Consider the following 72,089-nt stretch of genomic DNA (forward strand, 5'->3'; position numbering starts at 1 on the left):
CTAACTTCCAGGCTTGTGAGAAAATGAATTTTTCTTATTAAAACCTAGTGTGTGATATTTTGTTATGGCAGCCCTAATAGACTAATACACTCATACAGGACAAAGATAATAATCGCATTAGACTTCCCATCAAAAAGTATGCAAGCAACAAGAAAGTAGAGTGAAATGTGCCTTGCAAGAAATAAAAGAAGTTCTTCAGAGAGAAGGAAAAAGATAAATGTCAGAAACTCAGATTACCACGAAAACAAAACAAAACAAAACAAAACAAAAAAGAAAGGAACAACATTAGGGAAGGAACAAATAAAGATAAAAAAAAATTTTTTTTTCTTATTCTTTCTTAATTGTCTAGTAGATAACAATTTGTTCAAAATAATAAGAACAACATATGGGGTGATTACAGTATATGGATAAATAATCATAGCAAGGTTATAAGAAATGGCGGGGGGATTAGAAATACTCAGTTGTAAAATACCTATAATACCTATAAAGCATGAGTGTTTTTAGAAAGTGAGCTTAGATTATTTTAAAGAGAAAGAGGGAGAGGATGTGAGAGGAGGGTAGAACAAAGGGAGAGGAACAGGTAGATTCTGTGCTGAGCACGTAGCCTAATGCAGGGCTCAATCCCACAACCCTGAGATCACAACCTGAACCAAAATCAAGAGTTGGATGCTTAATCGACTGAGCCACCCAGGTACCCCAAAAGCATATATTTTCTAAAAGAAATCCACTTTAAATACAAACACAGATAGTGTAAATGAAAGGACTAAAGAAAGATATACCATGGTAACACTAATTCAAAGAAAGCCACAATAGCTATATTAATTTCAGATAAAGCGACTTCAGGACAAGGAAAAGTATTAAGGATAACGAAGGCATTACAAAATGTAAAAAGGGCCAATTCTCGAAGAGGACATAACAAGCCTAAACAAGCATATGCCTGATTACAGAGCACCAAATACATGAGACAAAAACTAATAGATCTTCAAGGAGAAATAGCCAGATTTATTTATTATAGCTGGAGTCTTTAGTATGCTTCTTTCAATTTTGATAGATCCAATGAGTAGAAAATCATTCAGGGTATAGCTGACTTTAACAGCACCATCAAGCAATTGGACCCAACAACAGTGGAACATGCATTCTTCTCAAGACCACATGAAACATTCACCAAGATAGACTACGCTCTGGGTCATAAAACATACCTAAACAAAATAAAGTGAATAGAAATAATGTAATGTATGCTCCCAGACCACGATGGAATTAAACTAGAAAACAATAACAGAAACATATTTGGAAAATCCCAACATATTTAGAGATTAAACAACACATTCCTAAATAACACATGGGTAGGAAAAGAAGTTTAAAATTTTTTAAAATATTTTGAGCTAAATAAAAATGAAAATAAAACATACCTAATTTATGATATGCTGTGAAATCAGTGCATGGAGAAAAATTAATGGTGTTGAAGGCATATGTTACAAAAGAAAATAAAGCTAAATCAATAATATAGTTTCCATCTTAGGAAACTAGAAAAAGAAGACCAATATAAACCTAAGCAAGCAGAAAAGAAACAATATATTTAGAGCAAAAATCAATGAAATTGAAAACAGGAAATCAACAGAGAAAATCAACTAAACCAAAAGCTGGTACTTTGAAAAGATAAATAAATTCTATAAACCTCTAGCCAGACTGAAAAGAGAGAATATATAAATTATAAAAATCAGAAGTAAAAAAGAGGATATCATTATTGGTTCTAGGGACACTAAAAGAATACTAAAGGAATATTGTGTACAACTCTGTGCCTACAAATTTGATAACTCAGGTGAAATGGACCTATTGTGGGGAGGCACAAGGTACTTAAACTTACAAAGAAAACGTAAATAATCTGAATATGTCTATATCTATGAAAGTAAAATAATAATTAATAATCTTCCAAAATGAAAGTACCAGGCCCAGATGGTTTCACTGATAACTTCTACCAAACATTTAAGAAAGAAATGACATCGATTCTCTATAATCTCTTCTGGAAGACAGTAATAGAGGGATTACTTCCTAACTCATTATAGGAGGCCAACATTACAAAATGCCTAAACCAAGTCAAGACATTATGAGAAAGGGGAGAAAAAGGCCAATCTCTCATGAATGTAGCTGTGAAAATCCTCAACAAAGTATTAACAAACTGAATTAAATGATATATAAAAGGAATTATACAGCATGACCAAATGAGACTGATTCAGATATGCAAAGCTGGTTCAAAACTCAGAAATCAGTTAATTTAATCCATCACATTGATGGCTAAAGAAGAAAACTCATAATCATATCAATAGGTTAAAAAAAAAAAAAAACCCTGACAAAACCCAACACTAGTCCATGATTAAAACTGAGCCATATGGGGCTAGAACAGCACTTCTTCAACTTGATCAAAACCATCTGCAAATAACCTACAACTAACATCATATTTGATGGTGAGAAATTAGATGCTTTCTCCATAAGTTTGAGTAAGACAAAGATGACTCCATTCACCACTTCCATTCAACATTATATGAGAAATCCTAGCTAATGCAATATGACATTGGAAAGGAAGACATAAAACTATCCTTGCAGATGACATGAAAAAAAAAAAAAACACTTTGAACTGATAAGTGATTATATAAAAGTTGCAGGACATATGGTTAATATAAAAAGTGAATTTCTTTCTTTTATACCAGCAATAAATACTTGGAATTTGACATGTAAATCACAATATTATTTAGGGGCACCTTGGGGGGGTTAGTCAGTTAAGCATCCAACTCTTGATTTTGGCTCAGGTCATGATCTCAAGATCATGAAATCAAGCCTCATGTGGGTTCCATGCCAAGTATGGAGGCTGCTTAAGATTCTGTCTCTCCCTTTGCCTCTGCCTCTCACCTTCCTCACGTGCTCTCTTTCTCAAAAAAAAAAAAAAAAAAAAAAAAAAAAAAAAAAAGAAAGCAAATCACAATATTATTTAATTAATGTAAACATAATGATCTAACAATTCATTTACAGATCTATGTGAGGAAAACTATAATATAAATCAAAGACATTCTAAACAAATGGAGAAATCTTCCATGGTCACTGGTAGAAAGACTTAGTATCATTAGGATGTCAATTTTTCCCAATTTTATCTGTAGATCCTAACCAATCCCAATCAAAATCTCATTTTGTGGATACTGACAAACTAATTCTAAAGTTTATATGGAAAGGCAAAATTCCCAGAATAGCCAAAACAATGTTGAAAAAAAATTGGAGAATTGATTTTAAGACTTACTATAAAGCTAAATTAATCCAGATGGCATAGTATTCCCAAAAGAATAGCCAAATCAGTGGCATAGAATAGAAAGTCCATAAATAGACTTTCACAAATATAGTCATAAAATATAATCATATAAACTGATCTTTGCCAAAGGAGCAAAAGCAACTCAATGGAGAAAGAACAGTCTTTCAACAAATGGTGCTGGAACAAGTAGACACATGCAAAAAAAAAAAAAAAAGAGAGAGAGAAAGAGAGAGAGAGAGAGAATGAATGTAGAAAGAGCCTATACCTTAACAAAAATTAATAAAAATATATAAAAAATAAACAAAAATTATCAAAATTAATCAAAATATATCATAGACCTACATGTAAAAGACAAAACTATAACTTCTAGAAAATAACACAGGAAAAAATCTAGATGACCTTGGATAGCAATCAAGTTTTTACACACATACCAAAAGCTTTTCTTTGAAAAAAACTGATGTTTTGTACTTTATGGAAATTAAAAACTTCTGCTCTACTTAAAGACACTCTTAAGAAAATAAAAAGACAAGCCACAAAATGGGTGGAAGTAGTTGCAAAACATACACATAACAAAGTACTTACAACCAAAATGTACAAAAACTCTTTAACATTCAACAGTAAAGAACCCAAACAATCCAAATGAACCATGGGCAAAAGAAGTAGACAGAACATCTAAACATGCATAAAGAAAGATGTTTAACATTATATGCTATTAGGGAATTTCAAATCAAAACAATGAGGTACTAGTATACACCTATTAGGATGACTAAAATCCACAAAAACTGAGAATGGGGAGATGATGCATAACGTCAGGAACTCCCATCAGTGCTGGTACAGTTCACACCGGGTACTGTCACTCGAAGACTGTAGTTTTCTAGAAACCTAAATATAATTTTACTGCCTAGCAATTGTACTGCTAAGTATTTACCCAGTGGAGTTGAAATTTGTACACAGAAAAGCCTGTACCTGAATGTCTATAGCGGGCTTAGCTTATTTATAGTTACCAAAAACTGGAAGCAACCAAGAGGTTCTTCAGTAGGTGAATGGATATACAGGCTGTGGTACATCAGACAACAGAATATTGCTCAATGATTGAAAAAAAAAAAAAAAAGAGCTGAGAAGCCATAAAAACACACGGAGGAACTTTAAATGCATATTATTATGAGACCAAAGTTAGCTGAAAAGACTTCAGTTCCAACTGTTGTGACATTTTGGTGAAAGCAAAATTATAAAGTAAAAAGATGAATAGTATTTCCAGAGACAGGGGTGAGGATGAGGGGTGAATAGGTAAAACACCAGTTCACAAGGGGCTTTTAGGACAGTGAAACTACTCTGTAGGATATTACAATGGAGAATATATGATATTATGCAGTTGTTAAAACCCAAAGACCTAACAACACAAAGAAAAACTTAATGTAAATTATGGACATTAATCATAATGTATCAATATTGGTTAACTAATTTAATAGATATACCACATTAATGCATGATGCTAATAAAGGGAGAAGCTGTATTGTGGGATGGGGAACATATGGGAATTCTCTGTACCTACCTGTTCAATTTTTCTGTTAATCTAAAACTGTTCTAAAAAAATAAATAAATAAACTGAAAAAGAAACCCAGAAAAGAATTAAAAGGAAAAAAGCATTCAAAAATAAAGACTAAACCAGAAGAAACACAAGAGCATATAAACCCAAGCAAAATAACTTCAGGGAAATAGAAGGTGAAAAGAAAAGAAAAAAAAATAATAAAAGAGAGAAACAGAAAAATAAATTATAAAACTGATGAAATAGAAGCTGGTAAAGAAGCTCCAGCATACATCATAGAGGTCCCTAGAAGAGTAAAGCAATGAAATAGAACAACTTCACGAACAAAAACCTGTAATTCAAGGAAATGTTTCAAACATAAGGATAAGGTTTGAAACTTCATATTGAAATGATCCACTACGTTCCTGGGAAATTGACGCAGGACAAAAAATATCAAGAGTGGTAGGCAGGGCCGCCTGGGTGGCTCAGTGGTTTAAGCCTCGGCCTTTGGCTCAGGTCATGGTCTCAGGGTCCTGGGATTGAGCCCCGCATCAGGCTCTTTGCTCAGCAGGGAGACTGCTTCCTCCTCTCTCTCTGCCTGCCTCTCTGCCTACTTGTGACCTATCTCTCTCTCTGTCAAATAAATAGTTTAAAAAAAAAAAAAGAGTGGTAGGCAGAGTGGGGGGGGCTGCCCTCCAAGATGTCTGCACCTTGATCTTCAGAACTGTGAATGTGCTACCTTGCATGTCCGAGGGACTTTACAGGTATGATTGAGGCTAAGGATCGGAGATGAGATAATCCCATATTATCTGGGTGGGCCCAACCTACCCACATGAATCCTTAAAGGAGAAGAATATTTTCTGACCCTGGTCAGAGGGAGATATGACTACTAATGAGGAAAGAGGGAGATGTGATGTGATAATGCTGGCTTTGGAGATGAAGGAAGGGTTCCATGAACCAAGAAAAGACAAGGAAGTAGATTCTCCTTCAAAGCCCCATAAAGAAATGCATCTTTGCTGATAACTTGATTAGAGCCCAGTGACGCCCATTTTAAGTGTCTGACCTAGAGACCGGTAAGATGACAAATCTGTATTGTTGTAAGCCATTCAGTTTGTGGTATTTTGTTAAGCAGCAATAAAAAGCTAATTCACCAAAAATGTTTAATAAAATCACTGGAACTTAAAAATAAAAATTCTAAGTTAGAAAGAAGTATAGACTACAATTAGGCTTTTCATTAGCAATGCTGTTGAATGGCAGCAATGACAGAAGATATGATGGAATAACTTTTTTAAGGCACCTGAAGAAAAAAGTGTGAGGCATATTTTATATCTAGTTACTGATAGATTAACAATATACAAGTTCATAGTGATGAACTTTCCTGACGAATCTTCTACAAAATGGGCTTCAGAGAACAAAGATGACCTGAGAAACATTGACATAAAAATTATGTCATTAAAACTGAGATTGATAGTATGGAAGAAAGAAAATACAAATGTAAAAACCTGAATTTAATAAAAACATATCATTATAAGGCATGAAATATTTATTTTTAAAAACCAAGAACTTATATCTAGTTCTGTCTACTGAAAAGGAAACAATGACCAACTTGGGTACAATGTGTGCAACTATTACCTAAAACCCAAGCTGTGGGCTCTAAGTACCACTTCCTACTAAAAAGACCCAGGGATTCTTAGCAAAAAGTTATTCACGTTTGGGGCAAGAAACATACAAGATGGCTGAACTATAATACAAGAAAGCCATGAACCTATCAAAAGTGATTCAAATAGTTTCAGAAGATCTCAGAAGCCAAATTGAAGAGGCTCTTCCTGGCCAAAATGATTTAGTGTTTTTAAAAGATTTTATTTATTCATCAGAGAAAGAGAAAGAGAGGGTGAGAGAGAACGAGCACAAACAGGGGGAGCGGCAGGCAGAGGGAGAAGCAGGTTTCCTGCTGAGCAAGGAGCCCAATCCAGGAGTTGATCCCAGGATCCTGGGGTCATGACCTGGGTCCAAGGCAGACACTTAACCAACTGAGCCAGCCAGGAGTCCCAAAATGATTTAATTTGACTATCAATGAAAATAATAGGTGCAATGTACCAAAATATATCAAACATGTTTAGTTACATGACTTTATTATAATTTAAAAAAAAAAGACCTAATTGATCATCATCAGAACATGGAAAGAAATGAACTCAATATTTTAGAAATCAGTAAATGAAGAGAAATAATCAGCAGTGCTGAGTGTTCAGTCTGTTAGGTGAATGACTCAATTTCGGCTCAGGTCATGATTTCAGGGTCATGAGATCAAGCCCAGTGTGGGACTCCATGTTGGGGGTGGAGCTTGATTAAAATTCTCCATCTCAAAATCATCATCATCATCATCATCATCATCTCTCCCTCTCCTCCACCTCTCTCCTCTTAAAAAAAAAAAAAAAATTAAAGAGAAATAATCAAACATTTGCCCTACCTTTCCAATACTAATGTACCACTGAGTAACCTAACAGCAGATCAGATGAAGTTTCACTTTATAATAGCATTCCAGATTCCAGCTAATAATGAAGGACAGAAGTAGAATATCACAACTTTCTCCCCTAAGAAAGTACTTCATCGAAGCACCGAGCATCAGTGCCTGCTAACATCACAAAAAGAGAGACAACCAGACATCATTTGCCTTCTGATAGAACATTCCCCCACCTATGAAACTGCCTTGAAAAAAAACCTGAACAAATCTGATCAGAACTCTAGATTCAACTGCCAATTTTCAGGATATATAAAAGAGGGACCTGTTTGAGTACATAAAAACAGCCTGCTTGTCTTTAACAACAATAACAACAAAGGCAAGACATAAAAGGGGAATAGAAATACAGATGGAGAAGGAAACCAAAGATTAAAAGAGACAAAAAAAAAAAAAAAATCCACTGCCACATATGGACTTATTTGGATCCTATTCAAATAAACTGTAAAATCCACTTATGGAATTTATGAGGCAATGAGAAATCTGCATGCTTACTGGATATAGGATAATATTTTAAAATATTGTTCAATTTTTATTTTTTAAATTTTATTTTATTTTATTTTTTCAGTGTTCCAAGATTCATTGTTTATGCATCACACCCAGTGCTCCATGCAATATGATTTAGCTAGGATATTGATATTTTCATTACATTAATAAGTAAGTTCTTTTAGAGATATATACTGAAATACAAAGAGATGAAATTAGATGTTTGAAATTTGACTCGAAATTTTGTAGGCTAGGAGAAAGTAGATATGTAATGGGCAACAGAGTATAGTATAAGAAGTATAAGAGTTGATAATTGTTGAAGTTGTATAATAAGTTTGGGGATTTTATTATATAATTTTATTTTCAAATATGTTCGACATTCTCAGTAATAAAAAGTTGCTTTAAAAATCAAGATAGTTTACCTTTCTCTAGCCTTCTGAAGACTATTTTGTTTTTCTCTTAAAGCTTATTGTACAACATGTACCATGATGAACACTGAACAATGTATAGAATCATTGAATCACTATATTGTATACCTAAAGCTGATATAACCTGTAGGTTAACCATACTAAAATTAAAATTGAAAATCTAATACAAATAATTTACAAATCTAAAAAGATTATTACACATGTTACTAGAACATCATGAAGTACGTTAAAGTTTTGGAAGATAATGTATATGGCATTGGGAGATCTGAACACCTATACAGCAGCCCGGTTCCCTTTTAATGATGTTTCCTTCAGTCTTTGTAGACTGACAGCAAGTTTTATGGATCAAGAAGGTGGAAACACAGGACTGAGGCAGGAATAGCTTAGCTTTGGCCAAGGTCAAAGGGAAGAACTGTAATAACCTGACAGTCCTCCAGGCATTTCTCTTTTAAGACAGGTATGGTCAAGAGTCTAAGTTTGAAACATATGTGATTCATTTATCTTTTTAAGTTAAGTAAATCCAATTCTCATTTGGGCCGAGAGGAAAGTTACAGATACACAAAGCAAATATTCTAGATTTGGAGTTCTTAGTAACTGAGTTCTTTGCTTTGTTAATGGGACAGCATCATTTGTTTTCTTTATATTGAATTTAAAAATGTACAATGGTCTCTTTTCTAATTTTCACTCATATCATCTCCTAATAATTTTAAAGACATTTGACGTTTTCTACCTATACTCTTCCATCTCTGTGAATGATATTTATTATGTGACCTTTATGAATAGAGAAATGTTAAAATTTATTAAAAGTTAGATTCTATTATTCCCTAACTTGAATTTAAGAGCTTAATATGAAACTATTTGAATTTCTAATTTCTCCCCTCACAGTATAGCAGTAGCATACATCCAGCTGCAGGATAATATTGGCAAGCACAGCAATGAATTTTCATGAAAACCCCAAACACTGAATGCTTCATTTTTCTTTTTCTTTCTTCTTCTTCTTCTTTTTTTTTTTTTTTCAAGAAATTCCCTACCGTATGAGATATGTAATGCCATTTGTGCCAGAGTGCTTTGCATAATAATGGTCTCCTTCAGTTTTCCAGGCTTACATAGAAGAATCACTAAGGAAACTAGGCTGTAACATCAACAACAAAAAAGAAAATTGCCCATTTTTCACCGAAACTGCTCTTATTCTTCTTCTAATTTTTTTAAGCAATTTTATCTTTTTAAATGTAAATACTTGCAAGAGTTCAGAAAAAGATATCCAGTTATTAACATTTCAGGTATAATTATTACTCTTCCTAATCTCCACCTTCTCCATGGAGCAGTTTTCTTTAGAAGAAGTATTATTACCTTCCTACTTGTGTGGGCCCTCAGACATCTTCAAATAAATGTCTGTAGGTGGGACTCTCTGATTATAAAGGCTGAGTGAAATTAATGTTATTAATGTACCAAGGTGTGAAGTATGAACTTCCACTGGATTTCCATAAAGAACTCTGTTGATTATGTGTTTTAAACTACAGAAGATCTGTCTAAAATGTCGCTATTGAAGCCTTTCACTAGCTCTTGTGCTAATCAGGGAGGAAAGCCTGCAGCTTTTCTACACTGAAGAGTCAGAGTGCTGACAAGGAGCTTATCAGTGCTAATGATAACTGCTGTGTTTCAGCAGCCGGGATCAGAAGATGCATTTCACATTTGAGCTCTTTTTTTAAAAAAAAACTGAATACTTAAGAAATCAGTAGAATGTTGCCAGGAGCCTTGCCTACAAGCTGCTGCCGTTGAGAATTTTTGCAACCCTTTAAAAGAGTACCCAAAATGCATTCTACAGCTTACGAATTTCTTAGTCTATGGGAAGGGCAGAATTGGAAGGCATCCTCCTATGGACTGTTAGACCCATCTAATGTTCTCATTGTTTTCTGCATGTCTGAAATCTCTGAAGACTTATTTATATTTTGAAATATTTCAAAAGATGCAATTTTCAGGGGGCTGATGTAAAGCTACACTTGATAATGACAAAGAGGGAATCTGAGTTAAAATTCTAAGGGCTCCTCCTAATCCTCCAGCTTGTAAATCCTCGCTAAATTTAGAAATCTTGATTTGGCAAACTATCTTCATACCTATCATTGGTCTCAAACATTCATTTATTAATTCATTCACTCACGTACTTCATGGATCAGTCAATACATATTTACTGAGCACCTACTACATGCTATAAGTACTGCATTACATGCTAGTCATAGAAAAGAGGATAAAATAATCCTGAAAGACTCCTGATCTACAGAGGATGCATAAACACATAAAAGCATTCATTGAGTAACCCCTGGCAGCTAGAGAAAAAAAAGAATGTTCCTTGGGCAGTGAGGCAGGCTCCTTAGAGGAGGTAACATTTAACATAGGCCTTAAAGATTAAGTACTTTGAAAATGAGTATAGGTACATTTTATAACGTGGTTTTTATAGTGCCAGTGGGACCTCTCCCTTGCCCCATAGGGGGATAATCATGATTATAAGCTAGTAACAATGCTTTGATCTCTGGTGTCAAGAAAACCTATCTCCAGATAGTCCCTGTAAAAATGTGAAGAAGTCTTGCTCATTAATTTTTTTATAGGACTTTTAATAACTCTCCTGTTATATCACATGACTGATAGAAGGTTCAGATGAAAAGTTATTTGGGAAATCACATTCTTTATAAATTGTAAAGTCCAATGCAAGTGTTAGTTATTTGTGCTACTATTATCATTATCATCGTAATAACATTATTACTTTAATAAGGATTGTTTTTATCAATTTTCTGGACTCTGGCAATATAACTTGGAGAAAACTGAAAAATATCAAATGGCTTTAAAATATTTGTACATAATATCATGGTGGATACTTCCAAGAAGATTTATTAGGGGAAACTAGCTAGGAGCTTTGTCATAAAGAAAAATCCCTTTGTGCTACCAGAGAGGCAAAAATAGGAAATAAGCTAGATTATCTGATGTAGTTTAGAAATTATAATGGGGTGCCTGGGTGGCTCAGTGGGTTAAGCCTCTGCGTTCAGCTCAGGTCGTGGTCCCAGGGTCCTGGGATGGAGCCCCACATCAGGTTTTCTGATCCACAGGGAGCCTGCCCCCCCCTTTCTGCCTGCCTCTCTGCCTACTTGTGATCTCTCTCTCTCTCTCTGTCAAATAAATAAATAAAATCTTAAAAAAAGAAAGAAAGAAAGAAAGAAATTCTGATGACTTCCAACTAGTTGTCTCACTTTGCAATCCAGGGCTCCACCTCACGCATTTATCTCAGCCAAGTTACCTTGTTCCCATAAAGCTGGCTTTATCCTTCATTTGCTTTCTCAATCCACCTGTCAACTACCATTCAGAAAGTTACCTACTGGCTAGCCTAAACCTGTGTTTTAGGGTGCCAACAGATTAGAGACCCCACAAGGAATATATCAGAAATAATATATTTTGTTACTTAAATTAGACATATCAAATACTGAACTAAATAAATATATGTGGAAATATAAAGAAAATTAGACATATCAAAGAAGTTAATCCTTAAAAAAAAAAACTCTCTTGTATTACCTATTCTTCTTCTATCATTTAGAATTGTTTTTATTTTTAATATATGTGGGAGAGGCTCCCTGAATTTCTCAGTGGGTAAGGCCTGCTAAAGGTTTTAATACACCCCCACTTGGAATTTTAAAAATGCTTCAAAGTTTTCCTACAATTCTAAATGACGGAAAGGAATGATAGCATGATTTTGTAAACTGAGGGCAAGAGTGAACATCACATTCTCTGATCACCCCCTCTCTACAAACTGCAAAAGGCACAAATGGGCTTAGCAAATGGAAAAGAATATTCTTTTTCCTTTTTTTAAAAGATTTTACTTATTTATTTGACAGCAAGAGATTACAAGTAGGCAGAGAGGGAGGCAGAGAGAGAGGAAGGGAAGCAGGCTCCCTGCTGAGCAGAGAGCCTGAGACGGGCCTCGATCCCAGGACTCTGACCTCGATCCCAGGACTCTGGGATCATGACCTGAGCCAAAGGCAGAGGCTTTAACCCACTGAGCCACCCAGGCGCCTGGAAAAGAATATTCTTAAACCAGATGATATTCTTGGGTGCAGGCTGAAGGCAGCCAGTACTAGCAACAAGGAGTGGCTGTTAATGTCTCCCAGTAAAATTTCCCACATTTAAAAAATGGCTAGCCTCAAGCCTTCCTGTCTCCTCCATACCGCACACAAGAATAAAAAGCTGTTCCCACAGTTTGATTTGAGGTATCCCATGGGTACCCAGATTGTGTAAAACTCTTCCTTAGGACCTTCTTCCTGGTCTGAACTAGCTCCTGATAAAGTCACACTAGACACACAGTGCGTTACCCACCGGAACATGTGTGACCACAGGGGGGGTGAGAGGCCTCTGCTCAAGAAGTACATTCTCCATGAACACGTTTGCATGGATGAGTTCAGAATTTGCTGAGTTGTGAACTTTGCTAAGAAATGTCTGCGGTGTTTAACATTAGTGTGGTTGGTGTAGTCAAAAGCACTCTGGAAAACAGAACAGTTCTAAATAGCACTTTTTTCCCTTACATTTCTAAAATATTATTCACTGGAACCTTTCTTAAAATTCCCCTCTCCTTTAACATCCCCTTCTCTTGCCCTCATAGAACCTTCTCACCTTTGCCTGCAAAATTCTCCCAACTCTGGCCCATGACTCTTGCCTTTCTACGTATTCCTCTTTTTTCTTTTCTTTCTTTTCTTCTTCTGACTTTTTTAATATTCCCCTTTTCTTCTACCTACTACCATATAGAATCCCCGTGTGGCCCCTCCTTAATTATAGTATCATATCACGAAAGCCCACGATGAAAGAATTGGTATGGAAACAGCAGGCCTTTCCTTAGAGTGTGCAGAACAGAAAAGCTCTGAGAGGGAAAATCTAAACACTTGATTTTTTTGACACACACACAAAAATTTTCCCCAGCACAGATGTCACTTGAGAAAGCTGAACATAGGGTCCCTAAATAAATGAGATGAGACAGGAAAGCTGTATTTGGGTGTGCGTGATCCTGAGAATCTATGACACCATTCAGGAAAGGCAACCATACAATAGTCACAACCGTAAAAGCCACCATCAATTTGAAACCTACTGTGTACTAGGGAGTTCCGTGTGTTTTATTTTTCTTCAGAGTAATATGGTGGCATAGACTTCATTGTCCCTGTTTTACAGATGAAGAAACAGAGAAAGTCGAGGAAGGCTGGGTAATTTGCAGGTAAGTGTCAAAGGCACCATAAGAGCCCATGGTGAGAAAAGACAGCATTAGGGCTGTGGGAGCTCCTGGAATGCATGTAACTTTACCAAAGACGACATTCATCCATCTCCCCCTTGGCTTACCCTCTTTACAGATTTGAGGGCTGTGTTGACATCAAGCATACTTTGACCTTCCCCTTGTAGGATGAGAGCTCTCCCCTGTCCTTACAGTTATAGGTACCTAATCTCCACTGCAGGCTGTAAAGGGGAAATACCCACAGAGGGGCGGCCCCTCACTCCAGCTTTGGGGTATTTCATGCTAAGCAACAGCAAGTAATCTTCCCTCCAGATCCAGATGGGAAGGTTCACAGTTTTCTTAAGGGTGAAGGGGGTTAAATCTCTATAGGCCATTTTCAGAGGCTTAAAACAAAACAATAAAAAAGCTCTGTAAGCCCTAACACCTTTTATATATTTTATAGTTAAAGAAGAAAGAGAATAGTGCGCCCCTAGCCAGACACTTACATACTTTCCATTCTAACCCTGTTTTCTCTCTACAGCCTGCTGGCAATATTTTTAATTAAGGGTCAATATTTCTTTCTTTTTAAAAATAAGAAATAGTATAAAACCTCCCATGTTCCACTTTGATGGGAAGGACACAGAAACATATTAGTTAAAAGCAGTTTGCATTCTATTTTCCATACTGAAGTGATCCTTATAAAACCCAGTTCGCTGTATAATTAATGACCCTTTTCTCATGCTTTAGGGCATAAGCTGATCACCAGTCCTGGTCAGAGAAAACATTTCCCAGGTGTAGGATTGCACAATTAAATGTGCAGTGAGGAATTTGTGCCTTCCTTTGATGCTTTGGTCTTTGCCCTGGTGGGAGGTGGGGGGAAGGGCAGGATACTGGGCAGCAGGGGCAGGCAGTTGTGATAGAGGCTGCCACATCTTCTGCTTCCCCAAACATGCTGGAAGACAAACTGAGACCCCCTGAAACATTTATTCCACCGGTCCCACTGGTGCCCCCATGAGGAGAAGAGGTATGTACGTGTCAATAGTCTGGATGCAGCCAACTGAGAAAAAAAAATTTTTTTAAGATTTTATCCATCTATTTGACAGACAGAGATCACAAGTAGGCAGAGAGGCAGAGGAAGGGAAGCAGAGAGCCCGATGAGGGGCTTGATCCCAGGACCTTGGGATCATGACCCGAGCTGAAGGCAGAGGCTTTAACCAACTGAGCTACCCAGGCGCCCCAACTGAAACAATTTTTTACACTAGGTGAAATTTGATCTTTCTGGGAGGACAAAAAGGTAGAGTTACCCTATCCCGACTCCATTTGTTTTCACTCAGAAGTTACTGATATATCATCTTTTGTACACATTAAAACCAGTGTTTTTGGTTTTAACGCAAGAAGAAGGAAATCATATGTTCTCTAAAAGAGACAGAAAACAACTCTAAGAAAGATACACATAGCATAGGAATTTTAAACAGTTCAAATGGATATGGCTGGCTATCTCTATAAGGTTGGTCAGATTTAGTTTCTAAAGCAGTACCATCTAACAGAGCTTTCTTTGATGATGGAAATGTTCTATATCATGGCTATTCAATTCGGGAGCCAACAAAATATGGCTAGTATGACTGAGGAGATGAATTTTTAATTAAACTAAATTTAAATTTATGTAGTCTCATGTGGTTAGTGACTACTGTATTGGACAGTGCAGTTTTAAAGTGTATGGTGTGACTAACATTGGATGTAATGAGCCTATTAAAATAATATTAGCAAATTCAATGTGGTTTCTCTTCTGTTCATTGAAAATATTTTGTCTCACACCCCTGGTATTGAGTGAAGTCTGATAATGCTTACTAGACAAAAAAGACATGGGATGTGTGCTTGCTCTGCATCTATGGCCCTGCTTTAAGGTGATTAAAAAGTAACCCAATACTTTTTAGTATATGAGAAACCTGTTACACTTACTCTTTCACTCATCTTCACTTCTAATCGCCTCATTAAACTATGAGAGAGAGAGAGATCTGTTCTAAGAACTCTGTAGTTGGAAACATCCAATGAACATTTCTACTATCCCCATTATCTTCTGAAAGACCAATGTAATGAGAGTTGAAAAGACATATAACTCAGCCATTTCCAGGATAAAAGAATTCTCTTTCATTATTTCTTTCACTTACTTTTCTTTCTCTCATCTTCCCTTCCCAAGCCTAACATCCTTATTTCTGGCTTGATAATCATATTACAAAATTGTCATATTACATGACAAAAATATCATAAACCAGGTTCCTAAACAACAGAAATTTATTCTCTCACAGTTGTGGAGGCTGGAAGTGTAAGATCAAGGTGTAGGCAGGGTTGGTCTTGCTGTCTCTTTGCATGGCCTTTTCCTTCATGTGCCTGCATCCCTGGTTCTCTCTCTGTATCCTAATCTCTTCTTATAAGGACATCAGTTAGATGGGATTAGGGCACATGCTAAGGGCCTAAATTAATTACCTATTTAAAGGCTCTATCTCCACATACTGCCACATTCTGAGGAACCAGAGGTTAGGGCAACAGCATATGAATTTGGGAGGGAATATAATTAAGCCCCTAAACAATGACTATAAGCAATATTCTGTTTTTTGAAGAATTACATATTTCTTGGCTAATAATTTTATGCTTCAATTAAGAGTAAAGTACCATCTATCTCTGACTGGCCATTACCTTTCTGACTTACAAGTAGGTACATATGCAGTTAAAATTCTGGTATATAAAAATGGAAATTCTCCAATTTATTCTAATTCATTACTGTAGAATTAAAATGGACTGGGGAAAAAAATAAAATGTATTGTGTACCTACTACATGTTTTTATAGTTAGTTCATTTTTAACAAAATAAAGAGAAACAATCATTTATTTACCTTTTAATAATGACTAATTTATATAATTTTAAATTAAAAGTTCTTAAGGGAAAAAAATCTTTCTGTAAATATCTTATGTCCCAATAGCATGGGTTTATTAGATATGAATATCTTTAAAGACTTCAATGACTTCTCAATCACCTATGCAATTCTTCCACAGATATTTTTAAAAGTTCCTTAACATTGAGAAATAATAAGAAAGGTGCCTGGTTGGCTCAGTGGGTTAAGTGTGGGACTCTTTATTTCAGCTCAGGTCCTGATCACCATGGTCAACAGGGAGTCGGCTTCTCTCCCTCTGCCCCTCCCCCCTGATCATGCTCTCACACATGCTCGTTCATGCTCTCTCTAAAATAAATAAATCTTTAAAAATAGTATTAATAATTAAGAAATATAAGAAAGAGTGAAATATTTCCCAATAGTCAAAGTTACTATTTTATAATCCATGAAATGGATAGCATGATGTAAAATCAATATATTTATTTATTTATAAGATTTTATTTATTTGTTAGAGAGAGAGAGAGCATAAGCAGCAGGGGCAGCAGGCAGCGGGAGAAGCAGGCTCCCTGATGAACAAGGACGCTGATGTGGGACTCGACCTGAGCCAAAGGCAGATGCTTAACCAACTGAGCCATCCAGGCATCCCTAAAATCAATATATTTAATTTTACTTTTCAAAAGCAGTCCAAGGATATGATCAAAACATAACTCAACAAAATGTATTAAATACATGTTTTCTTATGCCAAAAAAAAAGGACATGCAAACACAATAAAGGTCTTTTGAGTGAGAAATAAATTAAAACTAAAAAAGACAAAATACATAAATTATTTTCATAACTTCTCCAAAACACTTTTTGGTACTTAATATAATCAAAATTATTCATGTATGTCAACATAACAGAATTAAGAGTTCTTAACTTTAAAAATCAACAGAACTAAAAGGCAAACTACAGAATGGGAGAAGGTATTTTCAAATGGCGTATCCAATAAAAGGTTAGTATTCAGAATTTATAAATAACTGATAAACTCAACACTCAAAAAACAAATAATCCACTTAAAATGGGCAGAAGGCATAAACAGACATTTCTCCAAAGGCATAGAGATGACCAAAAGACAAATGAAAAGATGGTCATCATCACTTAGTATTAGGGAATTCAAATCAAAACTGCAACACCGTCAGAATGACTAAAACAAAGAACACAAGAAACAACAGGTGTTGGTGAGGACGTGGAGAAAGGAACCCTCTTGCACTGTCGGTGGGAATGCAAACTGGTACAGCTACTGTGGAAAACAGTATGGGGTTTCCTCAAAAAGCTAAAAATAGAACTACTCTATGATCCAGTAACTGAACTACTGGGTATTTATGCCAAAAATACAAAAACACTAAAATTCAAAAAATCCCTAATTCAAAGGGATGTATGCACTGCTATATTTATAGCCATTATTCACAATAGCAAAGATATAGAAATATAAAAGAAACCCAAGTGTTCATCAATAGATGAATGGAAAAAGAAGTGATTTTATAGACATATAAATATATATATTTACATATACCTTATATAAATATATATATAATTGGAATATTATTCAGCCATAAAAAAGAATGGAATCTTGCCATTTGCAATGACATGGATGGAGCTAGAGTATTGTGATAAGCGAAATGTCAGTCACAGAAAGGCAAATACCATAAGATCTCACTCATACGTGGAATTTAAAAAACAAAATAAATGAGCATAAATAAGAGAGACAAAGCAAGAACTCTTAACAGACTCTTAACAATAGAGAACAAACTGATGGTTACCAGAGGGGAGGTGGGTGGAGCTATGAGGAAAATAGGGGATGGAGATTAAAGAGTACACTTATCACAATGAAATAAAGTAAGATAAGATAGGTAAGATAAAATAAAATAAAATAAGCAAAAAAAATTTTTTAAACAAAAAAGGGGTTCTCAATTTTACCTAAACTCACATCTTAACTGCTGATCTATTTAAGAACTCACAAACTATTTTACCAACTACTGCTCTCAGTTTTGCATAGCTTGCCATCTTGCCAGCAATGAGTGCTTATTATCTAAAACCAAAAATCAGCCGAATATATTTTTAAGGATATGCTTGGGTAGCTCAGTCAGTTAAGCATCTGCCTTAGGCTCAGGTCATGATCCCAGGGTCCTGGGATCGAGTCCCACATCAGTCTCCTCACTCAGTGGGGAGACTGCTTCTCCCTCTACCTGCCACACCCTCTGCTTGTGTGCTCGTTCTTTCTTTCTCTCTCACAAATAAATAAGTAAAATCTTATATATGTATGTGTGTATACATATACATATACACATACACACATACATATATAAGATTTTACTTATTTATACATATATAAATATACATTATACATATATATGTATACACACATATATATACACACACATATATACACACATATAAATATATACACATACACATGTATGTACACATACATATATATTTTTTTTCAGTTATTACAACCGAAAATTTGGTTTACACTGTTCTTTTGAGAAACAGGTTTCTAAGGCAAATGTACCGAAAGTAAGGAAATATATAAAGGATTATCAAGTCAGAGATGAAAGCTCCTATAAACAACTTGAACAATTCACAATGGAAAAATCCATTTTATTTATCAGACTATGCATCACTATAATAAATACTTTTGATTTATTTCTATAACTTAACTAACTAAATTTAATTTTCTATTTACATTGAAAGAGTTAAAAATAAGCATGGTTTATGACTTCTAAAACCTTGTAATTTTACATGACATCCATTAGAAACTTTTACAATAATGACAATTAAATGAAGTATATTTATGTAAGTTGCCAATATTTTTGCCACATTGTACCACTCAGCATTCTGATAACATTATCTCCATTCTAGGACATGTAAAGACCAATACATCCAATTCCTAACTCTTATGACTGAATGTTTTTGAAATTATAAATATTCCTGACTGTAGAACAGTATATATACCATAAATGATGGAAAACCTCCAGTAGGTTCTGACATAATACCATGTAATGAAATACATTAATATTTTTACAATGAAACATATGAATATTGATACTAAGTGGCATAAGTAAAGACTATATGTTATTTCAGATTAGGATTTCCTGCTAAATGAATTTATTCAAATGTATCTTAAAATGTTTGGTTTTCAGTTAATCGTCAAACCACAGACTATGGGAAAAACAATATTTGCAGTACACATACCTGGCAGTAGGTTTATATCCAAAATATATAAAGAATTGTAAAAAAAAAAAATAATAATTCTAACAATCAACAATTTAAAGATCTTAATCAAAAAAGGGTAAAAAGAAATTGCAAACCTCCTCATAAAGCAGGAGGTATGAATGGCCCATAAAAATGTTCAATACTAGTAATCAGAAAATATAAATTAAACCCACAATGTTATACCATTTCATATCCACTAGAGTATTTAAAGTCCAAAGGACCAAGACCAACAATACCAAATATTGGTGGGAATAAAAACAGCCAGTATTCTCATACTTTGCTGGTGGGAGTACGACAGAGTAAAACAACTTTAGAAACTATTTTGCATGTACTTAAGTTAAATATCTAACTTATGACCCAGCAATTCCATTCCTAGATATTTACCCATAAAAAATAAAAATAGATACCCACAAAAAAGACTTGTACAAGGAGAGTCATACCAACATTATTCATAAGCCAACAACTAGAAACAATCCAAATGTTCATCAACAGAAGGATATACATAGTGTGTTATATTTATATAATGGAATGCAACTCAGGAAAAAGGGAACATATTTCAGATACAATAAGGATGAATCTCAAAAGTTTTTGAATGAAATAATTCAGCTGCTATATGACTCTGTTGATGTGAAGTCCAACAACAGGCAAAACTAATCTGAGGTGATTGAAAAATTAGAACATGGTTTCTGGGAAGATTGTGGACAAAAGGGAGCAGGCTGCAAGATAAGGAACCTTTGTGGAGTAACAGAAATAGTTTCCTTCTTTTTTGAAAGTATGGGAAGTTGCCCAGGTATATACAGTTGTCAAAACTCATCTAACTAAACATTTAGGATTGGTTATTTTATAGAAATTTGAGGTCATTTTTATTAAAGCTCTATTTTCAAAATTGTTCTAAGTTTGGAACTGCAGGTAAAGCCCTGTGGATCTGTATTAAATGCTTATTTCTGTCAAATCTTGACTCTGGTGGAAGAAGTTAAATACATTCTACAGCACAGAGGAATTTTGTTAAGGACCACTGACCCGGGGTTTAAAACCTTAGTGACTGACTTTTAACAAACAAACCGGACATAGTTTGGTTCAGAAAACTGATTAGGCTTACTTGAAAGACAGAGAATGTGGTTTTGCATTTAAAGCCTCAATGTACACTTCGATCTAATAAACCTATTATCTAATATTTTAATCTTAAGGAAAAGGCCTAGAGCTCTTTCTAGTGACCTCATCTGCACTCCAAAATGTGTCTTGTTAATTTTCCAACTGACAGGGAGAGTGAAACTGAGAGATGAGACTTCACTTGTTTAAACTCATTATTGAGGGGTCTACAGATGGAGCACCTGCTGTTCACTTACTTCTGCAATCCTATTGGATTTCAATATGTCCAGTCACACATAGCAGTGCTAGGCCTTGAACTTCCTTTTCAAATTATGTTCCATATTGTAGAATAAACACACAGCTCCAATGGGAAAACTCTACCAGTTGGCAAGAAGAGCATTTGTTACAATTAAGATTCTTTGGGGAATGACCTAATAAAGACTTTCAAATCAGATTTTGTTGTCCTCATTTAAATGTTGGCTTTGAAAAAGGTGAAAAGCTACAATTATTTTTTATACAATTGTCAAAAGTCAAATGATTGCATCTGTATGTTTCTAGGCTAAAGCAAGTTCAAAATTAGAATAATGTTAAATCCTTAAGTTCATTGGGAAAAACCTACTCGTTGGGGCACCTGGGTATTAAGCATCTTCCTATGGCCTAGTTCATGATCCCAGGGTCCTGGGATTGAACCCCACAGCATCATCATCGCATAGGGCTCCCTGCTCAGCAGAAAGCCTGCTTCTCCCTCTCCCACTCCCCCTGCTTGTGTTCCCTCTCTCATTGTGTCTCTCTCTGTCAAATACATAAATAAAAATCTTAAAAAAAAAAAAAAAACCTACTCATTTACTTTATGATATTCTTGTCTTTAGATTGTGGTGTACTGGATGAATGGTAGAAAACAAATACATATATATCTATATAGATATAGATATAGGTATTAGTTATACAAATACAAATATATATATATTTTATATGTATTAGATAAACATATTATAAAGTTATAAATTACGTTAGTTATAAAATAACTTATATAAAATATAAATCTTAATACAATTGACTGTGTATTCCTGAAAGTGAGAGGTATTGTGGGAAGAAAAAAACACACCGTCTGGGTGGCTTGCCACTGTGTATTCAAATGCAACTATCCTTTCTAGTCATGGAACCAGAGACACTTTCCTGATAGTACTAGTTTCCTCATCCATAAAGTGAGAACAATAATATTTATTTCAGTGACTACTCTGAAGAGTTACTGAAAGCACTGGTAAAAGACTGTTTCTGGGGCACCTGAGTGGCTCAGTGGGTTAAAGCCTCTGATTTCGGCTCAGGTCATGATCCTAGGGTCCTGCGATCAAGCCCCGCACTGGGCTCTCTGCTCCGTGGGGAGCCTGCTTCCTCCTCTCTCTCCGCCTGCCTCTCTGCCTACTTGTGATCTCTGTCAAATAAATAAATAATATCTTAAAAAAAAAAAAGACTTTCTAAATGCTTAGCAGAGAAGCACCATAATTAACTTCTTTTTGTAAATTATTAAGCAAACCATGTAGTTCCCCTTTGCCTCAGTTTTCTCATCTGTACCCTGCCTGACTTGCAGGGTAAAGGTAATATATGTAAAGCAGTTAAAACAATAACTGGACAAATCAAAATACTAAAAGGCACCTAATTAACATTGTTTCTCTGCATTCCTCCCATTTATTGTGATATGAACAGTCTCCTGTTACTTCCTTCTACATAGCACCTTTACTTAGGATCTTTACCTGTCATTGAAACTTAAGCTCTAGAACTGCTCAGGGCCTCAGTAAGCACTGGACTGACACTCAGGCTTCTCAACATAGAAACATAATAATAACGGTTGATATTTACTGGAAGTTTATCACATGTAAGACACTATACTATTTTACACACATAAAGTCACTTAAAACTAACAAAAACAGTGATATCAGTAGCAGTGTTATCCTCATTTTACAGATGGAAAAGTTTAAAATATTAACTTAACCAAGAATACACAAGACAGAATTAAGATCTAACCCAAGAGTAAAGATTCAGGAAGCAGAAACCATAACCAAAATGCAGCAAGGCCTCCACAGGAAAGAGATAAGCTAAACTGGGAGTTGTGTTGGGGGACGGAAAGGTAGGCCTTCCTAGTAAAAGATGATCTTGACTAGAGGAGAAGCACAGTACCTCCCTGGATTATATCTCACTGGAGCAAAACTGCCTTTTTCATCTCTGATGATCTCCAACACCTAAGAGAACTGTTGGTACATACTTTGAATTTAAGAATTAATGCTGAGGTAAGTAAACTGTTAATATTCCCTTGCCCTAAAGAGAGTTTTCCTGTATCTCCCCAACAGGACTAAATACACCTAAATACAGTACAGTTTTGTGATTTTCATTAAGACTTTTAAAGGTATTCTTACATTTTAATAGAATAAATTCTCTTCTCAGAATATAGTCTAAGGAGATAATCGGTTGTGAACCAAATCTGTTGTACAGCATATATTATGCAGAATTGCTTGTAATAGTATCAAATTGAAAACAAAACCCAACAAAAGGATATAAATATAAATTATAAATATAAATATAATATACATAATATATTATATAATGTAATATACATATTATATAATATATATAATATAAAAAATTATAAATATAAATATCAATTGTAGGGGCACCTGGGTGGCTCAGTGGGTTAAGCCTCTGCCTTCGGCTCAGGTCATGATCCAAGGGTCCTAGGATCAAGCCCCACATCAGGCTTTCTGCTCAGCAGGGAGCCTGCTTCCTCCTCTCTCTCTGCCTGCCTCTCTGCCTACTTGCAGTCTCTCTCTCTCTCTCTGTCAAATAAATAAATAAAATCTTTGAAATAAATAAGTAAATAAATAAATAAATGTAAATTGTGGAAATACCTTTACATGGAGTATTATAGGAATTTTAGTAATATTTTCAAAGTTTATTTGATAACTGGAAATTCTTATGAAAAAACATCATGTGAAAAAGCACTTGTATATATGTGTGTATATATAATGCCAGTTGTGTAGGTAACATTACCATAATTTTACACCATAAAAATTATATACATATATAAATAAACATATATATAATACACATAAATATACAAGTATGTAAATATAGAGACAAATTATTCTAAAATGTGAATGGTACTATCACTGGCAAGCTCTCAGATAATTTTTATTTGCTTTTTTATTTTTATATATTTTCTAATTTTCTACACTTTAATGAATAATGAGAAAACATTCAAAATCACAAACTACAATAAAGAGATAAAAAAATAATAATAATTTATACTGCAAACTCTGTGCCTCTATTGTCAAGCAAGGAAATAGAACAAAAGATCAAAAGAAATGGCTCCTTCCTCCCACAGGCCATTGTGCAGGGTCTGACCCCTGCAGCCAAGGTCAGTCCACCACCATCCACAACCACAGGGCTGTTGACACACCTCCTGGTCCCAGGACAGAACTGGGAAAGAGCCACAAGAAAATGCAAGACCGAAAGGTGGGCCTTGAACCTGCACCCAAGGCCCAGAACTGAATCAGAGTTTCATCACCTTAAATGGTTTTGACCCAATGAAACTGGATTCCCTTAAAGACAGAGACAGTCCATTGTATAAACTATAGTTTATAGACAGCTTCATACTGGGTTCATAGGGGCATAATGCCACTCATTCCTGGTCATTCCCCTAAATTCTTAGAGGATCGCTTTGCCTTTTGAATCAGAGAGTTGCAAAGTTCCATGAAGAATGGAACTTTGTGGTGCCAAGGTGGCTCAGGTGGTTGAGAAATGGCCTTTTTGTTTCAGCTTGGGTCAGGATCTCTGGGTCCTCCCATCCTTTGGGTTCCAAGCTCAGCAAGGGGTCTGCTGGAGTTCCCCTCCCTTTCCCTCCAAACCCTCCCCACTTGTTGCACTATAAATAAACAAACAAACAAATGAAAAAAAAAAAAAAAAGAATGGTCTTATGGATAAGCACAAAATCAAGAGACAGTGACTGAACAGAATTTGAGAAGGTATTCACCCCCAGATCATGAATGGCCCCCTATACCCTCCGACTCTGGTCGCTCTACTCAGTGGCAGAGACCAGACCATGGAGATACCAGTCCTGAGGGACCTGGCCACAGTGGCCTTCTGTGATGCTTATGCCATACCATCACCCTTACTAGGGAAGACCTGGGGAGGTTCAATGCCTGGAGAGTGATCATGAGGATTGGCAGCAGCTAAGAGAACGTTGACATCAAGGCTGCTGGCAAGCTTAGGATCACCACGTGCAACATCCCTCAGTAGCAGCAGAAGAGAGGGGCTGATTCCTGCATCTGTCACATCCTTAACCTATACCAGCGGAACACATGGTTGTACCAGGTGCTGCAGGAAGGCACACTGGTCCAAAATGTTAAGCAGATGAAAACCCAGCGAGTTGTCCGCATCCACAGGGAGGCACTGGGCCTCATCCGCTTCTGTTGCATTTCTGTTCCAGACAAGTTCTTTGGATTCAGCATCATATTTTATGACCCCTACTTACAGGACAGGGTACAGTAGACCCTGGGTATGCAGAGGGCCTGTCCCCTTTAGGACTTACTGTATCAGAGCAACTAAGTCTCTTTGCACTATAATCTCAATGAACATAACCCACACCGCATCAGTAAGGCATGGAGCATTCCTAGTGAACGTGGTCAATGGTGGGCTGGTGGACGAGAAAGTCTTAGGCTGAGCACTCAAGGAAGGCAGGATACAAGGGGCAGCCCTCCAAGTGCATGAATCAGAGCCTTTCAGTTTTGCTCAGGGTCCCTTGAAAGATGCACTGCATCTCACTTGTAAACGCCACATAGTCTGGTATAGTGAGCAAGCCTCTGCCAGGCAATCACAGGTCACATCCCCGAAAGCTTAAAACACTGTGAACCAGGAATTCTTTTTCATAGCCCCTCCCTAGTCAGTAATAGATCATCAAGCTCTCCTCGAGCCAGGCATTGAGGGTGTGGCTCCCAGAGGACTTCCTGAAGCCAGGGAAGGGACCATCCCTGGAGGCCTGCTGGTGACTCACAATCTCCCTGCAGAGCCACACCCTTCCCAGGCTCCTTCTCCCAGCCAGCCTACAAAACACGAAGATAATAGAAAGCACCTCAGTGAACAATAGCAGAGAATGACAAATGGTAATCATTCAGATAAACTTGCAACCAAGAGACAGTGAAAAAGTACAGGAACTGAGAAAAGGAATTTGACTTTTTAACTGATTCCGGACATATGCATCTTTGATATTGCAGGGTTAAAAGAGCTAGAAGCCCAGACACAGGAAAGCTGAAGCTGTCTTCTGGTTACAGAGCGCTGAAAGATTAGGATGTGATTTATTAACAACCAACGTCTGTTATGATGTGTCGTCCTCTTCATCTGTGCATCAAATCACAAAGAATAAATGAATCTTTTTCCTTTATTAGTCCTTTGGGCACAGCAGGTCCTGAATACCTTGCTTTAGAATGTTGCTTCAAGCAGTTCCAAAAGTCAAAACAAAAAATACTAAGAGGAAACCCCCATCATCTGACTCTAGTCCCCTCAGTGCATGATGGCTGAAGACCTCTTTTGATAATAGGAAAATTAAATTACTACAAAATGGGGAGAAAACTGTTTGTCTGTGTTAGGCAACTGCCAGCATAGGACTGAAGACCATTCAGGCTCCTGTACAGAAGTCTCTCTCCCATCTCAATTGCACACTGAGCTGGCAAGTTGGTTGTGAATTCAGTAATACCCGCCAATGATGCAAAAAAAAAAAAAAGAAAGAAACAAAGAAGAAAAGAAGGAGGTGGAGGAGAAGGAGGAGGAAAGAAGGAAGGAATGGGAAGGGAGGAAAACAAAGGAAGAAAAGAAAAAGAAAGAACTAAGTTAGGGGGTGGGATTATGGACATTGGGGAGGGTATGTGCTTTGGTGAGTGCTGTGAAGTGTGTAAACCTGGTGATTCACAGACCTGTACCCCTGGGGATAAAAATATATGTTTATAAAAAATAAAAAATTTAATAAATAAATAAATAAATAAAATTTAAAAAAAAAGAAAGAACTAAGTTGTATAAGCTGTTTATATTCAAATATATATTTCTCAGTTTCAGATCCTCAGCTACATTATTGAGTGGAAAGTCTTGAGCTAAAAGAGTTCAAGCAAATGTTACATTTTCTTATGTCTCAGAAAACACTTTTTATGGTAACTTGTCAGATTGTCTATGCATAAACCCACATTTTTAGACATTGATAACATCTTATTTATGTGAACACTAATGGTGTGTGACTGATTTTAACAAATCCTATTAGATTTGTAACAACTAGTTACATGTTATATTCATAGTCTTCTGTGACTCATCATTTTTTATTTGAGAGATGGCCTATTTTGAGCTATTGTATAGAGATATTCCTGTGTTTGTGACCAAAAAAAGTTTACAATTTTCCCAAACAGAAAAATAATGGCTATAAGAAATGTTTCATTCTAGTGTGAGTTACCATTACTGTATTTGTTTATTGTAAAGGTAGACCTTTAGCATTCAGTGTAGTTTTCAATAAAAAGTAATAAAAACTTGTTTAAAAAAAAAAGAACAAAGTGGGGTGCCTGGGTGGCTCAGTGGCTTAAACCCCTGCCTTCGGCTCAGGTCATGATCTCAGGGTCCTGGACTTGAGCCCCACATCAGGCTCTCTGCTCAGTGGGGAGCCTGCTTCCCCCTCTCTCTCTGCCTACCTCTCTGTCTACTTGTGATCTCTCTCTCTGTCAAATAAATAAATTAAAAATCTTTAAAAAAAAAAAAGAAATAAACAAGAGTATTCCATGTAGAGCTACTTTGTATGTGTATGTGGATACATATATATATACATGGAATACTACATGGAATACTCTTGTTTATTTCTTGTATATATACAAGAAATTGTATATTTCTTGAATATATAGTTGTATATTTCTTGTATATATATTTATTTCTTGTATATATATATGTATATACTTGTATACATATGTATATGTGTATATACCTTATGTATATCTATAAATATTTATGTGTGTCTGTGTCTCTACTTCATGTATCTATGGTTTTGCTCTTTTTTCTTTTTTTTTTTTGTCACATAACCATAGGTTAATTGTCTAATGGCTCAAAGTTTTCATTTCTTCATTTTTGACAATAATTTCTATTATTCAGTGTTGCTAATAGGATTAGAGATAACACATGGAAATATGGAAATAGTCTAGAATATTATGGCTGTTCAATGAAGAGTAGCTGTTCTCACTGTCATTTACATTCTACTTTACATTATTATATTTTGATTTGTTACATCTATATTAATTATAATTGCCATAAGGGTAAGAATCATTTCATTCCCTACAGTACCAAGCATAAAGTTCTGCTAAGATCAAGTTTTCTGACACATAGAAAATGGGAAGACATTCCATGCTCATGGATTAGAAGAATAAATATTGTTAAAATGTCTCTACTCCCCAAAAGAATCTACACATTCAGTTCAATTCCTGTCAAAATACCAACAGTATGTTTCACAGAAATAGAATAAACAACTCTAAAATTTATATAGAACCACAAAAGATTCCAAATAGACAAAGCAATCTTGAAAAAGAAAAGCAAAGCTGGAGGCATCACAATTCTGAACTTCAAGTATATTACAAAGCTATAGTAATCAAAACAGTATGGTACTGGCATAAAAACAGACACATAGATCAGTGAAACAGAATAGAAAATCCAGAAATAAATCCACAACTATACAGTCAATTAATCTTCAACAAAGCAGGAAAAGCTATCCAATGGGAAAAAGACAGACTCTTCAACAAATGGTGTTGGGAAAACTGGACAGCAACATGCAAAAGAACAGAACTGGCCCACTTTCTTATACCATACACAAAAATAAATTAGAAATAGATTAAAGACCTAAAAGTGAGACCTGAAACCATCAAAAACCTAGAAGAGAACAAGGGCAGTAAGTACCTTGACATCAGCCTTAGCAACTTCTTACTAGACACGTCTCCAAAGCAAGAAATGGACTCTTAACTATAGAGAACAAATTGATAGTTACCAGAGGGGAAATTGGGTGGGGAATGGGTTAAATAGGTGATGGGGATTAAGGAGTGTACTTGTGATGAAGATCAGATGAAGAATTGTTGAATCACCATATTGTATACCTGAAACTAACACATGACACTATACGTTAACTAACTGGAATTGAAATAAAAATTTTTGGCTCAGTGGGTTAAAGCCTCTGTCTTCAGCTCAGGTCATAATCCCAGGGTCCTGGGATCGAACCCCACATCAGGCTCTCTGCTTGGAGGGGAGTCTACTTCCCCCACTCTTTCTCTGCCTGCCTCTCTGCCTACTTATGATCTCTGTCAAATAAATAAATAAAATCTTTTAAAATAAAAAAATAAATAAAAAAATTTTAAAGGTGCAAGTTCTTCAATATAATGTACAAAACAAAGAATAGGTAATTACAGAACACTTGAAAAATACTCCCAATTTAATTTGATCAATCTATAGCCATATATAATGTAGGAAGGACCTCACACAACAGGCTACAGCTACAATCACAATGTTATCTCTTCCTCATAACTTCAGAATATTATTGATAATGCTAGGCTTAGAATTCCTCCTCAAAAGAATTCTTTGGGGTACCTGGGTGGCTCAGTCAAATAATTGTCAAACTCTTAATTTCAGGTTGTGAGATCAAGCACCACCCCTTCCCCACCACCCCCCCAACAGGATCCACACTAGCATGGAGCTTGCCTAGGATTCTCTCTCCTTCTCCCTCTGCCCCCCAACTAGTACATGCACTCTCTATATATATCCAAAAAAAGAAAGAAAGGAAGAAAGGAAGAAAGGAAGAAAGAAAGAAAGAAAGAAAGAAAGAAAGAAAGAATTCAAGTAGAAAGTACTGTACAAAGCAAGTTTTTTCCATCTTTCAAATATTTATAATTTAGGACAGAGAAGTTTTAAAATTAGGGTAAAGCATTTACCTATACAAATTATATTTCTGTTTTGTCTTCTAAAACCATAGATTTTTCTGATTTTCAGAAGGCTGTGTGTGTGTGTGTGTGTTTCAAATTTAATTACCTTCAAATGGACAAACCAAACAAAAGAGAAACAGATTTGCAGATACAGGAGACATACTGTTGGTTACAAGAGGGAAGGAAATAGGAGGGTGGGCACCCTTACTTAAGAGTATTAAGAGATACAAGCTTCCCACTAGAAGATAAATGAGTCACGGGGATATAATATACAGCATAGGGAATATAGTCAATAATATTAAAATAACTTTGTATGGTGACAAATGGCAACTAGTCTTATTGTGGGGATCCTCTCATAATGTATAAAATATCAAGTCAGCTCTTCACTGAGCTCTCCAGGCCACACTGTCTCCCTTCCCCTCTGCACTGCTAAAAATCACAGCCTCTCAGGTTGTGCGCCCCATAACAATACTCCCAGAGGTGGAGCTCAGGGCCAGCACATCTCTGTCCTTTGTGCTTCAAAAATGCAAGCTGCCCCTGGATCCTGTCTGGGGGCTGCACTGAAGTCTGTTCCCTGCCACTACCAGTCTGTGAGTCTGTGCCAGGTCTCCAACGCTGGACACTTCTGCTCTCCCCTATCATATCACCTTCCCAGGTCCAGCTTATGGCAGCTCCCTCTCCCCTCTGTTTATCTTCCAATAACTTCCACACAGCAAAGGAAACAGTCAACAAAGAGGCAATGCATGAAATGGGAGAAGTATTTGCAAATGACACTACAGATAAAGGGCTGGTATCCAAGATCTGTAAAGAATTTCTCAAACTCAACACCCAAAAAAACAAATAATCAAGTAAAAAAAATGGGCAGAAGGCATATAAATGGCTAGCAGACACATGAAAAAAAAATGTTCATCATCATTAGCCATCAGGGAATTTCAAATCAAAACCACACTGAGATACCACCTTATACCTGTTAGGATGGCAAAAATTGACAAAGCAAAAAACACTAAATGTTGGAGAGTCTGTGGAGAAAGGGGAACCCTCTTACAATGTTGGTGGGAATGCAACTTGGTGCAGCCGCCTTGGAAAACAGTTTGAGGTCCTCAAAAAGTTAGAAATAGAGCCTTATTATGAACCAGCAATTGGACTACTAGGGATTTACCCCAAAGATACAGATGTATTGAAAAGAAGGGCCATATACACCCAAGTGTTCATAATAGCAATATCCATAATAGCCAAACTATGGAAGGAGCCGAAATGCCCTTCAACAGATGAATAGATAAAGAAGATGAGGTCCATATATACAATGGAATATTACTTAACCCTCAGAAAGGATGAATACCCAACTTTTTCATCAACACGGATGCAAATGGTGGGGATTATGCTAAGTGAAATAAGCAGAGAAAGACAATTATCATATGGTTTCACTTACATGTGGATCATAAGGAATAGCATGGAGGACATTAAGAGAAGGAAGGAAAAAATGAAGGTGGGGAAATCAGAGCAGGAGATGAACCATGAGAGACTCTGGACTCCAGGAAAGAAACTGAGGGTTTCAGGGGGGAGGTAGGTAGGGGGATGGGTGAGCCTGAAAATAAGTATTAAGGAGGGCACATATTGCAAAGAGCACAGGTTTTATACAAAAACAATGAATCATGGAGCACCACATCAAAAACTAATGAAAACCCCATATAGGAGTATGGTGACTAATATAACATAATAAAAATAAATAAATAAAATTTTAAAAAGAAGTAAATACTCCTTGCATTGGCATCAAGTTTTATCTGCTATAAATAAATGTATATTTTTGTTACTAAAAAAAAAATCAAGTCACTATAACGTACACCTGAAACTAACAGGATTTTGAATGTCAATTACATATCAATTTAAAAAAAGTCCTATTATTGAAGAAATCTTAGAAACAGAAAAAAAGGATAAAATCATATTTATATTATTCATATAAAATTGCCCACCAAAGTATATATTTTATTCTTAACTCATGATTACATTTTCTTTTTCCATTCATTAATTTTCAGGTTATTTCATATATTTTCCATATTGCAACTAAAAGATTATTTTATAAATCATCTGTCATTTTTTTGCACGCTTTAGGAGATGTTTACCAAACCACAATTGAGTGGGAAAAAGAAAGCTTTTTGGAAGTAGAGAGCTGACATTTAAATTGCAGTTCTCCCAATGACTGACGTTCCTCATCTGTAAAATATAAATAAAAATACCACCTTTTATACACTAACAAATATTTAGTCTGTGAGATCTAGATGACATTGTTTATGTAGAAGTATTTTAAGTGACACCATGTTTTTATTATCACCAATGTCTTAAATATACCCTCATACCACCCTACATTTGTGCTTTATGACAGTAACTATTTTTTTTCACTGGTATGAAGTTGACATACAGCATTATATTAGTTTCAGGTGTACAATATAGTGATTCAACATTCATATAATTATAAAGTGATAACCAAAGTAAATCTAGTTATCATCCGTCATCATACAAAATTGCTACAATATTATTAACTATATTCCCTATGCCATACATTGCATCCCGGAGTCTTATGGAAATTTGTATCTTTTAATACCCTTTCTCTATTTGCTTATCCCACATGCTCCTCCCCTCTGGCAACAACCAGATTGCTCTCTGTATCTGAGTTTCTACTTTGTTTGTTCATTTATTTTCTTAGATTCCACATATAAGTGAAATCATGCAGTATTTGTCTTTCTTGTCTGACTTATTTCACTAACCATAGAACATCTAGGTCCATCCACGTTGTGCAAAAGGCAAGATTTCATTCTTTTTTATGGGTAAGTAATACTATATATATATATATATATATATATATATATATATACATACATATATATACCACATCTTCTTTATCCATTCACTTATCAATGTATACTTAGATTGTTCCATATGTTGGCTACTGTAAATAATGCTGCAGTAAACATAGGGGTACATTTATCTTTTCAAATTTGTGTTTTCATTTCTTCAAATAAGTACCCGGAAGTGGAATACTGGACTGTATGTAAGTTGTATTTTTAATTTTTTTTATACTGTTTACCATTGTGACTTCACCATTTCGCACTCCTAACAAGAATGAACTCGAATTCTCTTTCCTCCGCATTCTTGCCAACACTTGTTATTTCTTGGCTTTTTAATAATAGCCCTTCTGACAAGTGTAAGGGGATATCTCATTGCAGTTTTGATTTTCATTTCCCTGATAATTAGTGATGCTGAGCATCTTTTCATGCATCTATTGGTCATCTATGTGTCTTCTTTGAAGAAAAGTCTGTTCAGGTGTTCTGCCAATTGTTTAAGTAGATTGTTTGGGTTTTTAATACTGAGTTGTGTGAGTCCTTTATATATTTTGGATAACTTTTTATTAGTTATATCACTTGCAAATATCTTCTCCCATACCATAGGTTACCTTTTTGTTTTATTAATGGTTTCCTTCACTGAGCAAAAACTTTTTATTTTGATATAGTCTCATTTGTTTATTTTTGGTTTTGTTTTACTTGCCTAAGGAGATCCGAAACAATATTGTTAGTACTGATGACCAAAAGCTTATAGCCTCTGTTTTTTTCTAGGAGTTTTATGGTTTCTGGTCTCACATTTAAGTCTTTAATCCATTTTGAACTTGTTTTTGTATATAATATAAGAAAGTGGTCCAGTTTTATTCTTTTGCATTTAGTTGTCCAGTTTTCTCAACATCATTTATTGAAGAAACTGTCTTTTCTCCACTGAATATTCTTGGCCCTTTGTTGAAGATTAAGTGGTTGCATATTTCTCTCTGTTGTGTTCTATTAATCTATGTGTCTGTTTTTGTGCCAGTTCCATACTCTTTTGGTTGATATAGCTTTGAAGCTATAGTTTGAAATCAGGGAGTGTGATACTTCCAACATTGTTCTTTTCTCAAGATTACTTTGGCTCTTCTAGGTCTTTTTTGATTCTACACAAATTTATGATAATTTATTATAGTTCTGTAAAAAATGTCATTGGTATTTTCATGGGGATCACATTGAATCTGTAAATTGCTTCACAATATTAATTATTTCAATCCATGAACATAGTATATCTTTTCATTGATTTGTGTCATCTTCAATTTTTTTATCACTGTCTCATAGTTTTCAGAGTGTAAGTCTGTTACCTCCTGGGTTAAGCATATTTCTAGTTATTTTATGGTTTTTGATTGTTGTCTTAATTTCTCTTTTATGATAATTAAATATCAGTGTATAGAAATGCTACAAACTTATATATATTAAATTTGTATCCTGTAACTTCACTGGATTCATTTATTAGTTCTAATAGTTTTTAGTGCCATTCCTAGAGTTTTCTGTATATAGAATCATGTATCCTGCAAATATTTTACTTCTTCTTTTCCAATTTGGTACGTTTTATTACTTTTTCTTATCTAATTGTTACAGCTAGGACCTCCAATACTATGGTGAATAACAATGGCAAGAATCAACATCTTTGTCATGTTCCAGATCTTAGATAAAGTGCTCGGTTTTTCACTGTTGAGTATAATATTAGCTGTGGGTTTGTCGTTTGGCATGCATCATTTTGAGGTATATCTCCCCTATACCCACTTTGTTAAGAGTTCTTATTATAAATAGATGTAAAGTTTTATCAAATGCTTTTTCTACATCTATTGAGATGATCATACGATTTTATCTTTCATTTTATTAATGTGTTATATCACATTAATTGATTTGGAGTTACTGAACCATCTTTGCATCCTGGAATAAATCCTATTTGATCATAGCGCATGACCCTTGTAGTATATTGTGAATTTGGTTTGCTAATATTTTATATATTGTTAAGGATTTTTGTATCTATATTCATCAGGGACATTAGCCTGTAATCTTTTTTCTTCCTTCCTTTTATTTATTTATTTATTTGTTTGTTTGTTTATTTAATTGGTTTCATTGTTTGTAGTAATTGCTTACAATCCTTTGTATTTCTGTGATATCAGTTGTAACTTCTCCTCTTCTATTTCTGATTTTATTTATTTGGGCCCTCTCTCTTTTTTTTCTCGATGAGTCTTGCTAAATAAAGGTTTATCAAATTTTTTTACCTCTTCAAAGAGCCAGCTCTTAGTTTTGTTGATCTTTTCTACTTTTTTTTTAAATTTTAGTATCTATTTCTTTTATGTTCACTGTGATCATTATTATTTCCTTTCTCCTGCTAACTTTGGGTTTTGCTTGTTCTTCTTTTTCTAGACCCTTTACGTGTAAGGTTAAATCATTTGAGATTTCTCTTGTCTCCTGAAGTAGATCTGTTTAGCCACAAACTTCTCTTAGAACTGCTTTTGCTGTGTCCCATAGATCTTGGACCACTGTATTTCTATTTTCATTTGTCTCAGGTATTTTTTATTTATTAAGTTTTTATTTAAAGTCCCGTTAGTTAAAATACAGTGTTAATATTAATTTCAGGTTTAAACACTGTGATTTAACACTTCCATACAACTCCAGGTGCTCATCACAGCACTTAATCCCCATCACCTATTTAACCCATCCCCCCAACCACTTCCCCTCTAGTAACAATTAGTTTTTTCTCTATAGTTAAGAGTCTGTTTTTTGGTTTGCCTCTCTCTCTTTAATTTCCTCTTCGATTTTTTCATTGACCTGTTGGTTGTTTAGTAGCATGTTGCTTAGCCTCAAAACATTGTGGTTTTGTTTTTGTTTTTCCCCTAGTTTTTGCCTTGTAATCAATTTCTAGTTTCATACCATTGTGTTTAGGAAAGATGCTTGATATGATAACAATGAATTTATTCAGACTTATTTTGTGGCCTATCATGGGATCTATTTTGGGAAATATTTCATATGCTCTTGAAAAGAATATCCATTCTGCTCTTTGGGGATGGAATGCTCTATATCTGCCTATCTTTCCTCTGCAGGGAGGAAAGCGAGTAGGGATGTGCGTAGGGGTAGGACAAGTGGTTTGGGCAAGCTGAGTCCACAAGAGAATGCCAAAACAGGATGAATAGCATAGCACTAGCACAGTAGATGGAGTGTCAGAAATGATGTCTGCCTGCACTGGGCCAGATAGATATAAGGGAAGTGTAAAAGGAAGGAAGGAAGGAAGGAAGATGATGGCATTTTTCAGTGTTTTCATTCCTGAAGAATATTCCAATAGATTGGTGCCACTCTAGCACATGCCCGAAATTTGTCAATGGATCTTCTTTACATGAAACTCAGGTACTTTACAAACTGTCCCCTCTGTGCTGACTTGGACTGTGAGATTGTATGCATGCCCTTTAAGAGTAGAGGGGGTAGCTCAGCTACCCCTCCCAGCTTTCCTGGTTTTAAGTCCCAGTGGTTTTCAAAGCCAGACATTATAGGGAGCCATCATCCCAGTACAGATTCTCTAGGCTGGGGAGCCTAGTGTGGAGGCTCAGACCCCTCATTCCTCAGGGTGAGCCTCTATGTTTGTTATATCCCTCCCCACTTTAGAGTAGTCAAGCTAGATGTGTGGGTCCTAAATACTCCTGCTACCATTTCCACACCTGCTACCCATTTCAAAGTGGCTTTAAAAAAAAAATTAGTTATATAAGATCTTTTCTGCCAGACTTCATCTCATTTTCAGACATAGTTGTACTATTAATTGAATATTTTGGTGTGTCCATGGGAGGAGATGAGCTCAGGTTCTTCCTACTCATATCTTGATCTACTTGTATTTATTTATTTATTTATTTATTTATTTACAATATTTTATTTATTTATTTGACAGGGAGAGAGATCACAAGTAGGCAGAGAGGCAGGCAGAGAGAGGAGGAAGCAGGCTCCCCTCTGAGCAGAAAGCCCGACATGGGGCTCGATCTCAAATGCCTCAGATGCTTTTCCTGTTCCCTTTGCTTCTTAAATTCTCCCCATCATTCTAGTCTCAGTTTAATGTCACTCCTCACAATCTTTACAGAAGCCTCACTAGATATTTCTGAACCAATGAAATCTCCCCATTGTATTTTAGCAATGCATCAAGTAACTCTTCTTCATTGATACTGTCACATTTTTATTTTTTTCCCATATGATGTCTATTTGTCGCTCAACAAACAAATGCAAGAATGATGAATAAGAAGCTCTTTATAGACCTGAGTTAGGTTAGACTTAGGATCAAAAACAAGCTCCAAGATCTGGCTAACTCCAGTGCCATTCCATTAAGCAGTGTGCTATATTATTAGCTATATGACTCTGGGGAAATTATTTAACTTCCTTTGTTTGTTCTCTCAAGAGACTTTTGGTTATATTAGGAACTATCTGAAGTGGTGTAAGCTAAATTCATTGGCTCAAGTAACTGGAAAGAGAATTTCCCCAAACTCTAACCTCCTATATTTAACCTAAAACAGTATCTATTTCTGCTGATTCTGCCTTTCTTCCTATTACTATAGAGGTATTATTTCCTTGTAAAACCCTTCTGAATTTGTCCCCATAATTCCATTCTCCTCTCCCCAGCTAAGGGAATTTGATCCAGTGATTTTTCCTTCTTACTCATTCATCAGCAATTTTTCTTTCCCTCTAGATCATTCTTATTGATCTACAAATGTGTTATAATTTCTCCTTTTAAAAAAGAAAACTTTTTTAAAAAATGTAATCCTTTTTTCCAGCTTTAAAATGCTACCTTATTTATTTGTTTCCCTTCAGAGCAAACAAAGCCTACAACAAAGTTGCTTATCCTCAGTGTCTGCGTATTATTCTCCTATGATTTCTCAGGTGCATTCATTCTAGTCAAGATTTGCTCCAGCTGTTGCACTTAAACTACTTCCAGGAACTCCTCCTATCAAGGCCATCAGTGGCTTCCATGCTGACCCATTTAACACAATTTTTCAAGCCTTCCTCCCGGATCCACTTTCTTCACTTGCCTGACAGAGCACCACCCTCTACTGGTTTCCCTCCCACAGCACAGTTTACTTTTTTTCTCCATGGGATACCTCTACAGCTCTATGACCTCTAAATGTTGGATTACCCCAGAACTCTGTTCTTGGATTTTCTCTACCTTCATATATTGCTTTAGCAAACTCCTACATTTTCATGTCATTAAATTCCAAATTCATACCTCTCACAGACCCATTTTCTTAACTCCAGAATCACATATTCAATTCCTTACGATTGTAACCTCTCAGATGTCTAACAGAGTTCTTCAACTCAGCATGTTCAAAACTAAATTCCTGCTCCCCCTACTGCCCTCACAATCTCAGCTGATAGCAAAGCCACTTGCCAGTTGCTCATATATCACTGATCTTTCTCCTTCCCTCCTAATACCATCCTATACCTCAGGAAATCCAACTGGCCTTGTGTTCAAAACCATAATCCAACCTCTTCTCACATCCTTGTCCAAGTCACCAGTAATACCTTTTTCTTGAATTGTTAAAATAACCTCCTTCTTAATTTTTTCTACTTCCATTTTCCTCTCCCTACAGTCCTTCTCAGTAAGTCCTTCAAATGTATAATCCAGATCCTTTCACTCTGCTGCTTAAAACCTGGCAATGGCTTCACATTTCACAGAGATAAAAACAAAAGTCCTGCAATGGCTATATTACCCTATATAATCTGGACCGATCCCCCTTTTGCCTCTCTTGCCTTACCTCCTTCAATTTCTCTCTCAGTCAATTTCAGCCACACTGGCTACCTTGCCACTGGCATATACTTAGCATGTTCTTGCTGGAGGTTGCTGCACTTGCTGTTTGACTCCCTGGATCATTCTTCCCAGGTACCTGTTTGGCTCACTCTCTCACCTCTTTCAAATATGGTCAAACGCCTGCCGTAACTCTTACTTAAATCAAAACCTGCCCACTTCCTTTCTCCCAGCTTTGCCTCCATATTTGTTCACCTTACTTGATTCCCTGTATCTCACAGGATTTATCATTCTGTAATGTACTACGTAATGTACTTGATTTTCATGTTTATCATCTGTCTTTTCTTACTAGAATGTAAATTCCACAAGACAAGCATTTTTAAGTGTTTTAAACCCCCAAAACCTAGAATAGTGCTTGGCACTTGATTTGGTAGGTACTCAGTAAGTATTCACTGACTGAATGGGAAAATTAGAGGTAGATTGGGCCTCAGGGACCACTGGCTGAAAACACATAACCATGTTATCTATGTAGGCTTTCTATGTCCATTGTCTCTGTTTTGTTTTCTCTTTATTTTAGCCTCATTCTTTCCTACTAAGGTAAATTTCTTCTGCAATATGGTGGGAGGATGGGGTTGATAACATAGCCACAGAAAGTCCCACATTTATGTTGTCTCAGCTATTGATATAAAAGTGAAGAGAGCTTTTCTCTTTTAAGAGTCAACAAAAGTGCAGGGAAGAACTCTGCTTCCATTGATCAATGAATAAAACAAGTGGCCGTCTAGGTCATCAGGTCACCTCTCTGAAAGTATAATTCTGTGAATGACAGCCTCACAGGAACCACAGGCAGGGGCTAAGTGGTATTACCAAAATATAACAGAATATTATGGAGTCTAACAAGCTGGAAATCTCAAAAGATGATCACTACACTGTTTTGTTCCTCTAATTTTTTCCTTTTCTATTATCCTTTCCCAAATTTCATTTTTTTCCTTCTTCTATTAGTCCATATGTTGTTTTAAAAAAATGTCTCTAATTGGAATATGAAAAATCTGGAAAATATTACCCCAAGTTTTAAGATGCAGGGGAAAAAAAGTGTGAGGTTGAAAACTGGAGAAGGGATATCACACATTCATTGGTAAGGCATGCCTAATAAATATTTCATAACAATCATAATAATACCTTTTTTGCATATGATCCCTAAAGCATACAAAACTAATTATCATTCAGACCTTTAAGATAAATTATTATTACTAACTACATTTTATAGATGACAAATCTGAAGGGTAAATATTTATTTTCCCGGGTCATGAGACAGTGAAAGGGTATGTTCTGAATTCAAATTCTGGCTTTGAGTCCAAGTATCACAAATTTCTTACAAACAACACTAATGGCATGTCAAAATTTTACTAGAAATAACATTTTATCTATCACTTTAAAGTTTTCATAGTGGCCACATTCTTATCCCGCACCCAATTGACATCATCAAGAATAGAAAGATAACTAGAATTCTCTCTAGCCAAACCAAGTTCAATTCTCAGGAACATGGCCAAATATTTTTTTGTTTCTTCCATATCTATACAGGAGATAATGATATGCAGGAATTTTATGCATGTTCTATGCTTTCCACCCAATCTTTAAGATTGATAGCCTACCATAACAACTTCTTGCTAGGTCTATCTCCTGAGCCAAGGGAAACAAAATAAAAAATAAATTATGTAGAATTCATCAAAATAAAAAGCTTCTGCCCAGTGAAGAAAACAATCAACAAAACTAAAAGGCAATCTACAGAATGGGAGAAGATAATTGCAAATGACATATCTGATAAAGGGTTAGTATCCAGAATATATAAAGAATTTATACAACCCAATGCCCCCCAAAATAATCTGATTTAAAATGGGCAAAAGACATGAATAGACATTTTCCCAAAGAAGGTATACAGATGGCCAAAAACACATGAAAATGTGTTCATCATCACTCATCACCAGGGAAATGCAAATCAAAACTATAATGCAATATTGCCTCACACCTGTCAGAATGGCTAAAATCAACAACATAAGAAACAACAGTAGTTGGCAAGGATGTGGAGAGAAAGGAACTTTCTTGCACTGTTAATGGAAAAGCACATTGGTATAGCCATTGTGGAAAACAGTATGGAGTTTCCTCAAAAAACTAAAAATATGACTACCCTATGATCTAGCAAAGAATAAATATTTACCCAAAGAATACAAAGAATAGATATTTACCCAAAGAATAAAAAAAATACTAGTTTGAAGAGACACATGCACCTCAATATTTATAGCAGCATTATCTACAATAGCCAAAATATGGAAGGAGTCCAGATGTCTATAGATGGATGAAAGGATGAAGAAGATGTGGCGGATATATATGTGTATATATGTATATACATATATATATTAATGAGTATTCCTCAACCATAAAAAAGAACGAACTCTTGCCATTTGCAATGACATGGATAGAGCTAGAGTGTATTATGCTAAGTAAAATAAGTCAGTCAGAAAAAGACAATACCACATGATTTCACTCATATGTGGAATTAAAGAAACAGAACAAAATGAGCAAAGAGGAAAAAGAGAGGTAGAGAGGCAGACCAAGAAACAGACTCTTAATTATAGAGAACAAACCAGAGGGAAAGGGGAGTGGGGAATGAGTTATATAGGTGGTGGAAATTAAGATGGGCACTTGTTGTGATGAGCACTGGGTGTTGTATGAAAGTGTTAAATCACTATATTGTACACCTAAAACTAATATTATGCTGTATGTTAACTAATTGAAATTTAAATAAAAAGTTTTAAAAAAAGATTGATATCCCTAGAAAATATTGTCTACTCTGACTGAATCAGTCCAAAATCATTAAGAAATGGAAATTCAGTGTGGAGATTCCTCAAGAAATTAAAAATAGTGCTTCCCTATGACCCTGCAATTGCACTACTGGGTATTTACCCCAAAGATACAGATGTAGTGAAAATAAAGGCCATCTGTACCCCAAAGTTTATAGCAGCAATGGTCACGGTCGCCATATAAGGAAGATGTGGTCCATATACACTATGGAGTATTATGCCTCCATCAGAAAGGAGGAATACCAAACTTTTGTAGCAACATGGGCGGGACTGAAAGAGATTATGCTGAGTGAAATAAGTCAAGCAGAGAGAGTCAATTATCATATGGTTTCACTTATTTGTGGAGCATAACAAATAGCATGGAGGACAAGGAGAGTTAGAAGGAGAAGGGAGTTGGGGGAAATTGGAAGGGGAGGTGAACCATGAGAGACTATGGACTCTGAAAAACAATCTTGAGGGGTTTGAAGTGGCGGGGGATGGGAGGTTGGGGGAACAAGGTGGTGGGTATTAGAGAGGGCACGAATTGCATAGAGCACTGGGTGTGGTGCAAAAAACAATGAATACTGTTATGCTGAATATAAGTAAATAAATAAGAAATGGAAATTCTTTCTAAGATGAACTAAGGATGGGAATGTTCAGCTCCACTGTCCTATTTTTGTCCTCTCCACTGAAATGATTCATCATGGTTTCAAGAAAGTATTTCATAAAAGATTTTTAAAAACAGATTCATACTGGCTTGGTGTACGAATATTATACCTCCTACTGATTCTGGGCAAGAAAACAAATTTTATACAAAATTAGGTACTAGTTTCTAGATAACATTTCCCCTTCCTACACAACAGTAAAAATATAGTCACTAAAGTACTCGAAGTATAGGATAATGATTAAGAACATGGATCCCAAGGTCAGAATACCTCAGTGAAAATTTGAGCTCTGTCACTTACTAGCCGTGTGACTTTGGGCAAGTTACCTCTTGTCACTGCCTGTATTTCTCCACCTATAAAAAAAAATGGAATTGATAATAGCTATCACTCCATACGATCTCTGTGAGTATTTAATGAATTATATAAAAAGCACAGAACAGTGTCAGGAAGAGAGTAAATCCTATGTAAGGGTATGCTGTTATGACTTTATTCAACCTTGTAATTTTACAGATGAGGAAATGGAGGCAAAAAGAGGTTAAGGAACTTGCCCAATGCCATAAATGTCTGATAACTCTTAGTCCATTTGCTTTTATATGCATCATCTTGCCTCTTATATATTATCTTTTTAAAAATTTATTTATTTATTTGTTTGAAAAGGAGAGAGAACATAAGAAGGGGAAGAGTGGCAGGCAGAGGGAGAGGAAGAAGCAGGTTCCCTGCAGGGAACCTGATGCCAGGCTTGATCACAGGATCCTGGGATCATGACCTAAGCCAAAGGCAGATGCTTAACTGACTGAGCCACCCAGGTGCCCCTATATACTATCTTTTGAACACAAAATCATTTCCATTCACTAAAAGTTAATGTTTTTTAAAAAAATGCAAAACTGAACATTATATGTGAACCATCTTTGACCACCTGAGTACATACCATACTTTAGGTAGTAAATAGTTTCAGGTATCTAACTGAAGGACATTAAGAATGCACACAAGTCAGGTCATATTTTTAAACTCTGTTGGCCAGGAGGTTAGCCAGGGTGGCTCAGTGGGTTAAGCCTCTGCATTCAGCTCAGATCATGATCTCAGGGTCCTGGGATCGAGTTCCACATCGGACTCTCTGCTCAGTGGGGAGCCTAATTCCCCCTCTCTCTCTGCCTGCCTACTTATGAGCCCTCTCTCTCTCTCTCTGTCAAATAAATAAATAATCTTTAAAAAAATAAATAAATAAACTGTTATCCATTTGATAAGGGTAATGAGGAACATGTGTTTTGTATTTCTGAGATTATAATTTCATTGCTTTGCATGAATAAAGACTTATTCCTTTCTTATTCCTGTTAATTTGCTTTACAGATGGACATCAATAGAGATACACTTAATAAAGTGTGGAAAAAAATGGACAACTTACTATTTGTTCCAACAAAATATAAGGGAGAGAAACAGTGCATTGACTAGGCATTCATCAAGGTGCAGTGTCAAAGTCAAGGTATGTTACAGAGAAGGATGTTGCATTCAAAGGCTGCTGGCCTTGCCATATAAAACAGGACATATGAAAGCCCGATATTCCATTTAGGATATGAATTACCATCCCCTTTTCTACTCACCTCCGTCTCCCTTTTTATTTTAATGATAATGAAACTCTGAATGAGATATTACATGTCAACCTAAAGCATGTGTCTTCAGCGCCCTTGCATTTATTGCCAAATACAGCCCCCTCCACCTCAGCATGTACTTTCAGTGCTTTCCTGCCTGGGAAGGTGCACAAGGACAGAGCGGACAAATCAGAGGTTGACAATAAGGCACACTGATGTAATGTATATAATGTGTCACCTTGACGAGTCACCCCAGGAAGCATTAAAGGGCACAGCCAACCCTGTTTTTATTACAGAATGCTTTTTAGAGGGAATTTACGTTTAGACAGAGATTAATTTCTAGATGGTCTGAATGTAAAATAGTTGACATATCACTTCTGAAGAAAGCCAATACTTGGTCCTTTCATTCTCAAGTATTTTAGTTATGCTTTGAATATATATTTTTTTCTTAGAATAAAAGTTTAATTCTGTTATATAATAGTAAGTAAATTATATGATAGAATGTAAAGAATCATAAGTTAAGAAGGTTGACAGGTATATCTACAGCCTAAGAATATATCTGAATTGACCAAAATATTCTTTAGCAACATTCAATCTCTCCTTTCATTTGCATATTCATTCATGTATTTGTAAAGCATTTATTTGGATCTCATAGTCATTGTATGAGGCACTATGGATACAAAATCCATAATTTTCCCCATGGGGCTTAATGACCAGTGAAGTAAGCATATTCAGAAAATTACAGCACATAGTTCCTGAACATAGTGAGTTCACTCAAGCATGTCTTTGAATGAATGACTACACATACATTGTTAATACGGCCTTATATTTGATATACTATTGGCATAAACATAGTGCTGAGAGGGAAGAGACTACCTATACCACCAGGAGTGTGCGAAGGTGTTAGAGAAGGGAAGATATATGCAATGGGTTTTGAAGGATTAATAAGGAGTCAAAAGGAAAAGGTAGAACACATTTCAAATATAGGAATCAGTGTGCACAAAGGCATAGAAAATGTGACAGAGTTACACATTTTGGGGCCTAGTGAGAAACTCATTCATTGTTCATCTTCTCATATCATGGATATAAGAGTTGTGAGGGGGAAACAAAGCCAAGGGTGTAGGTTAGAGTTGAATTTTATTTCATGTGAATGCTTTTCTAGTTTATCTCATGCTAATTATGGGATCACCAAAAAGTTCAACCAAAACTGTGATTTGTTATTTTAGGGGAAGATATCTGTCAACAGTATACCATCTAAAGGAAAGTCATGATATAGTATCAGAAAGCCATTTACAAGTACAAGAGATGTTCCTAGCCAAAAATGCTCAAAAGCCAAACTAAAGGAAAGCAGGACAAATGAAATATAAAAGTTGAATTCAAAGAAAAAAATATATCCTTTCCCAAGAATATTATTTCAGCCTTTCAACTGAATTCATCTCTAGGACAGTGTAGCACCTGATCATGCAGTCCTTTTTTAGGAATGGGGAAAGATAGATACATTTAGGATTGAATGTAAGGAACTTTAAGTAAGAGCACTAAGTTAGGAAGCATGAAGCGATAGCATCTGATGAAGGGAGGTACAGAGATGCATCAGATGCAGAGATGATTGTCAGTAGGCTACCTTGGGTCTGGTAGGCACTATCAGCTCATCAGCCATTGCGAGCTGAAGTCATAGTGCAAAGACCACAAATTCTTGTCTGTGCACATACAGAATCCTCTTTACCTCATAGAGCCTTTCAGTTTTATTCTTGGGACATGATTCATTGTAAAAATGAATGTGGAGGATTAAATGGTGGTCCCCCAAAAGATATATTCCACTATAACCTGTAAACATAACCTTTTTTGGAAAAAGGGTCTTTGCAGATGTAAATTAAGAATCTCAAGACCAAATCATCCTGCGTTAAGGTGTGCACTAAATCCAATGGCAACTGACCTTAGAGGAAGAGGAAAGAAGACACACAGAGAGAACTTGTGAAGAAGACAGTATCTGGAATTATGCCAGATTTACAAGCCAAGGAATGCCAAGGATTTCCAGCAGCTACCAGAAACTAAGAGAGATATACAGAACAGACTTTTCCTCAGAGCCTCCAGAAGTAATTGTTGGAGGGAGTAATAGAGAAAATATGACCACTGGTTGACTCCTGAGGTGGATCTGGGCAGAGGCCCTCTCCAGTGTCCTTTGAATATATAGCTCACCCAACTGTTCCTCTAGTGGGAGCCATTCCAAGGACATGGCCTTGAGACAGTAAGGTTTTGTTGAGACCATCTGGACAGTATATGTGACTGGACCTAGTTAAGGCCTGTATATAAAATTTTAAGATTCTGGTGGGCAGGTATAGATATCTATTTTCTCTTTTATTCACTCAAGACAAGCCTCATAAGTAAGTTCCCTTGCTTTAATTAAAACTGCCATCTATCAATCTGAAGTGATCTGTCTCTTTCTTCAGTCTCTCCTTGCCCTCTATGCTAGGGGGCCATTTCAACAGGAACTACCTCTGCCAGTGCCTTCATTTCAGACTTCTGGCCTCCAGAACTGAGAAAGAATAAATTTCTGTTGTTTTAGGTAACCCATTTTGCACTAATTTTTTACAGCAGGCACAGAAAACCAACACAGTGGTCTTGTTCTAATGCTTCAGTTAGCATTCTCCAATTAGGAAATCATAGGTATACTCAGCATTTGGAGTATTCAAATCTGCATCTATCTCAGTTGTTCTAAAATACAACTGCAAATTTTAATTTGATAATATAACTAAAAGACCAAATAAAAGATAAATATTTTAAATGCTACTTAAAAAAAAAAAAGTTTTCTATATGTACATTAGAAAATGTTGCCATGGGTCCATTTTGATTTCCTAGACATTCTGGTCAAATTGATTCAGTCTCTAAGGAAAGAGAGACAGAAATGAGAACAAACTCTTAGTCCCATCAGTGCCTGAGCTACCCAAAGCAGACCCCTTTGTGACAAGGTTGCCCTCAATTTTACTTTTACATTTATAATGACTCTCATTACCCTTTCCACTTGTGACATTCTTATTTGCCACTAATTGACCAAATTAATCAGTGGGACGGGAAATAATCGCTCACTAGCTGTCAAGCAAACCCTGTCACTTTGTGACTTCCAAGGGCTCAAAGCCATTCAATTCAATTAGCTTCAGTGTTTCATATACAGCACTATACAGCCAGTTGGAAAATTCTTACATGTTTTGTTCTTTCTTAATTCCCCCATTAGGCAATGACACATCTTAACAAATATGCTAAAAATACATACAGAACCAACAATGGTAAAAGTGCTGCTTTTGAAGGATTCAATATCATCTGCTTTAAAATTATCTGCTACAAAAGTTCTATCTTTTCTGAGTGCCCTTTTAATGTCTGGAGGAAAAACCAGATTTTCTGGTTGTCCAAAAAGATCAGTAGCTAATTACAGCTAATTACAGTCAACTTTCACCTATCTTTGCTAATGGAAAGAAGCACTGATGCAGGCAATTCCCAAATGGCAAATCTTCCATTCGATTTCAGCAAGTAAAACACAAAAGACATTTAAACTTCAAGGATTTTCTCACAGTTCTTTGAGAAAACTGATCAAGTCAGGGGTTGACTTTTAGATTGTCTGGTGGTAACACAGTTATATTACTATAACCGACCCACTGGCCCTACCCTACAACTATACTTAGACTGAAATTCAGATGTGATTCACATCCCTTCGCAAGTATGGGCTGAGAAATAAATGGAAGAGCTCAAAGAGCTCATGTCACCAGGTCATAAAGCTTGTAAATCACACTTGCACAACCAGTATTAATTAATAACAACAACCATAATAACAACTCCTGTTACTGACTACCTATTATATGCCAGATACATTACCTTCATTATCTATAATCCTGGCAATAATCTTGCAAAGGTTTTATCATCATCATATTACAACAAGGAACTGAGTCTTGAGGTTATGTGACTGCTCTACCCAAATAGCAAGTAACCAAGGTTAGTTTCAAATTGGATCTGACTACAGAACTTAGACTCTTTCCACATGGCTATTTGAATAAAACAAGTAGACAGTATTTGTTGGACATTCTTAAATTCTTCTGTTACAATTATACATACCTGGTTCATGTACTAATTAAATCACTTTATAAGCCTAGATACTTAACTAATAAAAATATACTAATGTCTTTCTAAATAATAGCATAATTTATTATAAAACAGAAGAAGCTTAAGGGTTTAAGGGCTTACTGTAATTTTAAAAGAATTCAGTTAAATGTTATTTTATTTAGAAAGCATATGACATTAAAAGGTAAGTAAAAGGTCCATCATGTCAGTGAACAGAAAGTGAAAGACTCATTGTATCAAGACTCTCGTACCAAAACGTGTCATAATTGTGCTCATACATTAATTTTACCAGGTACCTGTTTGAGTTATCTGCCAAAATTCTCACCTGATTCATGTGTTCTGTGTAAATAATTGTTTTCTAGAAGTGAAGTGAATTTTTTTAACACTTAAAAGTGAGTATGCTAATCAGAGAAAGGCAATTATCATATGATCTCCCTGATATGAGGAAGTGGGGATGCAACATGGGGGGTTAAGGGGTAAGAGAAGAATGAATGAAACAAGATGGGATTGGGAGGGGGACAAACCATAAGTGACTCTTAATCTCACAAAACAAACTGAGGGTTGCTGGGGGGAGGGTGTTTGGGAGAGGGGAGTGGGGGGTTATGGACATTGGGGAGGGTATGTACTATGATGAGTGCTATGAAGTGTGTAAACCTGGCGATTCACAGACCTGTACCCCTGGGGATAAAAATACATTATATGTTTATAAAAAATAAAATTAAAAATAAATAAAAAATAAAAAAATAATTTAAAAAGTGAGTATGCTAGAAGAAAGATAAATATAGGAATCCTCAATAAGCAGAAATTATACTTCTTCAAAATGAAAATTGTAATGAAGACATATTATAAATGTTTTCTCATATTCCTCAAAAAGTTTATTATCCTTGAACAATATTGACTCAATTAATTTCATGTTATGATGGTGGTGATTAAATTATCGGTAAAATCCATTCCTATCTACACTGACAGATTGAGTCAAGTAGTATATTAAGGGCTGGAACACAGAAATAATTAGTAGTCTCTGACCACATTTTAATGGAAGAGACACACATATACACAAGTAATTATACCCAAAAGTATACCTTTTGTTGATAGTACCACCATTCACAATTTCCCCTAAAACAGGAATCTGAAGTCCTCCTTAATTCCTCATGTTCTGAAATCTCTACTTTCAGCCATTCTCAATGTTTTGATAACTTTATTTTGTTTTGGGTTTTTTTTTTTTTAATTTCTTTTTAAATTCTAACCCCTCCTCTCCATCCCCATTCTTCGGCCAGGCCCTTATCATTTGTCAACTAGATTTTTATAACAGCATCCTATCCAATCTTCCACATTTCTGACATATGGTCGATCCTCATATTTTTTCCCATAGAATTATCTGTCTAAATTGAAAGTCCGACCATGTGACTCTCACGCTCTCAGTCAATTAATGAATGTTTTTGTGATACAGAATAGGATTTAATGGCAAAAGAAGTTCCAATCTTTTATGTATTAAATATATGATCTTAGGAGTTACATATCCTCTTTGAGCCTTGTTCCTGATATGTAAATGGTCAATAATAATATCTTGGCAACCTCAGGACTAAATGAGAATATTATAAATAAAACAAAAGGCATGTAGTAATAACTCAACAAAAAATCAGTATTTCACATTCATAATCCTTATTTAGCACTGCATACACAAGCCCTTCATGGCATGACCTTGATATAACTGTACAATCTTACCTTCAACATCTCTCTGCCTTGCATTTTATGTTCTAATAACATAAAAACATTTTATCGGGGGCACCTGGGTGGCTCAGTGAGTTGAGCCTCTGCCTTTGGCTGGGGTCATGATCTCAGGATCCTGGGATCAAGCCCCACATCAGGCTCTCTGCTCAGCAGGGAGCCTGCTTCCCTACCCACCTCCACAGCCTGTCTCTGCCTACTTGCAATCTCTCTCTCTCTCTGTCAAATAAATAAATAAAATCTTAAAAAAAAATCTATCACATGAAAATGCCATATCATCATGGCTCTACCTATTCTAATAGCTCCATTTGGAATGTTCTTTCCTCTTGGGAAAGCTATCAACAGAAAGCCACCTCACCTGCAATCAGAACTTTTCTGAAGCAACATATATCTGGTGTCTAAGGAAGGCAGGAGTATAAAAGCCCAGCCATTTTTGTCTTAATTCTGTCAGACCCAAATATTCATAAAATTGGGTGGACCCAGAATCAGTACACTGTAAGGTAGAAAGGTTACCTCTATACCAAATCCAACCATGGCAAGAGGGCACAAGCAGTCACCCAAGTCACATCTCAAAATTGCATCAGCGCCCCTCCTTCAGCTCATACTTAAGGCCATATAGAGGTCCCATATGAGCTAAAGGAGGGAGGAAAAAAACCCAATCTTCACATGACAATTGGCCAAGTATGTGATGAAAAGCAAAAAAGAGATGATGATTTTATTCCAGCCATCCTTATGGGTAGCCTTAAGGAATAATGGAGAAAGAACATCTTCCAATGCTTAGAAAAGAAAATGATATTATATGTATATATGTCTGGTCAGACAGGCTGTGTGGAAAAGAAAATGGGTCAGTGCTAGTATATATGTAGATTCTGGGCAATGGCCAATGGTCTAGATGTCTGATCAGGGACACAAAAGAAAGAAATAGAAGATATGTTAGTGGTATATGGAAGTAGAAATAAAGCATAAAGATTTTTTGTATCACATTTTAATGTCTAGCAGAAAACACATTAAATAACCAAGAATACAACTCATCTCATTGAAATTAGACAATCAGCAGCAGCAGCAGCAGCAGCCCCAGAACTTGCACAAGGGTAAATGACGGGAATAACCATAGTGGAAGAAATGGAGGGTGGGCATGAGTCTAACATCATAGACCTCCACTTCCTACGACTACTCTAGTTATTGTCATCTCTGAATGCCCAACCTACCAACCATACAAACCAATGCTACATCCCTAATATGACACTGTTACTTAAGAGCATGAGCTGGCCTATGGTAGACAGTTGACTACATTGGGCCTCTTCCATCCTGAAAGGGCTAGTGGTTAGCACTCATAGGGACAGACAACTCTTATGAGTATGGTTTTGCCTTTTGTGCTCATTGAGCCTCAGCCACCATCATTATCTGAATGTTTACAGAATCCCTGAGTCCCAGGCATGGAATACCAAAATAGTATCTAGCAGTGGATTCACTGCACAATGAAGGCAATGTAAAAGTAGACTCAATATCATGAGATCTACTGCTCAAATTATGCATTGCACCACCCAGAAGCAGCTGGCCTCATACTGTATTAGAACTGTCTATTGAAAATGTGCCTGAAGTACCAGCTTGGAAGCAATACTCTGTAGGAATTATGTGGCCAGGATACAGTATAACACTGAATTAGAGAATTTCAATATGGTTCTTTCTAATAGAAAGAACACATGAGTCAGGGAAATAAGGAATGAAAGCAGGAGTGGTCTTAATTATCATCACCCCTAATGACCCACTGAGGGACTTTTCCTACTGGGTTAGAAGTCCTGGTTCCCAAAGGATCACACTCTTGCCAAGGGACACACCATGGATCCCACTGAACTACATGTCATATTTGTCCCTTGGGCACTCTGGATTTCTTGTATTCAAAGACCAAAGAAGAAAAGTCAACACTGGGGCAGGGACATTTGATTTTAAGCCCATATGGAGGTCCCATAGAACACCAGCAGAATATAGTGCTTCTTGGCCAGCTAATCTTCAGTAAAGCAGGAAATAATATTCAGTGGAAAAAAGAAAGTCTCTTCAACAAATGATGTTGGAAAAATTGGACAGCTACATGCAGAAGAATGAAACTAGACCACTTTCCTACACAAAAATAAACTCAAATTGAATGAAAGACCTAAATGTAAGACAGGAATCCAACAAAATCCTAGAGGAGAACACAGGCAGCAACCACTTTGATCCCAGCTACAGCAACCTCTTGCTAGACATGTCTCCAAAGACACAGGAAACAAAAGAAAAATTGAACTATTGAGACTTCATCAAGATTAAAAAGCTTTTGCACAGCAAAGGAAATAGTAGACAAAACTGAAAACCTACTGAATGGGAGAAGATATTTGCAAATATCTTATCAGATAAAGGGCTAGTATCCAAAATCTATAAAGAACTTATTGAACTCAACACCCCAAAACCAAAAAAACCCAGGTAAGAAATGTACAGAAGAGGGGCGCCTGAGTGACTCAGTGGGTTGGGGCCTCCTTTCGGCTCAGGTCGTGATCTCAGGGTTCTGGGATCCAGCCCCGCATCGGGCTCTCTGCTCGGTGGGGAGCCTGCTTCCTCCCCTCTCTCTGCCTGCCTCTCTGCCTACTTGTGATCTCTGTCTATCAAATAAATAAATAGAATCTTAAAAAAAAAAAAAAAGAAATGTACAGAAGACATGAACAGACATTTCTCCAAAGAAGACATAAAAATGGCCAACAGATATATGAAAAAATGCTCAATATCACTTGGCATCACGGAAATACAAATCAGAACCACAATGAGATACCACCTCACACCTCTGAAACCAATAATACACTATATCTTAATTAAATTGAATTTGAATTTTAAAAAAATTTAAAATGAAAATAAATTAAGAAAAGAATACTTACAACAGCAACAATAAAAGAATATAGTACTTCTTTCACACACTGAGTGAAGTGAAGAATATAAATCAAACCCAGGTGTTCCACTCCATTCGCTTAGGATGCCCAACTAGAACTATGAATGTCTAACAGCCCCAACCTAAGAGGGTTGTAATTACCAGGTGTTCAGGAATGAGGGCTAAGATTACTCGACAAACTAAAACACCAAGACCTACAGAGGCGATGGCTGAAGTTGGGATGAATTTAGAATAGATTGTGGACAAGGGAGCTAGTGAATACCACTCACAGCCCTGAAAGGAACCGTAGCTATGGGGCTGTATTTCTTCCCTCCCTTTTTTTTTTAACCTCCCTCTCCCTCATTTACCTCCCTCTCCTAGGTCTTCCCCCAAGAAGGAGAGGCAACAGGAGCCATGAAGGAACTTCTCCCTGAACCATAGATATAGACTTGGTACTGTGAAAAGGGTAAACTTAGGTAACTATGGGGTATGCCACTCAGATATCCCTTCCGGAGAGAATCTGCCCTGGGTACAGTAACAACAGTAGCAAGTTAGTGTACAGCCTCTAGCTGCTGCACCTTCGGGATCTGCCAAAGCACTCACTCCAAAGCCCCACTTTTTCTGGGATCCTTCCAGACAATGACTGAAGCACTGTGGGTGACTGAGGCCAGGAGTACTAGAGTCTGACTGATTTCAGTCTCCCATGAGGGCTCTGGGACTCTTCCAACAAGTAACTGTTCTAGCTGGCCAAGACATTGCAGAGAAGCTCTGCAGTTTGGCTTCTCCTACTCTACCCTCCTCTCCTCCTACTTTCCTTTCACAAGTATTAGGCTGGCATCAAGCTCTATGACTTTCCACTACCACTTCTGCTTCCTTGCCTCTTTGTCCATCACAAGCATTTCCCTCAGAGAATCCCTCACACATGCAATTCTATCTTGACATCTACTTCCTGGAAGACTAAACAAGTACAATCAATTTTATCTATTTCTCATTTCTGAGTCTTTCGATACGCTGTTTTTCTGCCCAAATATCCATCCTCCCTTCAGCTGGCTGGCCTCAACTTTGGCCTCTTTGACCACAGACAACAGATACCAGCTCAGGCATCACATACCCTGGCAAACCTTCCCTGACCTCTCCACCACCACCAAAATCTATGTTGGATGATCCTACTAAGGCTTCCACAGCACAACGTACACTCTCATGGAGTCCTCATCCCTCTGATTGGTATTTTTTTTTTCCCTTTGGTCTGCATCCCTCCTCAAACTATAAACATCATGTTGGAAGGTCAGTATCTATTTCTTCAGTACTGTATACCTAGTAACCTCTACAATGCTTCAATAGTTGGCATTTTTTAAAGACCTAATAAATATTTCTTAAATGAATACCCACAAGGCAAGAGAATGAAAATCATGGAAACCAGTCAAAGGAGAACCCAGGGAGGAAGGGTGGAAATAGAAGTTAGTAGAATTCCACTAAATGAAAAACACTCTTTAGACATTTTTAAAAGGTACCCTACAGTTTCAGAAGTGGGAAGAGTGGAAAATCTTAAGGGCTCTGACCCAGCTCAGACACAAATCCTCAGAACACTGGATTCTACCCATGACATTATTTTTATTAGCAATGTGGTCAATTCTTGCCTACCTGGGGATGAGGATGTCATTGCACATCCTTAGACTGGTTCCTATCATTGGCCAAAATAAAGCTGTGACTCGAGGGAGTTATTGTATCTTGCATCATCTGGCCAGTTGATGCAAGATACAATAACTCCCTCGAGTCACAGCTTTATTTTGGCCAATGATAAGAACCAGTCTAAGTAGGTTATGGCATGAACTTAAATACACAAAGATTTGCACCTCTTAATTTAGGAAAGAGAAATTAAAACAGAAGATCCTCTACGAAGTAGCTCCGCAATTAATGTGAATTACAGGATACATTAAAAAGAAGAAGAAGAAGGAGAAGGAGAAGGAGAAGGAGAAGGAGAAGGAGAAGAAGAAGAAGAAGAAGAAGAAGAAGAAGAAGAAGAAGAAGAAGAAGAAAAAGCTTCTCAAGACCTCCTCTTTCACCTCCCAATTTGCTGGACTTTCTTATACCTCTTCTTGTCAACTTGAACCCAGATGCTAAGTTTTATATGCCAGATTCCATACCTGCTTCTAAACACTATGGGATTCAGTAACTCTGAGTTCTTTCCTTTAGTACCAAGGTTATGTATTCTTCTGTGTTTAGGACCATTTTCTGTTCCAGCTATTTCTCTGTCCATCTTTACCTTGAGTGAAGACTCTCCACTCTATTCCAAAGGAAACCCAATACTCATCCTCATAAATAGACTTTTATTGGAGGCAAAGAAAAATCATCATTGTAATAATATTTATTTAAAAATGTATCATCCAGATGCCATTAAAATTACATTCATTTTTCTGAGTTAAAAAGAATTACATGCATGAGTACATAGTAAAGTCTATTAAATCAACATTGGTTTGAAGGTAGTTATTATGAAGTCATCAGAAACTGATGTCACTTCAATTAGACATCAAAAGTTGACATGCCCAAGAATTTATCTTATGCAGCAAATTTTGGTCTTAATGTATCACTTTCAAAAAGCCTTAAATTCTCAGAGGGACATTTGTTAAAAGGATAAAGCATGCCTGAAATGTAGTACATTTTCCAACAGTGTTCTTTCTTACTTACTGACTCATCCTCCCTCCCCAGCAAGGAGGCCGTGCAGTTTTGCCAGTAGGCTATACAACCTATGGAACAAAGCAAGCTGCAGAAGTGCTTCTTAAGCACAGCTGTAGCCCCTCCATGCAGACAGCAAGATCTAAAAAGTGACTAACTGGGTTTTCAAACACAGATTATTTTAGGGGGTGGGCAATGCAAGGGTATCTGGGGCTGAGGTGGAGAACCAGGAACGAAATAGCAGGTTTAAAAGGACACGTACGAGGAGGACCAGAAAAAAATATTACAGACAATAAATTACAACCCACAGCCCAACCCAGATGTTGGCTTATGGCACTCCAGTAGCCACTGCAGGGAGAGTTTAGTGAACTACATTAAACATGTGTGCATTTCATTTTATTTAATGTTTAAGCTCTTTAATTCTTTGTGTCTATGAAAAGTCACAGTCAGAAAATCCAGATGGACTATATTAATCAGAGCACATAATTTTAGTGGTAGACGTGCTTATTCCCAAAGCCTGGATATATTCCTAGAGTCTTCGCAATGCCTCGTTGTCTCGAGGTAAGAAATATGGTTGGCTCGGCAGCATTTGTTAATTTATGTAAGAAGGAAAATGAATCACATATAAACATATGGAAATATCCAAATGCCAATTTTTTTAGGTTAGCTCTTTGCGTCCTCATTTTCCTTTTAACCTGGGATTTATGCTATCAATTTTTAACATTAAACAGATTCCTCACTTATACTTAGTTTTCAAATGTGTCTATGTATATATGTGTGTGTGTGTAAATTTCAAAGATATATATGTACGCATGTATATAAATATATATTTATATGTATATTTTAGACTAAGTAAAATTAGTGTTTTCTATGGATAGAAAACTGACAAATCCTTACTTCAGGATATTACAGTTAAGGGTTATGAACATTTAAGCAGGAGTTACTGCCATCCAGAGGCAGAAAGCCATGAACTGCCATATCTTATTACAGTTTAACCAAAAAGGAAGTAAGCCAAGAAAAATGTATACATTGTTGCAGTTTTGCCCATTAAATCATCGAAGAATAGGAAAATAATACTTATAATCAAGTGTCATTGGGTCTGTGGTCCTTCTGTCTTCATAAGTGCTGGAATATATTTAGCATTCATCAAAGCTAGTCCTGGTGAAAGAGAATGCAGCTTTCTGTGTACAAGGCTAACCATTTCCACAGACTCTTCAAAGTGCAAAAGTATGAAACATCCTGAAAATGAACTCTTCTACATGTTTTTGAAAGTATATTTTTCTTGTTTTGAACTTACATGATATCTCAGTGAAGACACTAAAAACTAATGTCTCCAGTGGGTGATGAAGGCAGTTCATTACCCTTCAGCATGGATAAAATATAGTATTTCCTGGCTATGAAAAGCCCATTAGGACACTAATATCCATCATTTGAACGTGCGATTCCAAAAATTTTTCAAAATGTATAAGGTAAATAATTTTAGTACAAATTAGTAAGTAAAATCCTAAAAGATTTTACAAAGCTCAAAGGTGCTGGGATTACTCTGAGGGAGTTCCTTATTATATAGATTCTGACTTAGAGAGAAAATGATATGTTATTTTTCTAGTACTCCATTATTTGATATTACTGACTATGTAAGGGTCAGTTTTCACAGCTGTTCCATAGCCCAAATTCTCTGTGTCAGTCAATTAATAAACAAATATATTAATTCTAGACTATTACTGCTTATTTACATTTTGTTGAAGATTCAAATTCAAAACTTACATCAATTTGGGGTTTTAACACAGGAGGAAATAGTGATTCCAAACTACATTTGCTCTTCCCAAGCACTTTACATACCCATGACAGGTACAGATATAACTTTTTTGAATACTTTTTAAGATTTTGAATACATACACATGTACACACACAATCGGAAAGACTATAAAAATACAATCCTTCTGTTAACCAAGGCTACTTCAATTTTCTAACCAATTTACATTACTCAAAGGATTTCAGGGTCCGACCATTTTAAATCAAATAAAATAAATGACAATTAAATAAGAAAATATTATTAAATAATAAGTTTCATTCCACCAAAAATATTTGTTGTTATGTTAGAATGTTTTCTAGAAGCCCATATTCAAATGTGCCAAGGGGATGGGTGGATGAAGAAGACTTCACCCCTTAGCAGTATAAATAGTTTTGACTTTCAGAAAAATTCCAAAACTACATTCTGTAGTGTCTTGTGCTTTGATCCTGTCTGAAAACCCTATTCCACTTTTTGTTTGTGAGTATCTTTCCATTAGATCTCTTGTATGTACAGGGTTATCAGTGCCCTCTACTGGTTTTCAGCCTGAAGTTAAAAAAAAAAAAAAAAAACCACCAAAAACTTTGGGGGAAAAACAAGAAGAAAAATGAAAAATGAATGGAAACAGTCTTTCAAATCCTGGGAAATTTCACTCTATCTAAAATCCAAAAAAAAAAAAAGATTCACTTAAGCTAATGTTTTTTGTTCACTTGTCTTAATTAACTCTTTATATCGAAGATCACAACTGTTGTGAAGTGGGTTGTTTCTGAGGAATTCCAAATCATTAAGATTTAATTCTTAATTCAGCTCCAAAAAAGGAGGTAGCAACACAGAATAAAGGAGGAAAAAACTGAAAATAGATTGAAAATAATTAATTTATTTTTATATATACATAAACTATTTGTAAATTACATAGGATAAGGTTTGGTGATACATACATACTAAACCACTAACAATAATCTTTGAAAATAAGTGGTATCAGAGATAAAGACTAAAGAGGATTATTTTCACTCCTTCCTTATTATACACATTGTTTAAAATTTTAACAAAGGGATTTGATCCTGAATCCCTGTACTCCTCACTTCTTCTCCAAATACCATTCTCCCATTGGGCCACAAGTAGCCTTCATTAGTCTGCTAACTTCTCTCCCTTCATCCCTTTTGATCTCCCTATAGTCGGTCTCATATAGAAGTTAGAGTAGTCCTTCTTAAATATGACATATGTTATGCCTTTCCCCCACCAAATCCAACTTATGGCTTGCCATCATATATTTTAAAAATAATCAGTTTTGTTCTCCAAATTTTCCAGAAGCTTAAAAAAAATTCTTGGCACATAGTAAGTGTTTAATGAATAGTGAATACACAAATAAGAATGTACTATGAAATTTTTAAAAAGAAAAATAATTCAACTTATAGATGAAAACCAGCTACTAACAGTTTGACTTGAGTGAATTCATTTGACCTCTTTGGATCTTATTTGTCATATGGACTAAATAATGAGCCAAGGTCTAAAGTTTTAATGGTTTGAGGTCTCCAGTTTTTTGCACCTAAACACACACACACACACACACACACACATGCACTCACGCACACAGAAGCAGACATCTTACTATAGGAGGAAACCTATCTTTGATTGTTTTTTGATGACATTACACTAAATAAGTGATAGAACTCTGAAGAATACAGGTGACATTGAATGCTTGCTATATGCCAGTACTATGATACACATTAACAAACAGATTTAGAACTTCAGGTGTATTCACTTATTTATACTTCAAACAACCATTGATGTAGGTGCCATTATTATTTTTAATTTCAGATAGGGGAAATGAGACACAGAATGATTAAATATTGTTCCTGTAGTCATAGTTAGCAAGTGAAATATTTGGGATGTAAACTCTCTCTGGTTGCATCACTCAAAGCCACTCCAGACCAGTGATAGTCACCAAAGGAATGCCAGGTACTAATAGGCTTTGTCTAAACCAGCTTCCATTCTTAGGTTAGAAAGAAACACATCCGCCATTGACTCACATAGGTGATGTATGGGTATTTGTACAAAAAGGGGTTCTATTAAAAATAAAAAAGAGGGGAATGGATTCTACGTAGACAAACAATAGTGTTTCTTACAAAATAAAGACTTGTTAACAACATAAATGTCTACCACTAACAGAGAGAGAGTGAAGTAAATGGCTCCATATCACAAAGGTAAAATATGATGAAGCCACTAAAAATGAGGACAACACTGAACAATAAGAGAAATGCAGAGATACAGAAATGCAGAGAGGAAAATCAGAAAGCACTATAATTATAATTATGCAAAATTGTACATGCATATGAACAAGACGAAGAAAAATTGTGTGTTTAGTTTTTTTATTTTTAGATTTCCATTATTCCTGATTTATTATTGTTTGTGTAGCAAAGAAAAAGAAAACCAGTAATCAACACCAATTTTCCTAAAAACCTACTCTAGACAAATGATCTAAATATAATATAGCCTGAGCAATAGCCCAACGAAAACTATAAAGAATGTTTATCACATAATGAAAATATTGATCCTCATGAAAAGCACAGGATTTGTTATATTCCTCTTTATTCCTCTTTATTCCCTACCATCATTTCCTTTGAGGGAAATATTTCCTTTAATACATCTCATTCCTCAATTCTAGAACCTGTCTCTCATTACACAATTACCTTAAGATTTAATTCATAATTTTTATATAGCAACTATAATTGGAGAAGAACTCTACAGGTAACATGTTCTGTTTTGGGAAGAGGAGGGGGAAGTGTGTTTGTTATATAGAGTGGATGGAAAAGATTATTTACCTGGAAATCTACCCACAAATTGTAAAATTTTAAGTTTGAAAAAATTAAAATCACATGATCTTCCTGTACTTTGTTAAACTATATGTGTATGTAGATATATGCACACATGTGCTGTGTACGCATCAGGTTATAAATGTTTTTATTTTTGTTTATGTGTATGTGTTCTATAAATAAATCTAACTGAATTATAATTAATTCACCTTGGTGCTTTCTTGTTGTTTTCTTCCCTGATATGTTTAAAACTCAAAATACAATAAAAATGTCTGATAGTATCTATACAATGATTGGGATGCAATTTGAATCTTATCTATCCTAAACTAATATTTGCAACTGTATAATATTTGGCTAAAAGGATTCTTTACATTTCAATATTGTTTGCCACAAAATGGTAAGAGGGTCAGAAAATACTCAGTTGAATTGGAAAGAGAAACTATCCTAACCAGAAAAGGCAAGAGTTCACATCAATTTCAACCATTTACAAAAAAAGCTTGATAAAATTAGCTATAAACAAAACAAAAATGTATATTTAGGAAAAAATTATTATGAAAACAACTTAAGATATTATATAATATTATAGATAATATTTATAAAATTACAGAAGCAATAAATTTAAGACCTATGACAGGAAATAAAATTTTAAATCAACAAGAGAAACAAACAACAGAATTGGATTCCCAAAGATTTTAGATCACAGACAACCAGTTGCATAACATAAAATAAATATATTAAAAATATTTTTTAAAAACAAAAATCTTGGAACACCTGAGTGGTTCAGTCAGTTAAGCATCTGTCTTCAGCTCAGGTCATGATCCCAGGGGTTCTGGGATCAAGTCCTGGGATCAAGTCCTGTATTGTGCTCCCTGATCAGCAGGAAGCCTGCTTCTCCTTCTGCCTGCCACTCTCTTCCTGCCTGTGCTCTCTTTCTATCTTTCTCTCTCTCTCTCTGACAAATAAATAAATAAAATCTTTAAAAACACACACACAACCACAGTAAAGCCTTAAGGTACTTTTTTGAATCCTGTTCAGGTTAAAGAAAAATGAACAAATGAACAAAATCTAAAGAAAGAAAATATATAATCACTGAAATTAAAAATTTAGTGGATAGATTATACAGTGGACTGCATACAACCGAGAAGTAATGATTTGGCACTCAATCTAAGACTAATCCAGAAAACTGCAGAGATAAAAAGATGTAAAATTTGAATAATAAGTTAATAGACATGAAGGAAAGAAAATCATGTCTAACTGAGGTAACAGAAATACAGAATAGAATAAACTGGGGGATAGACTATATACCAAAAGCCTGTGGCTAAGAATTCAGGTTCAAGAATCCAAATCATAAGCATGATAAAGAAAAATTCTACACTTGGGCAAAAGAGTGATATCACAAGATTCCAAAACAAAAAGACAGAGGCTTTTAAAGCAGCTAGAGAGAGAAGACATATTATTGCAAAAAGTATAATAATTAAATTGATGGTGTAATTTTTAACAGAAAAAAAACTGAACCAAGGATTATGGAAACATCTTCAAGAATAGGACAAAATAAACACTTCATTTAATTAACATCTCTGAAGATTTACCTCCAACAGATCTTCTCTAAATTAAGTTGTTAAGAAGTATTTCAGGAAAATTTAAAATTATTCAAGAATGAATAAGAAACAAGAAAGGATGGAGCAAATAAACATATAAAAGTAGACAAGATGGGGGCATCTGCATGGCTCTGACAGTTAAGCGGCTACCTTTGGCTCAGGTCATTACCCCAGAGTCCCAGGATCAAGCCCCACATTGGGCTCCCTGCTCGATGGAGGTCTGCTTCACTCTCTGCCCTTTACCCCACTTGTGCACTCCCTCTCTTTCTCTTTCAAATAAATAAATGCAATCTTTTAAAAAATAGACAAGATGGAAAAACATTGACCATATAAAATAATAATAATAATTAATTATGGAGTCCAAACAAAGATGGAATTAATACTTAGAACAAAAATATATACAAGATAATGGGGTTCAATAAACTTTATGTGTTTAGATATATTATTCATGTGTAGAGTAGGGAAAATTATTAACTTCAGACACTGTCAACATATACATACATATATTATAAGTAATACAATTTAAAGGCAAGCACTTTAGTAGATTGACTGATGGACTCTAATTTCTCATACCTCCCTGAATCCATAACTTTGGTTCCAGTGGAACCACCTTTCCCAGGCATACTTGCCTCAGTTTCAGTAGACCAGCCCAAACCCCTACCCATACCCACATTTCCTGACCCATGAGTTTTGCAGGGCATCAATTCCAAGGGTAGAGGCAACAGGTCTCATTTGAGAAGCAGACCAGAGCATACTTAGTTAAAACATGTCCAATTCAGGTCAGGGACCAAACACTGCCCACAACAGACAAAGACAGCCTCTGCAAATGATTGGCCTGAAGAATAAAGTGATAAGGACACTCATCACAGCAACATACTGAGACACTCCCTAAAGAATCAGGGGCTGGCAAACACGATACTACACTGCAGGGCACTACAGGACAACTTCTTCATAAAGCCACTACCCTCAAGAACAGGACATGTAGATGACTTTCCTAATACCAAAAAGCAGGCACAGAGACTTGGACAAAATGAGAAGACGAGAAATTTGTCCCAAATGAAAGAAAAGGACAAGGCTACACCCAGAGATCTAAGTGAAACAGATGTAAGTAACATGGCTGATAGAGAATTTAAAGTAATAATGATGAAGATACTCACTGGACTGAAAAAAGAGTGGAAGATATCAGTGAGACTCAACACAGAAACAAGGAACAACACCATACAAAGGACTCAATAGGCAAAATTAGAAACATGCTTGATGGAAAGAAAAAGCAGAGAAATGAATTAATAACCTATAAGACAGGGCGGCTGGGTGGCTCAGTGGGTTAAGCCGCTGCCTTCGGCTCGGGTCATGATCTCAGGGTCCTGGGATCGAGTCCTGTATTGGGCTCTCTGCTCAGCAGGGAGCCTGCTTCCTCCTCTCTCTCTCTCTGCCGCCTCTCTGCCTACTTGTGACCTTTCTCTGTCAAATAAATAAATAAAATTTAAAAATATATAACCTATAAGACAGAAAATGGAAAGTAATCAAGCTGAACAAAAGAGATAAAAAATTATGCAAATGAGAATAAACTTAGTGAACTCAATGACTCCATCAAACATAATAAATCATATTATAGAAGTCCCAGAAGGAGAGAAAGGAGAACAGAAAATTTATTTGAAGAGATTATAGCTGAAAACTTCCCTAATCTGGGAAAGAAAACAGATATCCAGATCCAGGAGGCAGAGAATCCTGAACAAAATCAACAAAAGAAGATCCACCAACACACATTATAATTAAATGGCAAATTATAGTCATGAAGAAAAAATTTTAAAAGCAGCAAGACAAGAGGACAGTTATATAAAAGGGAAGGGAAATCCCATAAGGCTCTAAGGGGATTTTTCTGCAGATACTTTCCAAGCCATTCCAAGGAAGGGGCATAATGAAATCAAAATGTGAAGGGGAAAAATCTGCAGCCAAGAATACTCTGTCCAGCGAGGTAATTATTCAAAATAGGAGAAGAGATAAAGAGATACTCGGACCAAAAAAAAAAAAAAAAAAAAAAAGTTTCCCAGACAAACAAACGCTAAAGGAGTTCATGATCACTAAACCAGGCCTGCAAGAACTATTAAACAGAACTCTTTGAGCGGAAAGACCAAAACTGACAGTATGAAGATAGAAAAAAACAAAAAACAGTAAAAATGAATAATTTTGTAAAATATCAGTCAAGGAACTCACAAAATAAAAGGATGCAAAATGACACCATATCCCAAAAACATGGGGAGGAGAAGAGTAAAGAGTAGATTAAAAAAAACAAGACCCAGGGCACATGAGTGGCTCAGGTGGCATGTTTGATTTGTGATTTGGGCTCAGATCATGACCTCATGGGCCATGGAATTGAGCCCCACATTGTGCTCAGGCTCCATGCTCATCAGGGAGTTTGCTTGAGATTCTCTCTCCCACTCCTTCTGCCCCTCCCTTCACTCATGCACACTCTATCTCTCTAAAATAAATAGATCCTTAAAAAAAAAAAAAAAAGACCCATCTATGCTGCTTACAAGACACTCATTTAATGGGTAAAGATACCTGTAGAAGGCGAGGGGATGGAGAAAAATTTATCATGCAAATGAATGTCAAAAAAAAAGCAAGAATAGATATACTTCCATTGGACAAAACAGACTTTAAAGCAAAGCCTGTAACAAAAGACAAAGAAGAACACTATACAATCATTAAGGGAACAATCCAACAAGAAGATACAAGAATTGCAAATATTTATGCACCCAACATGGGAGCACCCAAATACATAAAACAGTTAATAAGAACATAAAGGAACTAATTAATGGTAATACAATAATAGTAGAGGACTTTAACACCTCACTTACATTTATAGATCAATCTATAGAAATCCATTGCATATCTATACACCAATAATGAATCAGCAGAAAGAGAAATTAAGAAAACAATCCCATTTACAATTGCACCAAAAATAAGATACTGAGGAATAAACTTAACTAAACTTAACTAAAGAATAAACCTATATTCTGAAAACTATAAAACTGATGTAAGAAATTAAAGACAACACGAAGAAGTGGAAAGACATTCCATGCTCATGGACTGGAAGAACAAATATGTTAAAATGTCTATACTACCCAAGCAATCTACACATTCAATGCAATCCCTATCAAAATACCACTGGCATTTTTCACAGAGCTAGAACAAACAATCCTAAAATTTGTATGGAATCACAAAAGACTCCACATAGCCAAAGCAATCTCGACAAAGAAAAGCAAAAGTGGAAATCACAATTCTGGACTTTAAGTTTTATTACAAACCCAAAGTCATCAAAAGAGTATGGTACTGGCACAAAAATAGACATATAGATCAATGGAACCGAATAGAAAACCCAGAAATGGACCACAATTATATGGTTGATTAATCTTCAACAAAGTAAAGGGAAGAATATCCAATGGGAAAAATACAGTCTCTTCAACAATGGTATTGGGAAAAGTGAACAACATGGAGAAGAATGAAACTGGACCACTATCTTACACCATACACAAAAATTAATTCAAAATGAATGAAAGACCTAAAGGGGAGATCTGAAGCCATAAGAATCCTAGAAGAGAGCACAGGCAGTAACTTCTATGACACTGGGTGTAGCAACTTGTTTCTAGATATGTCTCCTGAGGCAAGGGAAACAAAAACAAAAATAAACTATTAGGACTTCATCAAAATGCAAAGCTCCTGGAGTGCCTGGGTGGCTCAGTCATTAGGCGTCTCCCTTCAGATCAGGTCATGATCCCAGGGTCCTGGAATCAAGCCCCACATCAGCCTCCCTGCTCCGTGGGAAGCCTGCTTCTCTCTCTCCCACTCCCCTGTTTGTGTTCCCTCTGTCACTGTGTCTATGTCAAATAATAAATAAAATCTTTAAAAATATATATATAAAGCTCCTGCACAGCAAAGGAAAGAATCATATGTATATCTGATTTATATGTATATGTGTTTATGTGTATATGATAATGGCACATGGATGATCATATAACCAATGGAATAGAAGAAACATCCCAATAATATACTCATGTATATATGCATACTTGATATACAATGGCTCCAGAACTGCACATCAGTAGAGAAAGGGATAAATGATCAGTAAATAGTGTGAGGACAATTGGTTCTGTTTAAGAAATTAGGTCTCAGTGCCTGGGTGGCTCAGTTGGTTAGGCAACTGCCTTCAGCTCAGGTCATGATTCTGAAGTCCTGGGATCAAGTCCCACATTGGGCTCCCTGCTCAGCAGGGAGTCTGCTTCTCCCACTGACCTCTCTCCTCTCATGTTCTCTCTCATTCCCTCTCTCAGATAAATAAAATCTTTAAAAAAATTTAAAAAAAAATTAGGTCTCAATGTTTACCTTATGCAAAATTAAATTCCAAAGTTATTAAATAACTATATGTGAAAAGCAAAATGATATTTTTTGAAGTAATGTAGGAAATCTTTTTGATTTTAGAGTAAGAAAGGCAATTCTTAAAGGAAAATTACAACCCCATCCTTATGTTTATTGAAGCATTATTTATAATAGTCATGATATGGAAGCTACCAAAGCACCCACCAATAGATGAATAAAGAACATATATATATATAGATATATAAACATATATATAGAATAGATAGAGATAGAGAAAACAAGAATGGAATATTACTCAGCCATGAAAAATAATGAGCTCAGCCACTTGGAAACCATGAATGGAGCTAAAGGTATAAGCTAAATAAGTCAGACAGAGAAAGACAAATATCATATTATTTCATTCATATGGAATTTAAGAAAGAAAACAAACAACAAAGGAAAAAGAGACAAAAAAGTCTTGTACAGAGAACAAAGGAGAGGTGGGTTCAGATAAAGGGGATTAAGAGGTACAAACTTCCAGTTACAAAAATAAATAAATAAATTAGTCATATAGATGAAAAATACAGCACAGGGAATATAATCAACAAGACTGCAATGTTTGGTGACTCTACTTATTGTGGTATGCACTGAATAATGTATAGAATCACTGAATCGTTATATTGCACACCTGAAATTAATGCAACACTATTTTAATTATACTTTAATTAAAAAAAAAGGCAAATAACTTTAAATGAGCTCTCCATAGGAAAACAAAGTCTATGACTAGGCAATTCACAGAAGACAAAAGCAAAGGATACATTCATATGAAAAGATGCTTAGCCAGTGACAAGGAGAAACATGAATAAAACCACACTGACGAATCACTTCACAGTCAGATTTACAAAACTGAATTGAAAAAGGAATTAAACAATACAAAGCAACATATGGAATGACAGGAAGTGTGAATGTACACCTATACAAGTGTTTAGGAAGTTTATTTGTAACTATCTCCTAAATTTAAAGATGAACACCCCTTACCACTGGTCATTCTACTCCTAGAAAACTTTAAGATATGTACAAAGAAAACTAGGATGTACATGTTTCAAAAATATCCAATAAATGGATTCAACAACAATACCTACCAAGGAGAGGATGGATTAATAATTTGTTACATTCTAGAACATACTACAATATATAATTAAAAAGAGATGAAAAAGAACTCCTGTTTCAAAATGGATAAATCTCACAGAAACAATGGAGAAAATTCCAGAAGGATATCACCAGTAGTTTTATCAATTTCTAATTTATATAATGTTTTAAAATATTTAACTTAAAGAAATAGGATATATTGTTTAGGAGTAAGTTGGCATGCAGTTAAACAAAAAAATACATGGAAAGATAATAAAAAATTCAGACAGTGGCTTTTTCTGGTAAAGAAAGAGAACAATATGAGTAGAAATGGGCCAAGAACAAAATGGGCTTCAATTATATTTGTAATATTTTATCTCATAATCTATTTTATGTATATATTTATTGCATTAGTTTGGACATCTTTTTACATCAAAATGTTTTCATTTAAAAAACATAAGTAGAAAACAAACAAACAAACAAACAAAAACAGAAGTAGGGGCTACCTGGGTGGCTCAGTCGATTAAGCATCCAACTTTGCTTTTGGCTCAAGTCATGATCTCAGGGTTGAGAGATCATGCCCCTTGTTGGGCTCTGTACTGAGCCTGCTTAGGATTTCTCTCTCTCCCTCCTCCCCTCCCTGACCCTCTCTTAAAATTTTTCTTTAATTTTTAAAAATTAAAAGAGCATAAATCTAGAATCAATGTGTGAATCCCACCTCCATCATTACTACATTTCTTTGAACCAGTTACTTAATCTACTTGAGCCTCACGATCTGTTAGAAAAAGTTGCAATAATACCTACCTTACAGATATATAACAATTAATGCACTACTGTTAACATTTGTAAAGCACTTAGCTTTAATGCCAAATACAGAGATCACTCAATAAATGGGACCTGACATTACCTGTATGTGCCTCATCCCCTAGGGAGTTGTCTCTTGAGTCTGTTTATTATGTTATCATTTCTATATTGTAGAGCAGGCAGGGTTTTCTCAAGAAGGACATACTAGTTACCATAAAGTTTCTGGCACATTTAACACCTTATCAATCATGCCATGTGAAAAAAATAATTACTTTGGGTACTAAATGTTGCACCACATTTTAAGCAGACTACTGAACCGACATTTAGTTAATTTATGAACAAGTAAACAAAATTATCAAAAAATCTCACTTCTTTGCTAATTGCAAAATAAGCAGCTCTCTGGTCAAGAACTAATTCTAGACTAGCATTTAAACAAAATAGGTAAATGAGCTATTCATGGAGCCTAAGAGGTTTTTAATAACTTTCATTTTCTCCAATAAAGAACGTGTTGCTCTCGAGAGTACTTAAGCTTTGTATGAACTGACAACTTGGAGTTTTTTATTACACTGTGCTTCCTATAGAAAAGAGAATATAAATATACCCTCTAGAGATAAGCAAGTCAACAAAGGATATTCTTTCTGCTGTTTCAACCCAATTTAGTTCCCAAAAATATCTCACCAAGAAAAAGAAAAATCCTTTCACATGCTTTATCTGTTTATGGTTCATTAAGTTTATGGTATTTTTGCCATTAAATTTTATTTTTACTTAAAAAAGAAAAAAGTATTTTTGAATATTAGCATGCCATCTATCATGATATTCTATCTATCCTTAGCCTATCTAATTAAAAACAAATCTAAAATATTGGTGGGTAAAAATATTTTTAATGAAAATGACCCCTTGATTCACCACTGTAAAGTCAAACTCCATAAGCAAAAACAGACTCTTGTCGGCTGGTTAGCAAACTACATTACTATTATTTGCAAAAGTCTATTTTCATCTTATCTCTTTCAAATCCACAGAAAATAATGAATAAAAATCCTCACCCATAAATGTTATATAGAAATTCTTAATAATTAGTTTTGATCTTAATATTTTTCTCTCCCCTTCACCTTTCTAATGTTTTGCTTCATGAGAGAAAACAAGACTTTTTGTCCTGAAACTGTCAGTCCTGTTAGAATATGAAATCAAACAGACTATGATTAGAGGTGGGAAAAATGTAACTTGTGATTATACTGGCCAAACTGAAAAAAAAAAAAAAACTCATCTCAGGCTAGGTCCTCTAACACACACACCCCAAATAGGAATGAGACAGGAATTTGTCCCACCTCACTTCCCCTGTTTTCTGCCCTGAGCTAGAATATCTCTTGTTTCAAGGCTGCCTGAGTTCCCTTTCAGCCTAATGAATCTTCCATCTTAATAAAGCAGAGATATAATAAGCAAATGCACTTTAAAAAAAAAAAAAAAAAGAAAGCAGGGATTATTACATTAATATTAGACAGAATACAGACAAAGGTATTAAATAACAAGTAGGATGCATTATGCTGAAGGCTATAAATCATAATGAAGAATAAATAAGTCAATATCTATAAACTACAAACACAGCAACAATTTACATAAAGAGGCAACTACAGGAGATAGAAGAAATGTAGTAAAACACTAATTACAAATTATCTTAAATATCTCTCTCATTTTAAGACAGATTTAGTAGGCTGAGTCAGCAAAATACAGAGGAGACTTTAAAACCCCAAATGCATAAAATAAAAATTTAAAAAACCAATAAGGTATAGGAAAATACTGTAAACTACTACTTTGACAGTAGATAGGTTATTTTCAAGTGAACATAGATCGTTCATAAAAATTTACTACATATAAGACTTCCCTACACACACAGACACAAGTTAATAAATTTTAAAAACTGGACCTAGCTAAAAAATATTAAAGTTGGGCACCTGGGTGGCTCAATTGTTTAGGGTCGGACTCTTGATTTTTGGCTCAGGTCGTGAGCTCAGGGCCAAGGGATTGAGTCTCACATGGGGTTCCACGCTCAGCAGGGAGTCTGCTAGAGATTCTCTTTCTCCCCCCACTCAACCGATTCTCCCTCTTTCTTTCTCTCTTTAAATAAATAAGTAAATCTTAAAAAACAAAAAAACTAAACAGTAAAAACTGTATTCTTTAACATTACAATAAAAGCAGGAAATAATAAAAATTTAAAAGTCCCTTCTACTTGTAATTTTTAAAAGTGATATTAAAATCTGTTCTTTCCTGTGTTAATTTTAGCCATTCTGACAGGTGTGAGGTGGTATCGCCTTGTAGTTTTGATTTGTGTTTTCCTGATGATGAGTGATGTTGAGCATCTTTTCGTGCTTCTGTTGACTATCTCTATGTCTTCTTTGGAAAAATGTCTATTCATTTTTCTGCCCATTTCTCAATGGATTATTTGTTTTTTGAGTGTTAAATTTCATAAGTTCTTTATAGGTTCAAGTTACTAACCCTTTATCAGACATGTCATTTGCAAATAACATCTCATTCTGAAGGGGTTTTTTCATTGTTGTTGATTATTTCCTTTGCTGTGCAGAAGCTTTTTATTTTGGTAAAGTCCCAATAGTTCATTTTTGCCTCTTTTCCCTTTCTTCAGATGTGTCTAGTAAGAAGTTGCTACAGCACATGTCAGAAAGGTTGCTGTCTATGTTTTCCTCTAGGATTTTGATGGTTTCCTATCTCATGTTCAATATCTCATTATATTCATCTATTTTGAATTTATTTTTGTGCTCAGTCTAAGAAAGTGATCCAATTTCATTCTTTTGCATGTACCTGTCCAGTCTTCCCAGCACCATTTGACAAGTCTATCTTTTTTCCATTGGATATTCTTTCATCCTTCGTCAACCATATACTTGTGTGTACATTTCTGGGTTTTCTATTCTGTTCTGTTGAGCTATGTGTCTGTTTCTGTATCAGTACCACACCTTCTTGATCACTACAATTTTGTAATATAACTTGAAGTCAGAATTGTGATGCCTCTAGCTTTGCTTTTCTTTGTTAAGATTGCTTTGACTATTTAGGGTCTTTTTTGGTTCATACAAATTTTAAGATCATTTGTTCTAGCTCTATGAAAAATGCCAGTGGTATTTTGATAGGAATTGCATTGAATGTGTACTTTGCTTTGGGTAGTATACACATTTTCACAAGATTTGTTCTTCCAATCTGTGAGCTAAGCAAAATAAATTAGTCAGAGAAAGATAAATACCATATGATTTCACTCATATGTGGAATTTAAGAAACAAAACAGATGAACAAAGAGGAAAAAAAAAGAGAGAAATCATAAAACAGACTCCCAACTACAGGGAACAAAGTGAGGGTTGCTGGAGGGGAGGTGGGCAGGGGGATGGGTTAAATGGATAAGGGGTACTAAGGAGGCAATTGATATGATGAGCACTAGGTATAATATGAAAGTGCTGAATTCCACTAAATTTTACTCCTGAAACTAATATTTCACTGTATGTTAACTAACTGGAATTTAAATAAAATCTTGAAACAAAAATAAATAAAATGAAATATAAATAAAAAGAGACTTTCACATTAAAATAAATAATTTTTAAAAATAAAAAATATAAATGACATTAATTAACCCTTGGATCAAAAGGAAAAAATACAAAATAAAATTACACAATTTCTAGAAAATATTGACAATGAAACGGCTTAAATATATGAAATACTATTAAAGCAGTGCTCAGAGAAAAGAATGAAATACTTATGTTAATAATAAAGAATGCATCTCAAAATGATAAAAAAAGACCAGCAAATAAACCCACAAAATAAACCATAAGAGATCAAAATGAATAGGTTTAAAAGTCAAAAGATAATAAAATAGAAAAAAATAAAAGGAACAGAAGTTAGAAACCACCAACCAACTTAAAATTGGATCTGTTCTTCATACAGGATAAATTCCAGCTGACTTAGAGGTGTGAATGTGAAATAACTACACAAGTTCTAAAAGAAAAAAAAAATGAATGTATCTCTTTAAAATTGATTGGAAAAAACTTTCTAAGTATACTTTGAAATCCAAGAGCCATTGAAAATAGACAATAAATTTTATTATATAAAACAAATACTATTATTAAATAAAAGCAAAAGCTAAATGATCAGTGACAAATTGGAGAAAAAGTGTAATTTACAAAAAAGAGATTATATCCTCAGTACATAAAGGACTTCTAAAATTTGAGAAGAGAAAATAACCTGTTTAACAAATGGTATGTGTGGTTCACAGTTTTCTAGTTCTGCATTTAAGGAGCTTAGACATTGTCACTCTATCCTAACAAGTTGAAGAGTGAAAAATCAACAACTTTTCTTGGATTTGTAGGTAAGATGAGGTCATAGGAAAAACCATTTCACTTCAATGCTGGAAAGATAGACAAAACAGGGGAGACAAAAATAGGGAGATAGACAGAAACAGGGAGAAACAGGTTACTGGAGCAGAAACTCTTGAATGGAAACTGCTGTGGGCTCCAGTACCAGAGTGGAAACACTTGAGCTGAAAATGATGAGTTGCTGGAGGTTCTGTGTAGACGACTCTGAGAGTTCAAAACTCCGGAGGGACCCTATAATAGTTGGACTCTCACACTATTGTGAGATTTACCTTTAGGACTTGAATTGATTCCTATATTAACATCAGAGAAAAAATGACCCCTGGCTCTCTGCAGGGGGAAGAGAAAATGAACCATTTTGAAATTGGCCAAAGCACCCTTAAAAGAACCAGCCCTCAAAAGAACTACTTAACCAGAGCCTACCCTCACCTAGGGAAAGGAAATACCCAATTCCGACCACTCTATCTTTC

General features: G+C 35.6%; 1 pseudogene; it reads left to right on the forward strand.

The window, feature by feature from the left end:
* The first annotated feature begins 24,684 nt into the window (after positions 1-24,684).
* LOC101682115 lies at positions 24,685-25,854 on the forward strand (annotated as a pseudogene).
* Positions 25,855-72,089: the final 46,235 nt, after the last annotated feature.

This window comes from Mustela putorius, unplaced genomic scaffold, assembly GCF_011764305.1.
Source record: "Mustela putorius furo isolate JIRA1106 unplaced genomic scaffold, ASM1176430v1.1 tig00000508_pilon_pilon_pilon, whole genome shotgun sequence".
Taxonomy (NCBI): Eukaryota; Metazoa; Chordata; class Mammalia; order Carnivora; family Mustelidae; genus Mustela; species Mustela putorius.